This window comes from Zingiber officinale, chromosome 6B, assembly GCF_018446385.1.
Source record: "Zingiber officinale cultivar Zhangliang chromosome 6B, Zo_v1.1, whole genome shotgun sequence".
NCBI classification, from domain to species: Eukaryota; Viridiplantae; Streptophyta; class Magnoliopsida; order Zingiberales; family Zingiberaceae; genus Zingiber; species Zingiber officinale.
In genome coordinates this window covers 88,297,057-88,369,145 of record NC_055996.1, presented here as the reverse complement: position 1 = coordinate 88,369,145, position 72,089 = coordinate 88,297,057, and the positions used below count along the sequence as shown (strand labels likewise).

Below are 72,089 nucleotides of genomic sequence, written 5' to 3'. Positions count from 1 at the left end.
AATCCATGGCTACTTCAAATCAAATAAGGTATGGTATTTTTGATGAATTTATAATCTAGTTTGGCCTTCTTGACCCAATATAAAATTTAAGCAATTCACTACTGCATATGCATATATCAGCATATGCCCATTGCTCGTTGCATAAGCATATACTACCATATCGACTACTTCCTTTTGTATGACAGAATATGGTTGATACCCTTTATATTTTTGTCATGGAGTTATTTAAGATGGCAAAAGTTGTTGTGATCAAAGTAACTGATAGCTAAAATAAATTAGAATTAGCAAAAGCAGCTCTTTCCTTGTTCAGAGCACTACAATGTAGCTTTGACTTGCCAAGTCTGGTGCAAAGTGAATGAGCAACTAAATCATGTTGTTGACTGGATGATGTTTTCTTTGTTGGCTGTTTTTCTTGCTTTTGTAAGAAGGTGACTGCGAGGATGTCAGCCTTAGCTTATAGAGCATTTTCGTTACATCAGTAGTTTCACTTCCCCATTACTGTTTTCATAACTGGAAAAAGACCTTAAGAATTGTTCAATTTTTGTCTTCCGTTCCTTGTTCTCTTTGTGCTATACTGATGTCTTGTTTTAACTGCGACCAGGTCTTCCCCACACCAACAGACAGAGAAAAAGTGAAATCTTTCTTAGCTGAGCTTAGTGACATAAGCACTGGATTTAAGCAAATTCTACATGCAGGTTTGGAACAGCTTGTGGCAACCATCTCACCTCGTATCCGACCCATTCTGGACACTGTAGCCACCGTCAGCTATGAGCTTGATGACTCAGAATATGCAGAACATGAGCTGAACGACCCATGGGTCCAAAAGCTTCTTCATGGAGTCGAGACCAACACCTTGTGGCTCCAACCTCTGATGACATCCAACAACTATGATTCATTCATTTACATGGTACTCGATTTCATTGTGAAGCGACTTGAAGTGATCATGGTGCAGAAAAGGTTCAGCCAACTGGGTGGCCTCCAGCTCGACAGGGAGGTGAGGGCACTCATCAACCATTTCTCCGAAATGTCACAGAGACCTGTTCGAGACAAATTTGCCAGACTTTCACAAATGTCAACCATCCTTAACTTTGAGAAAGTTACAGAGATTTTAGATTTCTGGGGAGAGAATGCAGGTCATGTCACATGGTTGCTCACTCCATCTGAGGTCAGAAGGATCTTAGGCCTCAGAATTGACTTTAAGCCTGAAGCTATTTCTGCTTTGAGTTTGTGAATGGGTTTGCTGCTATATTTGCTCTATTCCTTTGAAGTTACTCTACATGGTAATGAGGACCGGGGATTATATTTGGACTTTTATGCTGCTACTGTTAATATCTTCAATGAGAGATTGATATTGATTTTGGTCATTCATTAACTTGATGTGAATATATGACATGCTATACTAGGTCATATTAGCTAGTAGGTCATATTAACCAATAGAGAACAGATAAATTGACAAACAAACTTCAGTAAATTACCGAATCATGTAGGTAAAGTTACATATTACTTAAATCATGTATGTCTTTGTTTTCCGACATTTTTGAAGTTGGGTTTGTATCCTTGACTGGCTTATCTATTCTTGGAAGATTCGAGATCCGACTGTGACTTCACCACATTAGTTCCTTCTCATCTCACCGCATTAGCTCGTCCTCGTCCCATCGCACGATCTCCCTCTAATACAAAACTTTCATCTAACTACAAAATCACTCATCTAGGACAATGCCAAAACATCCATCATCATCTCCAAAAGTAATAATTTTTAGATTATAAGTTTTTTTTTTATTTTCAACAATTTATGTGTTTTTGAATTTTTCATTTATTTTAATACTCTCATTATAATTGAATTTAGCTCAGTTTAATTTAGTTTTATTTAGTTCATCAACTTAGTTTAACTTAGTTTTACAAAAGTTTTATGATTAAATTGTCTTAAGCATTGTCATTTAGCTACTTCATTGAACTTTATTTATGAAAACATATTATTTCAACAATCATTAACTAGGACTATTGTTTACCATTGGTTGGATTTGTACAATCATCTACTAGGACTATTGTTTATATTTATGCATATTTAGTTGTCAAATATGGTTTATATTTAACTTTGCTAAAATAGCATATTTTGTTTTCTTCTATACCATACTACTTACCTACAATGTGATAAAGATCTCTTAATTTAAATAGATTATATAATCTCTAATCCACTCCTTATGTACGTATGTATCTCATCGTATTGTTTTGCTTAGTTTATCAACTTAGTTTAACTTATTTCCAAAGGTAATATTCTTTTAGATTATATGTTCATTTTCTCATTCATGGTAATTTCCTAATTGTTTTAGAGTTAGTGACTAAATTTAGTGATGTGGGGGTGAAGGGGGCCCACCAATGGGTCAAAATAGAAGAAAAACAGTGGACGTTAAAGTTAGAACAGTCAAAGACCCAGGCCTAAGAAACAAGCCAATTAAGCCGAGCGGTGGCATTGTTTGTCTGGTCGAGCGCGACCACTCGATCGACCCAATCTGGCCTGAATGTCTGCTCTAGAAATGCCCACTATTAAGGTCAATAGCCAAGCAATAACCTCCCTGGACCACTACTCTCAAGCAGGAGACATGTTTAGTCAGACAGGGTAGCTTGGCTATTGACCTTTTTGCAATAATGGACACCATATTTGAACTCCTTGTAATTCTAGAAATCCATAGAAACTGAAATGGGTGCAATCAGACCACTCTAGGTCCATTAGTGAGTTTTGACTGGAACCCACTGATCGATCTAGAGAACTCCGATTACACACTCATTTTAGTTCCAGTCGATTTCTGAAATGACAAGGAGTTCAAATATGATATTCATTGTTTATTTTTATTTTTTTCAAATGTATTAAAATGTTATTAAAAAATTGACTAATATTATTCATATGTTCTGCATGTCGATAAAAAATGAGAAGAGAGAAGAGAGAGAAAAATAGTGGAGAAAAGAAAAAAACGATAGAAAAGTCAAATTGTCAGGAAGGTTATTGTCAGGAGGGTTCTTTGATAAATATTAAAGTAACTTATACCTTTTGGTAAATTTAGATCTTTACCTGCGTGCTTTGATAAATTACCAAATATGTTTAGTCATTTTAAAACATATATTTGACCGTACGGCCAATTTACACATCAACGACCGAGTACAATCGTGGGTACCAAATAATTAGTGCGAAGTCATTACCATTTACCGGGACGGAGTTGATCGCAGAAGGCCGTCATGATACGGTACAAGCTTCATTCTAAAATTGCATCATATTCATTATGTACAACGCAGGATCCTGTGATCGGGCAATCCTCGATCGTTCCAACCGTATTGAACATTCACCAGATGCACAAGTCAATGTACAGAATCATACCCATGAGCTGCGAGAGCAGTTGAGATGCTTCAAGGGCAGGTACATCGACGCCGCCAGTGAACCCACTGGCGGACTCACTGGCTAATGAAATAAGACTTCTTGACTCACGCGCTTGAGCGCTTGGTGTTCTACTCGTCGCGTTTCGGCGCGTCGTCTACCAGATCTTCTTCCTCCTCGTATCTCTTTCTTCAAGATCGGTACCGGGAAGCGAAGGGTCGAATTGAACTGGTGGCGGAACGAAGGCCGAAATGCGGCGCGAGTCGGCGCTGCGGACGAGCCTTCTGGCTCTGGCGGCGCTGATGGTTGCCGTCGGGATCTGGACCTTCTCCCTCAAGAAAATGCTGGGCACGTACGCCTTCGGGATCTCCGGGATCGCCGTGATCCTTTTGCCGGATTGGGAATTCTTCGATCGGGATTTTTCGCAGTGGTTCACGCCCATGCCTGCTCAGAGAGCACCGAGCATCGATCGGGATGCAGATACTTTCAGGTTCTAGTTCGATCCCTTTGCCTTTCTCTTTTTATCTGTGCTTACTTATTCGGCGTTACCTGTTTTTTAAGTCTCCTTTGGCTCAAAAGTTTTGTCTGTTTTCGTACTTAGTCTAGGAATTGTCGAATTAGAGCGACTTCGTAACTTCTTAGAGTAGCAAATGGCGGTGGCTTCAACAAATAGAAAAATTACATGATCTAGGATTTTTTTTTTGTTTTTTTACCCCCGCAATAAATAATCCATGTGAGCCTGTCATGCTGCATTAATAATGCCAGCTTCATATGGGCTGATACAAGCTTCATTGAGGAGTAATTTAATTTGCATCAGTTCACTATGACCTGGAATGTCTAGATCAACATTAACTGGTTCTACAACGCTCAATTTGGGCTATTGGGCTCGTGAATTATGTCAAAGGAGAATTCTGGATCCAAGATCTTCATGCGTGCTTGAAATATTAGTTTTTTTGCAGAACTGATTGCTCTTCAAAGTTCAAAGTGCAATCAATCATGCTAGAGTACACTTGGCATATATCATCTTTACATTATGGGATGTGTATCGGTAGAACATAGATAATGCAATTTCCATGTGTAATCTACGGAAATAAAGAAGTTTTCTGTGATCACCAGAAACTTTTCTTGGATTAACAGGAAAGTTACATAAAACTAGTATGATTATAGTGTTCCAGGAGTCACAATCTTGAGTAACTATGAGATAACACAATAGGTTAATGTAATCTCTGACACCAACATATTGATTTTAGGGAAGTTATAATAAAAAATTGTTAATACTCATGAATTGTTAGGTGTGTAGTTCCTATTGTCGCTAAAATAAGAAATGCCATTTTAACAAGGTGTCAACATAAAAGGATAGTTTGGCGTACGAGACTTTCCCAGTGAGAGGTCCTGAGGAAGGGTTGTATCACATTGAGTTTATTGTACGTAGTTTTACATTACATTTTATAAAAGACTATTTCCGCAACTTAAATCTATGATCTCAAAGTCACATAGTAAAAACTTGACCGTTACCATTGTATCAATTAGGCTCCCCTTCGTCAATAAGGTATCAACATGTTTAATAGATGCAGCTTATAGCCAATGGTCATAATAGATGCAGAGCCAGCTGGTATAAAAAAGAGTATGGAACTCAGGAGAAAATGGAAATTAGAACAAATGGTTTTTGAATTTGACTCGGAGATGACCCCTCAATATGCAAAGATGATGTAGAGGTCATTTGAAATTTAATGGCGTATAAGGGAGAGGCTGTTGTTCAACACTACAATAGGGAGTGAAACCAAGTAGTTGATTGACTAGCAAAGGAGGTGAATGTGTTTAACAGCTTGGATAAGAATTGTGTATTCAGTAGCAAGCCTTATGGTTCCCACCAGTTAACCTGAAAAAAAAAAGAAAAAAAGAAAAAAGAAAAAAAAGATGATCAATAGATTCAATATAAGTAGGCAAACCAAAGGAACTTTATTAACATAATAAAAGTGATTTATACAACTTAGTTATTATTGGGGATAGTCTTACATAGATCTAATGCCAGGATAAGATCCATGTTGCCCATTGCAGATAGGGATAGTTATTGCTATTTATATTCTTGAACACTGATTCTCCATAAGAGAGGAAGGAAAGGGCATGGATCCATGTTGCCTTTAAATTCCTCTTACCTTCTTAGGAACTGACGACTTGGGATTTATCTCATCATGCGTCTATGGCCTGTGTGTCTACATTTATCTCTCTCCATATCTATGGAGCCGACATTAGGGGGCTACTAAGATAGCGGATCTATTTTTTTTTTTTAAATTCCTTTTACTGCTCGTCAATCTTGAATTCCTATGCTCTTTCATCACTCTGATGTTTGAATTGTTCCTATGCTTCAATGCCACAATCTTTCTCTTTCTCAAATAGAAAATGATGTCTACTAAATAATGATATTTTGATCGCATCATATGCAAGCTCCATGAGTAATGTCTTATTGCCCCCACGGATTGACGTAGTTGATATCTACATGAGTGTTTGATACAATCTTGGGTGGTCAATTCCCAACGTGTCCAAAAATATCTCACTAGATAACCTTCCTCATATAAAGGGCTGCTGTGATAGAACAAATGTTCCCCATAATTTATTCCTTTCTAGAGTATATGGGGCCGCCCTGAAAGAGCCGCGGTGACGGCTTCACCTTTTAATGCAATGAGTAATATCCTTCTCCCTAACTTGAGAGTTGCTACTTTTTATGATCGTGAGTTACAGATAGTCATAGTAGCTAAGAAACGGAAAAGAAAAAGAACCAATAGTGATGCAAAACTTTCTTATGTGATATGTTTTAGATCATGAATCTAATGATGCTTTACAGATCTGCATTATAGCTGGCTCAATATATAAACGCAAAGCATTATTTGGATGAATATTTAACACTCCAACTCGCCACAAATGTGGATCACCCACAGTAGCGGAATTACTATGACCTAAATTAAATAAAATTTACTTGTCTAAGAGTTTCCTGTCTGAACTTTATTTTTCTCTTTGTCAATCAAATTATCAATATTCTCAGATTCTTTTAGCATATGCAGGTTTAAGTTCTTTCCTCTGAGGGTAACACTAATCACCCTAATCTATGGATTTGGCCTATTCAAGTGGTGGAAATTCCTATCAAACTAGTTCTTTTGGAAACCAAATCTAGTCAAGTTATTTTCTAGTTCAACACTCCACTAATGCCACCTTTTAGTTCATGAGGCATCCTCTCCGTGGCAACTGTTGTCCCTTTCACATAATGTATCCTTTCATTCTTTTGTTTCACTAGCATAGCATTAATTTGTTTCTTATTTCTTTGCCACTTAAAAGTAATGTTATCTCGATCACCTGCAAATTAAGAGGTAAACGGTTCTTAATTTTATTTTCTCATGTGGATGTTCAATATAATGTGGATCATAGTAATGTCGAAACTAGCTTTGGTCTTCAATTTTTTTTTTAAGAGTTGGCATGCTGTTTTTGTCTATTCTTCTATTCTGTTTTTCTTTTTTCCTTTTTTCCTTTTTTTAGTTGGCACACGGACTAATTTTAGAATGACCCAACGGAAATTTTTTATTGGTCACTAGAATAAATTAAAAAGCATTCACACATCCATCAGTATTCTTAGGCTAATTGTCAATTAAAGAAAATTTATCCCTTAATCCACTATGTAATTCTTAGATGATTGAGAAATTAAAAGACACTTTGATACGGTACCATTGCCCCTGGCTCTATTCTTCTGTTCGATCAGTAGTGATTTAATTGTTTTTTGATTGAATATGATAACCATGGCCAGAATGGGAAAAATAGAAAGGACGAAACAAGTGAATGCAATTAAGCATTTAATGGATGAACGAACACATAAATCTTTCAAATGGGAGCGCACCAGTTGCAGCCCATCTCAACCATTTGCCTCATTTTGTACACTTAACAAGCATACACAATGTTTAAACAATCTCTAATAATTGGTTCATCATATACTATGTTTATGTCTTAGTTTTAAGTAGAAGTCAGTTGGACAGGGTTTAGGGCAGAGAGAGGACACGGCCAAACTGTACTGGTCCTTGGCTACGCTGTTAAGTCGTCAATCGGTTTAGCCAACTTGCCGGCGAACAGGCCTCAGAATCTTTAAATTAGGTTCAATTTAATTGGAGTTGAAAGCATGCTCCATCGAATTACGACATGCGCCAGTTGGGTGAGCAACCCGTGACCTGGTCTGACACACCAGACTGGCTCGAGCCACAAGCTACAACTGCACTATCGCTGTAGCCGCCCTCGAAGGCAACTCACCTGTGAAATGGACAAACTCGATAACAACAAACGCTTCCCCACTTCGCTAGGGCAGACTGTGGCGATCGCAGCGTTCACCACAAAGTTGAGGAGGGGCGCGGCCCCGCGCCTGGGGTCAATGTCCCCCTCCGAATGGCAAAGGGAATCCACACCCCGTCGGACTTTTGCATGAGCTCCTGGTCTGTGACTCTCGCAACCATGCGTTTCAAATCTTGCAGGCGACGGAGGCAACAATTGGAGGTCAGGTCGCACAGTGAGCAGTCGAGTCAAAGGAAGTCAACCGTTGGTTTTGTCTTTGGTGCCCAACTTAAGGCGGAAGGACAGTGCGGGTGTTGCAGTAGACAGTGGACAGTGGGCGTTTTCCCGATAAATTCCACTGCCCATCACTCATGCGTTCCCTGTCGTACTCCTCTTCAGCAAAGTCAACAGACGGGAGCCTGCGCCGGTGGCCCCCTTTCCGCTGCTTCCCTATTCCCCTCCGCCTATTAATCCCCGCTTCTTTCCGCTTGATTGCTTCTCGCCTTCTCCAGCCCCAATCGATCTCACGGAGGACTTAAAAGCCGCTAGTTTTTTTATTTTTTTGAGAATCCTTGTTAAAGCTTCGATTTTTCGCGGTTGATTTCACGATTTGGACGTGCCGAGGTTTTAGAAATATCTTATTGGGGATTGAGATGGACGAGCTTCTGAGGATTTAGCGGGAGGATTGTTGTAGTTTTGGAGTTTTATGGATAAATTATGTTGCTTCAAAGGTCCCTGCTCTCAGGTGAGAGATGGTTTGACCTAATTGTTTTATTACGCTTCGCTTGAGTGTGTTGTTTGTTTTTTTCTCCCTTTTTGCTTGCTTTCAATGTTTATATATATCCGCTTGGTATTTCATATTCGGACTCAGTTTTGTTAAAAATCATTTGCATATTATTAGTTCGTTTTAATGAACCTTTTACAGGAAGTCCATACTCAATTAACATCTCCTGTATCTCATCAGGGTTTTGTAACTGTAAAAAATTCGACAAATGACTATTTGAACTTGGTTGAAACCATTATTGTGTCAGAAGCAAACATCTCTCTCAAAACAGCTAGGAAAAGAAACTGCAAGGGAAAAGCATAGATCTTGTGCAATTGCTAAAAGCTGCACATGCTACTGCTTGTGAAACACTACTAGCGTAGAACATGCAAGGGACAGAATTAAAAAGTGAAAAATAGGCCATGATGTAAGTTGGTGATTGTTCAAGTCTAAATAGGAACACTTTGTTAGACTCGATAAATAGGGCAATCTGATTAAGAGTTATATAGAGATAAAGTATTGACGTGTATGTTGGGGAAACTAGGAAGTATAGATATGTTTGATATCTATTTAGTTTTGTGTTTTAATATCAAGCGTCATTATTTTCTTGTGAATTTAGTTTTACCATGATGCTTTCAAGGCTGTGATTTGATGGGACTGGAAATTTCATTTACATATAGCTTGCAGGCCATTCGAGTGGTGCAGGCAAGGGTAAAAGTTATCAAGGATCTGTAAAAGTTGCTTATGGGTTCAGCCTTGTAAAAGGAAGGGCAAATCATCCTATGGAGGATTATCATGTAGCAAAGTTTATCCAGATAAGGGGGCAGGAGCTTGGTCTTTTCGCTATATTTGATGGTCATTTAGGTGACAGTGTAGCTGCCTATTTACAAAAGCATCTGTTCACTAATATTCTTAAAGAGGTGAATTTGCAAAGCTTCTCTCGGTTACTCTGACTTAATAGATTCACTCACGTCTGTCCTTTTTTTAGCATACTAAAATATTTTCTTCTGTGATTTAGGAAGATTTTTGGAATAATCCAGGAGAGGCAATCTCCAAAGCCTATGAGAAGACTGATAAAGCAATTCTATCACGCAGTCCTGATCTGGGGCGAGGTGGATCAACAGCGGTTACTGCGATTCTCATAGATGGTAGGAAATTGTGGATTGCTAATGTTGGTGATTCACGTGCTGTTCTTGCAAAAGGTGGAGATGTTATACAGTTAAGTGTTGATCACGAACCCAATACTGAGCGTGGGAGCATTGAGAATAGAGGTGGCTTTGTTTCAAACATGCCAGGTTCACACTACATTCCGCTTAATTTTGTTTACCATTGCATTTGGTCTTATTTTCAAGATTTGTCTATGCTTTATTGTTTTCCGCATCCATTTCTCGTCCAATTCAACTGTTGGTTGCATCTAAAACATTTTACCGTACGAAGACAATTTGCCATGATGAGATGCTTGTCTGAAAACTTCTGTTGCAAAAACAACTGGAATTGCATAATGAGATGAAACTTTCTGCTTAAAAACCAGAAATAACATGTAGCCTGAAATGTGAAACGAAGCTATAATAAATAAAAGTATTTGCTTAAACTTTTTTTAACCAATTACCTCAGGAGACAGATAATTGGGTTAATATGTGGACAACATAACATATTTGTATTTATCTTTGTTATCAAAAAGGTGCATGGAGAAGGCTCAACGTTGCCACACACGTTGAACATTAGAGATATGTAGGTAGTTTGTCAGCGTCACACAATCCGTTCTGAAGCATGAAAAGTCATCAGACTCATCTGAGCTATGATGCCTTTTGCTTCCAAAAGGCTATGACCTAATTTTCACTTTTGAATTGCCAAATGATTCGGCATTGTCCTGTAGTCTAGGTTTGCTTTCGCACCAAAAAAAAAAAAACACTGAAGAAAGTACCCTGCTTCACTGTCAGAACTAGGGGACCTTCTGCAGCTGTACCTACTATGCACCTCAAAAAACACTCATATTGAATTATATGTAAATATGTTGCTTTCTTCTGCACTTGACTCTTCGTCTTTGCTAACAAACATTTGTGTCTACTGTGAGAAATGCTCATGTCACTGTATAACGTTCTCAGGAGATGTTCCCAGAGTTAATGGCCAGTTAGCCGTTTCACGTGCTTTCGGAGACAAGAGCCTCAAGTCACATCTGAGTTCAGATCCAGATATACGCTCCGAAGATGTGACTGCTGACAGCGATCTACTGATCCTTGCGAGTGATGGCTTGTGGAAGGTTTGCTTCAAATATTGCCTTCTCTTTTAGTAACTGATGTACTTATCTCCTACTGTATCCATCGCACTAATCCTATTCAGGTAATGAGCAACGAAGAGGCAGTGGATATTGCTAGAAAGTACAAAGATCCACAAGCAGCAGCAAGGCTGCTGACAACGGAAGCAGTGAACAGAGTCAGCAAGGATGATATCTCTTGCATCGTTGTTCAACTAAGGGCATAAAGATTTTCTAACTTCTTGTTGATTATTAAATATTGCCAGGAAGCGATAACGACCGGAAGATAACAAGGGAAAGGCGCAAGTCCTTGATGTTAGCCTAGTAGAGCTCCTGCTGTTCCGATTCTTCTGTATATTGTTGGTTCACCTGTGGTTGGTTATTCTGGTATCATTCGTTGATTTCTTCGATGTTCTAGTTAAGGAATGTATTATTGGTATGGGTGGATGATGTAGTTGATTGGTTGAATGGCTTTTTCCCCTTAAAATTTCAAGGCAACTTGTACCATGAAATATTTGTCTTTGCTTCTTGTTACTCGCTAGATTTTACCGCATAGATTTGTTTGGGAATGCCAATGGTTGGTAACAACATCCGTTACGAGCTATAAATACTTTCGGTTTTAAAAACGATAACGAGAGCTTAAGATCTTACCTGTAATCTAGGAATTCTTTGCGTGACCTTCCGATTCTCAACTGAAACGGCACGAGTCAATGAGAAAAGAAAACCAACGCCGTGTTTATTTGAAAGAGAGAAAATAGAAGAAAAAAAACAGAAATAGCTCAACTGATGAGAAGAGAAATTTACTTAGTTCACTTGGATCGAAGAGAAACCAAGAAACAATGGCTGTGAATATACTTATTAGACTTCTCGAGTTGGACAAAATATAAAAATGCACACATTTCTTTCTTTACTTAGTTTGCTTCTTTCCTTCAAGTAAACACATCAAAATCAAAATAGTGCAAGCTTACATTACAAGTAAACTATTTTTAAGGTAACTAGAAAGAATGAAAGTTGCAGCTAATCATCAACAACAGCAAAGAAATAATTGTTGAAGATGACAAACAAGTTAATCGAGATAATGACAAGTAAAAACAATAATATTGTAGGAAGGAGTAAGTATTTATATTGAAACCCTTTCAGTTTGTGAACTGTTTCCATGAATATCTGAGCTTCATCTTCGTTGGCAGCATTCTTGGTTCACGAAGCTGAAAACTAGTGGAAAATGTTGTTAGTTTGTACTAATTAAACATATGAACTTCCCAAAGGATACACAACAAACTCTGTTTTTCGATTTGGGGTCAATCATGCTCTTGAAGCAATGAAAATTGCTTCCACAATTATTTTGCTTGGTTGATGGATATCATTATATAAGTTGAGAAAAAAATTACAGAAAGCATTACAACTGGCACACTGTGTCATTCAAAAATATGATATTTTGAGGTAATTTACATGAAACAAAGCTCCTTCCATCTAGCACCACTATAAGCAACATGGCTCAAGATAAAAAAAAAAAAAGCAAAGAGATAACTCAAAGAGCAATAACAAATGAATATATAAGAGAGCAACTGCTCTCTGAGCATTCTATATAACTTGGAAATCACTTTAGGGTCATAAAGGAATAGGGAAATTGTCGCATGCTTGATTTTGAGGTCGAGTCCATGCATGTCGGAGCACTGGTGAAACCTTAGTGAGGGAACTTTTGAGGAGCGAAAGGATCAGTCAACCCCAATACCTTTACTCTTGTGTGTAATTGCATTGCTATATTTACTACCATCAATTACTAATTATAAAATCGGATACATTTTGACAAAATCTGATAATTTTAACTGATTCGTCAGTCCTTTGATCCAACCAATAAACCAATGACCTAGGACATAGCCGAGCCGAATGCCTAAGCTAATTTCTTCGACAACTACATCTTCTGTAAGTTCCACTGAGAAGCACAACAATATATATCCAGCTATAATTCCTGTATTTCCGATGGCAATTTGGTGGCATTCAAAAGTGAGGAAGTAGCTAACTTTATTGGACAATGGAATAACTGTAGGATAAAAAAGAGCGCTAAAGGAGGGAGGGATGAATAGTACATGTCGTTAAGTTCTATTTTTTGAAAGTACGCGCGGACTTTGTGTTTTAGAGATAGCAGTGGAAATATAGAGAAAGCGCAATACTAATATAATTTCTTTTTTACTTGATTCATAGTTCAACGGTTGCTAATTTAAGGTCTGTGGTCATTGATTATTTCCGATGGATAATCCATTAAAAGTCTCTTCTCCTAACAATGATTCGAAGGCAAAGGTTCGGTGTTACAAAAATATGAGGAATGGTAACACGTTTACCATTCTTTACAATTTAGAACATGAAAAAATAAACCAAATAACTGAACAATTAGTATACCGAAAACTTTAAAGACCTGTAGTTGAGTCTGGTTGTCGGAGCGTCACGTGGGCAATGCATCAGAATTTTAAAGCAAGACAAGAGTTGGAAGTCGATCGAAAGTGTTGTTAGAGGCTGCTGTCCACAACTACTTTTATAGCCCTTTCCGATCGCCTGTATACCCCTTGGGCGATACTAGTTAGGCCTCATATGATCCAAATCTATTGTGACTTTATCTACTTCTAGGCAACTGTATCCTCTCTGTAGGATCGATGCAGGTGGGGCGAGGGGAGGGGGGTGAATTACATGATTTTAAAACTCGTTCTTTTTCAACTTTCTAAAACTAAGTGCAAGTGCGGAAAAGACAAATAAGAAGGACACGATCGGTTTTAATTGGTTCGGAGCCTTCGACGACTCATACTTTAAGACCTAGGTCCCATGGACCTTTTCGATGGGTAATCCACTATCAATCGTAAAATCAATATAAATAAAAGAAAGTGTAACAACCCTACACTTTCTTAAGTAATAAACAACTCAATTAAAATGTTACCCAATATGTGAAAATGAAGATCTGGATTGAGCTATGGTATTGGAGTTAGTCTAATTGCAGCAGTCAGGTATAGTAGCATCGCAGCACATTAGAAGAGTTGTTATGAGGCTACTAGTCGAGGCTCCTTTTACATGTATTTTCGGACGCCTGGACCACACTGGGCACCTGGATCGGGACATATTTGATCCCACTTCGTTGTTGAATTATCCACCTCCGAGCGCTTAGACTCGGTCCGGGTGCCTGGACTGCTAACATGGTCGCACCTCGTCAAAACTCTATCCAGTAGCCTCTATCCACTCTCGGGCGCCTTGACCACCCCCGGACGACTGGATGCTGACTTATGTTAGACAATCAGAGTGTGCCACCTCATCTATGTGTGTGACTGAGGTCGGGCCAATCTAGGCGTATGGACCCTGTCCGAGCGCTCGGACCTCCGGGCGCCTGAAGATATTTTTTTCTATCCAATTGATTTCTTGCATCACAAGGTTAACACAATAAAGTATAACTTGCAAAATAGAATTATCATAATATTAAATGACATTATTAATTAGATCCTATCTTATCAAGATCAGGATCTAATCATGGTCTTAGCTTAGACTTTTAAAATGAATTTAAGCTAGACTAATGCCTATAGTCCCACTAGGACTCGTCCTCACTAGATCACTCTCCTCTAACTACTTATATTCACTTACCATTTGCAATCACTTGACTTGCCTCTTGACCTACTAGGTTTTTCTACCACTTGTCAGGTCCACAGGCCCAACTGGACTTCAACTAGCTGTCAGGTCTCACAGACTCAGTAGGACTTCCTGCTAGATATCAAGTCACACCTCAATCTATCTGGACTTTGTGCCAGTTATCAGGTCATCATACCTAATTAGGCTTTAGCATAGTGTTAAGTTCTCTAGACTTATCAATTCCTGCACACTCAGTAAAGTATAAGATAACACATAATCTAACTTTAATTATTTATCATTCATCAAAATCAAAGTTTAATTATAAGTACCAACTACACTAACACTCTCCAGTCGCTCGGACCTCTGGTATTAGATCTTGTCTGATCGTTGGAGTACTCTAGTTCGACCAACTTTTGATCTCAAGCTTTTACATAACAGAGTTAGCATAACAAACATAACATGTAATTTAAATGGTAACAATCTTATAATTGTCCAGTCTTGACTTTGGATTTTCAGAGGAACCCTAGGTCAGACCGATGCCTATTATTCTCTTTAAGAGAACACATCCTTACTCACTCTACTCATGAGAATTTACCTGTTGCTAAACATCTGGTCCTCTAGACTTGTTGGTACTTCGTGCTCAGTATCTGATCCTCTGGTCCCCAGGAGTATTGGGAGATTATTGGTGTAATCGTCCCTGGGTCAAGGTTGACTAGTTTAACTAAGTTCAAATGGATTTGAGTTGGAGTTTCAATGTTTAGACAATATGTTTGGATAATATGTGAGAAGAGGTCAAGTAGGTCATGGAAAATTAGATACTTGACTGGGAAAGTCCTAATTGAAGGTTAGGCTAGATAAAGTCCAACTCGAGAGTTAGGCAAGGGTAAGTCCAAGTGGGTTTAGAGGACCGTATGTTGGCAAAGAAAAGTCCTAACTATGGTTATGAAAAGAAAAGCCCAAGTGGGACAAAGAGGATTGCACGTTAGCAAAGAAATATCTTAACTATGGTTAGACAAAGGAAAGTCCAAGTGAATCAAGGAGGATCGCACGTTGGCAAAGGAAAGTCCTAACTGCGGTTAGGTAAAGGAAAATCTAAGTAGGTTAAGGAGGATCGTACATTTATAAGAGGAAATCCCTAACTACAGTTAGGTAAAAGGAAAATTTAAGTGGATTAAGGAGAACCGCACTTGGTGATCGGAAGTCCAATGGGAAGTTAGTAAAGTCTAAGTTGGTCAAAGGTTGACTAGACACTTAGTTGGAAAGTCCCAACATGTCATAGTTGACCGAATGTTGGGTAAGAAAATCCTAGACTTGGATTAAGTAAGTTAGGATTGGGCAATCGATTGGAGCAATCGATTACCCCTAGGCTAATTGATTAGGGTAATCGATTAGGCCATTCCAAATCGATTAGGCGACTTTTCTCGTGAGAACAGAAAGTGGCGGAATCGATTGGGCAATCGATTTCGGCCATGCTAATTGATTGAGGCAAATGATTAAGAAGTCTTAATTGATTGGACTAATTGATTAAGGCCTTTCACGAAAGAACAAAGAGTCTAGGAATCGATTAAGACTTTTTGAATTGATTAGGATGAACGCCAATCAATTAGGGTTTTAAAAAAGAGCCATTTCTGCAAGTGTTGAACAGTCAGATGATGTAACAATTGATTAGGGAAGGCTTAATCGATTAGAGGTGTCGAGTGAACCCCAGAAAAGGGTTTTTGCCAAGATTGGAAGGATCGCTCACCCATATTTTGGTCACCGGTTCTTGGGTGTTTGGGAGAACAAGTGCTGCTACATTTTCTACTAGCAAGAGGCATCTATAAGCTACAAGAGATCAAGTAAGGTGTTTATTGTATTGTATTTATTTACTTATTGTATTTTCTTGTTGTTAGTTTGTACGAAGTTTCTCCACCTCCATATTATTTTCGAGAAGAAGTGTTTTCATAATGGTGTGTGCACTGTTGGTACAATTGTCTTGGGTCAAAATTGACTAGTTTGACTCAAGCTTGAGTTTTAATATTTGATAATATATGGAGATTACAGGTGAAATTATCCAGTTAGAAGATTATTGGTGCAATTCTCCACTAGTCAAAGGTTGACCAGTTTGATATGAGAGAGTAGTCAAGTAGGTCAAGGTTGATTGGATACTTGATTAGAAAGTCCTAATTAGATGTTAGGCAAGGGCAAGACCAATGAGATGATTGACAAAAGAAGAAAAATTAAGTGGGTAATGGAGGACTGAACACTTAGTATGAAAAGTCCTGGTGAGTAAAGTCAGACAGTTGGATAAGTCCTGGTGAGTAAAGTCAGACAGTTGGAAAAGTCTTGGTGAGTGAAGTTAGGCAGTTGGAAAGTCCTAGTGAGTGAGGTCAGATAGTAGAAAAGTCCTGGTGAGTGAAGTCAGACAATTGAAAAGTCTTGATAAGTGAAACTAGGTAATGAGGAGCTCCATCACCACTTCTTGACCCTTGATAGTTGTATGTACGATGCCAAAGGTAGACAAATTAAGCAACTACAGTCTCCTCCCTCTCGCGGTGGCCTTGTTCCCATTGTCATTACTCGCGTTGCTCATCCATAAAGTGCCTCATTTCGTCCCAGAATTTTCTTTCTTCTTTCCACTCAACGGCCTCCTCTTCTCTCCTTTGTGTCTCATCTTGAAAAAATGATTCATCTCATGATAATGAGCCTCAACTCTCTAACAAAGCCTTGTGAACCCATCAAGTCCATTGGTCTAAGTTCCCCCTTGTTGCTCCAAGAATTGTCTAATAACAAGCTGTTATGCATGGACACTATTAAGACTAGAATGAAAATTAGAGAAATCATATGCATGTGGTTAGGTAAAGTTCTCAGAATGAGGTAGAGAGGAATCAATAATTTTCAGTGTGTGGCTCTCTATCGAGGTGAATCATAGGAGCATGTGGTCTCTTCAAGGGGGGCAAATGTGGCTCACTAGATTGAGGAACAAGTGGAGTTCATGACATTCTCTAGTTTTCAAGGTTAGTTACAGTGGTGTGCTCAACATTAGGTAGTGTAAAAGGTGCTCAGTCCTTAAGTACAAGTCTGAATATATCCCCATTATGGACAATCATCCTAGAGGCTAGCAATGTCCCTATATCAATGCTCGAATGCCCCTCTATGACCTCTAACCTACTCAAATCATATCCAAGTCCTTAAGCAATATAGGTGATATATCCCTCTACCATGATGGTTCCAGTAGTGGCTCTCCTGACCTTGTACAAGTGCCTAGCAAAGTGAGACCCATAATCAATAACCCTTCCTTGCAATATTATCCATAAACATAAGAGCTCATTGAGTCTCACTACCCTTTCATTGTCCCCTCTCCTAAAAACACTATTTTCCATCACCCTATGCATATAATGGATCACAAGATTTTATAGGTGTGAGGCCTTAGCACTCGAAGGGTCATATCCACATATCCTTGTTAACTCCCCCCAAAAAGAAAAAGTAGTTACATTAAAATCTCTAGGTGACCTCCTATCCCCTCTATAAGGAAATCCAAAACAAAAATCAAATTGCTTCAATGTTCATCTATAATCATCATTGAACAATCTATAATTAATTGATCCTTCAACACAATTCTTTCCCATTAGGACCTCAACTTCCAATGAACTCAAAAATTTAGTGTGGTCCTAGCATAGGTGGGACACCGTATACTTACCAATTCGTCCAATGCACCTTATCATCCAATTCACATCCTCCTTAATGCCTAAAACCTCCATAATATGATCATCTATATACCTTGTGGGTGCAATCTTATGCTTAACAAGGATATCAAATCGTGCCTTATGAACATCATCATGAAAAATAATATCATAAAGAGTGTTACCCTTATCGCTTGTTTTCTCTAAAACCTTCTCTTTGCCTTTCTCTTTGGAGGACAAAGCTTCTCCCTTTATTGATTTCTTCATCTTTTGCTTTGAACTTGGGGCTTTTAGGACAAAAGGGAAGTGTGATCTAGTGATTATCTAGGTCAAGAAAGGAGGTTAGGGACTTGAGGGAATGAATTTAGGGTTTGACGAGGAGATTTGGGACAGGAGGTGAAGGATTTTTGAGGATTCTTGCTTGAACACGGGTTCTAGGGTTCGAGGGCATGATCGTGGCATTTAAAATAGGCGGCACAACACAGGCGTTCTAGGGAACATGGGTGCCCATGTTTTTCCAATAGAGAAGAACATGAGTAGTACTGTTGGGTACGACTGCCTGTGTTTCTCTAACATCAAAGTGTTGGATCGATTACGCATGTGAGGAAAGGGGGGGGGGTGAATCACGTGGTTTTCAAATTTTTCTTTTCAGTTTTTAAAAACAGAGTAAAGTACGTAGCGGAAAAGAAAAATATGAAAAGCAGGCACGAGAGGAACACAGGCAGTTTTACTTGGTTCAGAGCTGTCAGTGACTCCTATTCCAAGACTCAGGCCCCGCAGACCTATCGATGGGTAATTCACTATAAACCTCTTCCGTTATCTTTGGAAGAGAGAATCAAAGTACAAGGTGTTGGAATGTATACTAAAAGCCTAGTTTTTGTAAATATTTATTTAGAAATAAAAGAATCATATTGGTCAAATGTCTACATTTATTTGCTAAGTGTAGTTGTTCAATTAATTTATATTGTAGATAACATGGTGAATGGTGTCACTCACAGAAGATCATGTTATCAGTTCTTTATAAATTATAAACAGTTGTTCATGACTAAGATGGAAAGGAACAAACCATTGGAATAGTCGTAGTGTAATTAGGTGTTAGTTTATCTTGACTAATAAATTATACTAGTACACTTTGAGTGTATTGAGCAGGACCATTTAAGGTAAGTTCTTTTTGTACTGACTTGATAAAAGAATAATACCTTAGTTATTATGGAAGTGTGTGCTCTTAATCCTAATATGATAACAAGCACATATATTTAGTATTCATTTCTTTAACTTATCAAAGGGTGAGATTTAGCTTGATAAATCAATAGGCCTGATAAGTTGGGAAATGATATTACTTATAGTGTGTGTTGTTGATTATAGAAGGAAATTGTGTCCTAGTAATCTAGGTTGATAATGTCCCCAAGAGGAGCTCATAAGGATTGCCATGTTAAACCCTATAGGTGGACTGTTAGAATGTATACTAAAAGCCTAGCTTTTGGTATAAAACATTTATCTAGAAATAAGAATCACATTGGTCAAATGTCTACATTTGTGATAAATGTAGTTGTTCAATTAATTTATATTGTAGATAACATGGTGTGTGGTGTCACACACAGAAGATCATGTTATCAGTACCTTATAAATTATAAACAGTAGCTCACGACCATGATGGAAAGGAACAAACCATTGAAAGGTTGTAGTGGAATTAGGTGTTAGTTTATCTTAACTATATAATTACACTAGTACACTAAGAGTGTATTGAGTAGGACCATTAGAGGTCATTTCTTTTATACTGATTTTATAAAGGAACAAAGACCTCAGTTATTATGGAAGTGTGTGCTCTTAATCATAATATAATAACAAACACATATATTTGATATTTATTTCTTTAATTTATCAATGGGTGAGATTTAGTTCGATAAATCAATAAGCCCGATAAGTTGGGAAATGATATCACTTATAGTGTGTGTTGTTGATTATAAAAGGAAATTGTGTCCTAGTAATCTAGGTTGAGAATGTCCCCAAGAGGAACTCATAAGGATTGTCATGTTAAACCCTACAGGTGGACTTAGCCCGACACGACGATAAGGTTGAGTGGTACTACTCTTGGAGCTAGATATTAATTAAGTGAGTTGTCAGTAACTTACTTAATTAGTGGACATTTGTTATCTTAAACACAGGGAGACTAACACACTCATGATAAGAAGGAGCCCAAAATGTAATTTGGGATTGGTGCGGTAGTTCAATAATAGTTCTCTAGTGGAATGAATTATTATTGATAAAATTAAGTTGTGTGTTCGGGGCGAGCACGGGATGCTTAATTTTATCGGGAGACCAAAACCAATTCCTCCTCTCGGTCCCTATCGTAGCCTCTAGTATATAGAGATTTATACCCACTGCATACCCACCTTCTTACCCATCTAATGGGGCCGGCCAAGCTAGCTTGGAACCCAAGCTAGGGCTGGCCAAGACCAAGTGGATGAGCCATGTAGGTGGCTGGCCAAAGCTTGGGTTCCAAGCTTAGGTGGCCGACCACTAGAATATTAAAGAGGTTTTTTATTAAAATTATTTCTTATGTGGATATCATGATTTTAAAAAAAAGTTTAAAAATTAAAAATTTCCTTTTATAGTTTTCTACAAAAGATTAAGAGAAGAGATTAATCTCTTTCCTTATTTGTAGTTTAAAAGGATGGTTTTAATTTTTGGTAAAAACTTTCCTTATTTGTAAATCATCTACATGTTTAAAAGAGATTTTAAAATTTGAAATCTTTCCTTATTTGTTGATTAAAGGAGGATTTTAAATTTTAAGAAAACTTTCCTTTTTAACCATGTTCATGATTTAAAAGAGAGTTTAAAATTAAATATTCTCTTTTATAAGTTTTTACAAAAGATTAAGAAAAGATTTGATATCTTTCCTTATTTGTAGATTAAAAGAGATTTTAATTTATAGAGATAACTTTCTTTTTATCCACATGTTTAAAAGAAAGATTTTAATTTATTAAATTTCCTTTTTATAAACCAATCATGAAGGGAAAAATTATTGGACAAATTTTTTATAAATTTCCGGAAGCAAATAAGGAAGTTTTAATTTTTGTTTAAAATTTTATTTGCTTGGAGAATTTATGTGGTGGCCGGCCATTACAAATTGAAAAGAAAAATTGTTTTTAATTAAATAAATTTTCCTTTTTAATGGTAAAAGAATTAAGGAAGTTTTTATTAAATTTTCCTTATTTGCCAAGACCAAGGATTATAAAAGAGGGGGTAGAGGAGGCTTCAAGGTGAATGACTCTATTCTATTTTTCTCCCTCTTTTCCTTGGTGTGGTGGCCGGCCCTTCTCTTTCTCTTCTCTCCTCTTGTTGTGGCCGAAGTCTATCATCTCTTGGAGCTTGGAGGATGTGGCCGGATCAAGGAAGGAGAAGAAGGAGAGAAAGCATGCATCCCTTGGAGCTTGGTTGGTGGAAAATTCTTCATCCTTTGGAAGTTCTTGTGCTTGGCCGAAACTTGAAGGAAGAAGAAAGAAGGTGCCTAGGTGGTTCTCATCTCGGAAGATCGTTGCCCACACAACGTCCGAGGTTAGAAGAGGAATACGGTAGAATATCAAGAGGTCTTTTTAAAAGGTATAACTAGTAATTTTTCTTTCCGCATCATACTAGTTATTTTTGGAAATAATACTAAATACAAGAGGCATACGATTCTAGTGTTTCGAATTTGTTTTCAATATAGTGTTCTTTTGTTTTTCTTTTCCTTGTGATTTGATTGTTCTTTTCGGTTGACCTAAAGTTATTTTAGGAAATTAAATATTAGCTTTCCTTAAAAGGTTTTGTCTAGTCGGTGGTGGTTGCTCCCATATCCAAGAAGGCCATGTGCCTCGCCACGTCAGTACTGGGAACCAATTTTGGAAATTAATATTTAATGGAATTAATAACTTAGGTGATTTGGATCAAACGTGTTAAGTTCCGCAGGAGATCCAAGTCAAAACCTAAAAGAACAAATAGATTAAGTTTTGGATCAAACGTGTTAAGTTCCGCAGGCGATCCAAAATTTAATTTAAAAGAACACATGGTAGCTAGTGTTGGTGCAACCTTAGGTCAAGGTTGACCTGGTTGACCTGACTCGAGTTGACCTGACTCGAGTTGTATTTTGATGTTTGACGAGAATAGAAAAGTTCTATTCTGATGCTTGACGAGAATAGGAAAGTTCTATTCTGATGTTTGATGAGAATAGAAAAGTTGTATTCTGATGTTTGACAGAATACAAACTTGGGAGATTGTGGGTGCGATCTTTGGTCAAGATTGACCTGGTTGACCCGAGGTGAGTCGACCTGATTCGGGAAAGTCCTGGTGAGTGAAGCCAGGCAAGGGAAAGTCCTGGTGAGTGAAGCCAGGCAATTGGAAAGTCCTGGTGAGTGAAGCCAGGCAAGGGAAATCCAGATAGGTCAAGGTTGACCAGACATCTGGTGAAAAGTCCAAGTATAGAGACTTGACACGAGAAAAGTCCAAGTATGGAGACTTGGTACGGGAAAAGTCCAAGCAGGGAGCTTGGCACGGGAAAAGTCCAAGTATGGAGACTTGGCACGAGAAAAGTCCAAGTATGGAGACTTGGCACGGAAAAGTCCAAGCAGGGAGCTTGGCACGGGAAAAGTCCAAGTATGGAGACTTGGCATGGGAAGTCGGAGAGGGCTTGGTAGCTCGTTCTCTGGACCGGACGTGGAAGTCGGAGAGGGCTCGGGAGCTCGTTCTCTGGACCGGATGAAGTCGGAGAGGGCTCGGTAGCTCGTTCTCCGGACTAGGTCAGAGAGGGCTCGGTAGCTCGTTCTCTGGACCGGATGGAGTCGGAGAGGGCTCGGTAGCTCGTTCTCCGGACTAGGTCAGAGAGGGCTCGGTAGCTCGTTCTCTGGACCGGACGAAGTCGGAGAGGGCTCGGTAGCTCGTTCTCCGGACTAGGTAGGGTTTAGGGCTGGGAGCTCTAAACCTGGATCGGTCTGGTGACCGATCTAGTGATACGCTGGTTGACTGATCGGTCTGGTGACCAATCAGTAACCAAACAGTGTGTTTCTGTGAATTAACTGATCGGTCTGGTGACCGATCAGAAGCGAAGAAGATCAGGAGAAGATAGAGGGGGGATCGGTCAGTGGACCGATCCACCTGAGTCCTGATCGGTCCACAGACCGATCAGAGACGAGGCCAACTCTCTGTGAGAGTTGGCTAATCGGTCTGGGGACCGATCAGCCTAAGGCCTGATCAGTCCCAAGACCGATCAGAACACTCCTGGACCGATCAGGAGTGTGCCTGATCGGTCCAGGCCCTAGCCGTTGCGACACAACGGCTAGATCTCTGTGTCTTCTTTCTTCGCAGGTTCACGATATAAAAGAAGTTGGAGGGCCTCTACAGTGCTTCTAGTTCTTCTTCTTCTTCTTGCTGAGTTTCTGTTCCTACTTACTGCTATTTTGAGCTTTGCTGAGCTCTCGGTTTGCTGAAGCTTCGCGTGAGCTTCGTGCTGGTTTTCTAGCTGCTGGAGCCGTGAAGCTGCTGCTTCATCAACGGACTCCGACGAGAAGGCAAGCAAGTGTGTTTACAATTTCTATTGTTCTTGTTTGTTTCCTCTATTGTTGTACTCCTCTGTTTTGCTGTTGCAAAGACTTTGTGGTGAGGTTTCTCCACCCAGAAGGAGTTCATATTAGCCGGTTATCCGGGGTTTCATCCACCGACGGATTGATAGGCTTCGTCCAACTTACGGACACGCCGAGGAGTAGGAGTATCATCTCCGAACCTCGTTACATCGCTACGTCTGAGGTTTGATCTTCTCGTTCTCGTTTCTATTGTTATTTTTTCGCTGCGCTAACTTGGTTTGTAGAAAGAAACGAAAATTTGGGGTCGGCTATTCACACCCCCCCTCTCTAGCCGCATCCGAAGGTCCTAACAAGTGTGACCGATCAGGAGGTTCCCTGATCGGTCCAGGGGATGCTGGATCGGTCACTGGACCGATCCAGGGAGCTCCTGATCGGTCTAGTGACCGATCCAGTAAAGGCTGGGCGTGCCAAAATGCTGATTTTTGACTGTGTTGTCTGAAATTTCAGCTGAAAATTAAAACACAGTTTGTGTTTTGGATTTCTAAAGGTTTGAAACTCTCCAAGACATTGTTGGTGCAATGGTCAAGGGGGAGTTGACCTTTAGGGGGAGTTTTACCTATTAGTTAAGGGGGAGTTTTTACTCTAAAGATTTGAGTGATATGAGATTATCACTAAGTTGATTGTTGACTTTAGTATCAAGGGGAAATTTAAGGGTTTCAATGAAAGGTATGAGACTTTCATTAGGAAGAAACTCTTGACCTTGATTCACTCTTTTTGATGTGTGTCAAAAAGGGGGAGAATGGGAGAATGTCCAAAGAATGTTCAAGGAAGAACATTAGAGTTTGGGGAGAATGTTCAAGGAAGAACATTGGAAAACCTAAGTTAGGTTATCGGGTTAACCTAACTTGATTATGGTTTTATGGTTTTTGTCAAACATCAAAAAGGGGGAGATTGTTGGTGCAACCTTAGGTCAAGGTTGACCTGACTCGAGTTGACCTGACTCGAGTTGTATTTTGATGTTTGACGAGAATAGAAAAGTTCTATTCTGATGTTTGACGAGAATAGGAAAGTTCTATTCTGATGTTTGACGAGAATAGAAAAGTTGTATTCTGATGTTTGACAGAATACAAACTTGGGATATTGTGGGTGCGATCTTTGGTCAAGATTGACCTGGTTGACCCGAGGTGAGTCGACCTGATTCGGGAAAGTCCTGGTGAGTGAAGCCAGGCAAGGGAAAGTCCTGGTGAGTGAAGCCAGGCAAGGGAAAGTCCTGGTGAGTGAAGTCAGGCAGTTGGAAAGTCCTGGTGAGTGAAGCCAGGCAAGGGAAATCCAGATAGGTCAAGGTTGACCAGACATCTGGTGAAAAGTCCAAGTATGAAGACTTGACACGGGAAAAGTCCAAGAAGGGAGCTCGGCACGGGAAAAGTCCAAGTATGGAGACTTGGCACGAGAAAAGTCCAAGTATGGAGACTTGGCACGGAAAAGTCTAAGCAGGGAGCTTGGCACGGGAAAAGTCCAAGTATGGAGACTTGGCACGGAAAAGTCCAAGCAGGGAGCTTGGCACGGGAAAAGTCCAAGTATGGAAACTTGGCATGGGAAGTCGGAGAGGGCTTGGTAGCTCGTTCTCTGGACCGGACGTGGAAGTCGGAGAGGGCTCGGTAGCTCGTTCTCCGGACTAGGTCAGAGAGGGCTCGGGAGCTCGTTCTCTGGACTAGGTCAGAGAGGGCTCGGGAGCTCATTCTCTGGACCGGACGTGGAAGTCGGAGAGGGCTCGGTAGCTCGTTCTCCGGACCGGATGGAGTCGGAGAGGGCTCGATAGCTCGTTCTCCGGACTAGGTCGAGTCGGCTTGAGCTCGGGTGGAGGCGATGGAGTAGAAGGGCTCGATGGAAGGCTCTCAGGTGGCGGGCGGAGAGGGCGAGCTGGCTCTCGACCGGACCGGGTCGGAGCAGAGCGGGAAGGTGTGGATGAGGAAGCGAAACCAGGGAGGTATCAGAGGGAGACGAAGTCGACGCTGCGGTGCCGATGAGGTGTGCGATCAGAACAAGAACAAAGTGTGTTTCTGTGAATTAACTGATCGATCTGGTGACCGATCAGAAGCGAAGAAGATCGGGAGAAGATAGAGGGGGGATCGGTCTGTGGACCGATCCACCTGAGTCCTGATCGGTCCACAGACCGATCAGAGACGAGGCCAACTCTCTGTGAGAGTTGGCTGATCGGTCTGGGGACCGATCAGCCTAAGGCCTGATCGGTCCCAAGACCGATCAGAACACTCCTGGTCCCTGGACCGATCAGGAGTGTGCCTGATCGGTCCAGGCCCTAGCCGTTGCGACACAATGGCTAGATCTCTGTGTCTTCTTTCTTCGCAGGTTCAGGATATAAAAGAAGTTGGAGGGCCTCTACAGTGCTTCTAGTTCTTCTTCTTCTTCTTGCTGAGTTTCTGTTCCTACTTACTGCTATTTTGAGCTTTGCTGAGCTCTTGGTTTGCTGAAGCTTCGCGTGAGCTTCGTGCTGGTTTTCTAGCTGCTGGAGCTGTGAAGCTGCTGCTTCATCAACAGACTCCGACGATAAGGCAAGCAAGTGTGTTTACAATTTCTATTGTTCTTGTTTGTTTCCTCTATTGTTGTACTCCTCTGTTTTGCTGTTGCAAAGACTTTGTGGTGAGGTTTCTCCACCCAGAAGGAGTTCATATTAGCCAGTTATCCGGGGTTTCATCCACCGACGGATTGATAGGCTTCGTCCACCTTACGGACATGCCGAGGAGTAGGAGTATCATCTCCGAACCTCGTTACATCGCTGCGTCTGAGGTTTGATCTTCTCGTTCTCGTTTCTGTTGTTATTTTTCCGCTGCGCTAACTTGATTTGTAGAAAGAAAAGAAAATTTAGGGTCGGCTATTCACACCCCCCCTCTCTAGCCGCATCCGAAGGTCCTAACAGCTAGGAAAAGGTTCAGACCTTTGTACAAAATTTTTGTACAGTGGAACCTCTAGGTTTTCCGAGTAGCAACCAACAATTGGTATCAGAGCTAGGGTTTTGCCTCTGTGTATTTAGTATTAGTTTAATTATACACATGTCATACATAATTTAGGCAGGTTAATAGTAGGATGTGCTAACTTTGTGGATGTAGGATCCAACTATTATGGCTTATAGTTATTATGTGTGTGATTGGACCCTTGGACATGTCAAGGGCATTTTATTCTGTGTGCATGATTGTATTATAAAATACAGCAGGAGCTGTATTTAGTTTTATTAGGATTTTATTTTTTGATCTAGTTACATGTACATTCCTTTTATGGAATATAGGATCGATGGATGTAAATCTTATTTTATGTTCGATCTAGTTTACATGTACATTCCTTCGAGGAATATAGGATCGAAAAATGTAAAATTCTATTTATGTCGCGGATCGAATCTTGCAAGGCGTGGAACCTTTTGAGGACCATAGGCGCAGCGGAACAAGGAGCAAGATGGATGCGACAACTAGACCCGGTGGCGGTGGCCAAAGATGGCAGCAGCTAGGGTTGACGACACACGGAGGACAACAATAGATAAAATTCATAATAGTTGAAAATTAATTTTTCTATTTATTGCTTTTTTATGCTGTGTTGTGTGTGCTTGTTAGTATGCATGCTAAGTAGGCTAGCATAGTCAAAATTCCTCACTTTAAATAACTAAGTGGGAGAGGGATTTATTTTTAAATAAATTCCACGGTCTCCATTACTGGTTTATAAGTGATGCAACAAGCTTGCGCGTTGGCTCTGAGTGCCTTCCTCCATATCGGATGAGCTTGTTTGCAGATCACTAGCTTAAACTTCCATTTTGGATGACTATAGGAAGTTAATTAAGAGCGTGTGATCTTCCCCATCGGAAGGGGCACAATCTTATTAATGGACTTAGTGTCAAGTAATGGTATACACTTAGGCACGTCTAATAGTATCATCCCCATCGGAGTCACTGCTATTGTTTGTGTGACCGAAGAAAACCAACTATTGATTTGTCAAATAAATAAGTTGACAAGATAATAAAATTAAAAACTCTTACAGATGTTTGATTTTGTATACGTCCACACTATCGTGACATACAAAATTCACGGTGTTTGAGGTAATTTTATTTTTTCATAAAGATTTATTGACAAGATAATTAATGGGTAAAACCCTCCTCTTACAAATGTTTAAATTTTGTATACGTCCACACTATCGTGGCATGCAAAATTCACGGTGTTTGAGGTGTTGGTGAATTAAAATAATATTGTTTGAGGAATCAATGTTATTTTAAATTCAAAAAGTTTTGACCAAATATTTGATCAAAGACAGATCAACTATTAATTTTATTAGTCATAAAGTAAAGTTGACGAGATAATAAAATTAATGTATAAAATCTCTTTTTTGATTTTGTATACGTCCACACTATCGTGGCATACAAAATTCATAGGGATTTTAAAAGAATTGATCTTGACCAAATATTTTTGTGATTCTTAGGATTTAAAATGTTTGTCAATCCCCTAGTTGTTATACTATAGAAAAGACTTAGTAGTCCCAATTGTAATGATTGGAAATAGGACTTGGACATTAAGGTAGACTGTCTTCTTTGAACTAAGAACAATTTAGGTGTATTTAATTCATTAGTTGAAACATGTCTAGTGGTGTTATCTACCAGAACCTGGAGTGTAGATACAGATGCCATTAATCATGTCTGCAATTCATTGCAGGGTTCCAGGAAACCCGACAACTAAATGAAAATAAAAACACCGTCCACATGGGCATTACTGCAAAAGTAGCAGCTGTTGCAGTGGGAGAGGTTTATTCTCTAAAAGGAATAAAATATGGATTATTAGAAATTGTCTTTACATACTAAGTTTAGAAAGAACCTGATTTCAGTTTCTAAACTATTATAGAATAGATATTGTGTCTATTTTGATAACAAAGTTGTTATCAAGAAAAATAGGGAAGTTATCTATTCTGGTATGTTGGTTGACAATTTATAATCCAATAACTCCCACGATGCAACAAATGGAAATTAGTAACACATCTTCTAATTTTAAGAGAAAGCAACCTTTGGAAATGAACCAGTTATATCTTTGGCATCTAAGGCTAGGTTATATTAACTTGAGTAGGATTCACTGGTAGCTGATGAACTTTTGGGTTCATTGGTAGTGGAAATCTTTCCAACCTGTGAGTCTTATTTGGAAGGAAAAATAATCAAGAAGCTTTTAAGTCTAAGGGGTTTGGAGCCAAAGATATATAGGAATAGGTTCATTCTGATTTGTGAAGACTTTTTGACTATCCAGGTGATCCTGTCCGAACCAGAAGTCAAAGGACGCTGGGGACGTGACGCTCCCTGTTGGATCCTCGAGTGCTCCGGCGAACCTGCAACAAAATCGAGCCGGGAGGGGTGTCCCGGCGACGGCCCTCCGACGCTCAAGTCAGGCGAGGAATAACAAAGAGGTGGCTATAGAGATTCGAAACCAGCGTACCTCTGGTGAAGAAATGGAGACCTTATATAGACCTCTTGAAGGAGCCTGGGTGCGCCAATCAAAGCAATCACCTGCTTTCGACCATGCCCAGGTATGGGTTTGTCAGAAGGGCATCCATAAGGTCATACCGCTACTGTATCAACCTCTCCAATGTGATGGCGAGATCCTCTATCGTGCAATCTTGTGTACGGTATAATCATCAGACATGCCTTTGCTGACATCCCATATCCCGAGCCGAACGAATAGGCCGCTCGGCTAGCCTTTGTATCCTCGCCCTTATCCTGGCCGAACGGACCACCCGCTCGGGCAGACACCCGCTCGGCCATTTAGTCCCTCTGCCTTGGCGAAACCCAAGCCCATGGTGGTTATCTCGCCCGCTCGGACCGCTTAACCGCCGACGGCCATTACTAGTCGACCCTCCATTCGTCCTCGCGGACCCTTTAGGAAGTGGGTCTCCCATTCTTACCGATCACTTGCCTTCCTTCAAGCCTAGTCAAAGGAGGAGGTGAGTCCGACTATGTGTCCGAGCGGGCGGCCGTCGCCTTACCGTCGCTTATAATATCCCTTGAGCCGTTGGCCTTTATGCCAAATTTAGCCGCTCGGCTTTTTGGATGTCTTGGCGCTCAACGTGGATGTTTGCTTGTCTAAATCTTCTCAAAATCACGCAATCCTTTTCATTAAGTCGAAGCATGAATGGCAGAGTGCCACGTGGCTCTTCTCGCGCGGCGATGATCCGTCGATGGGACGCCAATTATTTGAAATGGGCGTTAGATGATGACCCGTCTCGTGACTGTGCATCGGCGACGAGCCGACCAGCGTTCGCGATAAATCTTCGCCTTTACTCGGCACATTCTCTGTTCCTCCTCCTCACGGAAAGTGCCGCCGCATGCGCATTACCGCTATTCTAGTTCTTGCCTCTTGGTGGTTTCGGCTTTCGGTGATCCTCTCCGTTCATCTTCCCTCGCAGCTTCTCCCTTCCTTTCGTTCGGCCTCTCCTTTCGTCCCCTTGCTTGCGAACTCTTATCCATCCTCCGTTTCCGAGTTTCTTTCGGCTTCCTTCTTTCTTTTCTTGGTACTTTAGTCATGGCAAGCACTTCCATACCTCTGTTGATGTTCATGGTCCTTGGTATATGACCATGGAGAGTCGGTTTGATGAAGAGGGCGCTCGGCGTCTTGTTCGGACGTACGGGATCCCGGACGACCATGAAATAGTTTTAACCGACCCGACCGACCGGCCCCATAACCCGTCGATCGGCACCATTTGTTTTTTTCTGGACCAATTCCAAGGCGGCCTTAGATTTCCCACCCATCCTTTTGTTTTGGAAGTTTGTAATTATTTTCGCATCCGCTCGGCCAACTTGTGCCGAATTCCTTTAGGCGGGCTGCACAATATCCCACTCGACCCCAAATATTCCACTACTTCTTCTACCCCAAACAATCGGGTACTTTTATTTTCCAAAGTAGAATAGGCTTCATTTTTTGAGAATATGCGGCCCCAACAAGCAACTTGGAAGGAGTTCTTCTTATATACGACTTTGAGCGCAATTCGAAACCATTGCACATTGTCACCGTAGCTCGGTAAGATAATCCACCTTTGCAAAGCAAACTGTTGTCCTGGTCTAAAATCGACCGATTGCTTCTCAAGGGGTACATTTTGGATTATCTCCGTTCGGGCAATCTCCGCACATGTAAGGACTCTTTACTCCCTTCGCCTTTTTATCTAAGCGATTTTAATTTTTTCCATAATTTGAAGTCGTGGCGCTCCAAGGCTACCGATCATCTGAAATTGAGGAAATTGAGGCGGCTACCAAAAAGAACTCGTCGGCGGGGTCTCATCCCTGGGCACCGACGAGAGAGGGGCGCAATCCGACAAGCAGAGGTTGCCCGTCCGCAGCGGAGGTTGAGGCGGATCTGCTTCTCCGCCCGCCTGAGCCGAGTCCCATGATCGGGATTCACTGGAGTTCGTAACGTCGAAGAGGCTCCGACCTTCGCACGACCCAAGAGGCGAACCCACAGCGCCGATCGAGATCGCTTCACCTGATTGCGCCGTCGCAGATCGGGACCCGTGGCCTCGCATCGCACATCCTCTCGGCTCTCTCCACGGACTGCGCCACGACGGTTGGGCAAACTTCAACCATAGGGAGTCGAGCGATGCAAGAAGTGCCCCATCCCGACCATCAAGACTACCATTCGATTCCCATCGGAGGAATATTTATTGTCTCGTCGCCGGTCCATCGAGCCCGTTCATGAAATAACCTTGACGGGTCCGCCGCCAAACTTTTCGAGGACGCCCAGATTGGTGGCCCCTCATGGCCGACTAGATAATCATATGTAGCAAGCAAGCCACTAGGTTCGCTTCTTGCCATACTACTTTGTTCCTCGATTTTGTTATTTCTCTTACAGCATTAGGCGAGCAAATCGCCACTAGCCATCGGGTGGCCGAGCTGGAGGACCTCATGGAAAACTCCAAGTCTCGGGGTCCATCGAGGCCGAGCCCAGGCCGTAAAGCCACAGCCGCCACAGGAGGTGGCTCGACTTGAAGGCCCGTGAAGCCGACGAGCTGATGAAGCGCGGCCAAGAGCAGGGCGATCGCTGATATGGACAAAATTAAAGTTGAAGTCGAGCCCTAGATCGCGATCTAAGGAGCTGAAGCCCAACTAGCCGAACGGGATGGGCGCCAGTGAGCACAGCGGAGGTGGATCGAAAGTCCTCCACGATTCACCGATTGCCTCCCTGCAGCGGCCGAAACTACAAGGAAGGGGCCGAGTCGCTGCGCCGCCTCAGATTACCTCCGCGGAGAGGTTTGGCCGAAATTTGGCGGCGTCTCTTCGACCCTTGCGGGCCGTTAAGATCGTGGCCTACTTGAAGAAGGGTGGCCACCTTCCGCCGGAATGCACATTCCCGCCTCCGATCTGGCGGCCATGATGAGCGACATCGGAGGACGGCTTCTTCAACTTCAAGACCCCGAGTGAGGAGTGTTCCTTATCTGTACCTTGTTTTCGTTTCCTAAGCCAGTCAGCTTTTGTACTTTCGTTGCATGCTTCCTTTTAATGTGATTATGTCTTTGCTTGTGTCTTCCTATCCATAATATTCTTCTGTTTCTTAACGTTTATGCTTAGAGTTAGTCATGCTCTTAAGCGTTCTCCGTCACGCGTCCCAACTTAAACAAAATCCGAGCAGGAGGGCCTACTCGCTCTACACGTATCTAGCCGCGTGAACTCAACAAGCGCCAAGTATCGAAGGACCAACACGAGGCCTAAATGTTTTAATACTTGTGGTTTTAGTGGTTTCTTATTCTCGATGATTCGTTAATTCTTGGGTATTTATAGTCGCCGACCGACTCGATTTTTAACGACGGTCGGTCTTCTCGGGATTTATAGAGCAGCGCCTGCTCGTCTCTATTAACACAGGCTAGAAGGTCTTCCGCTCGGATATGCCCAGGTCGGCGGCGGCTTTCGATTCAACGCGAGCTCGTCGGCGGCGGATATTTATAACCCGCTACGTGGCTCGATCTTCTAACGACGGAATCGTCGGCGGTAGCGGTCGTTTATAGCCGTCGGTGACGGCTCATCTTAATGACGGAGCTCGTCGTGCGGATATTTATAGCCGGTCGGCGCGCTCGATCTTAACGACGGAGCTCATCGGCGGATATTTATAGCCGGCCGGCTCTCGATCTTTACGACGAGTCGGAGCGTGATATTTATAGCCCGGTCCGGCTCTCGATCTTTAACGAGCTCGTGGTAGCGGCGAATATTGATCGGGGCGGCTCTCGATCTTTAGCGGAGCTCGTCGGCCGGATATTTATAGCCGGGCGGGCTCTCGATCTAACGCGGAATATTTATACGCTGCGGCTCGATCTTTAACAACGAGCTCGTCGCCGGATATTTATAGCCGGTTCGGCTCTCGATCTTTAACGGACTCGTCGCTGATATTTATAGCCGTCCGCGCGCTCTCGATCTTTGAGCGATATTAGCGGGCTCGGCGCGATCTCCTCGATCTTCTGGCACGTGTCGGGAGCCGTGGCTCTCGATCTTTATCGGCCAGTCTCGGCGCGGATATAGCCGGTCGGTAGCGTCGATCTTTAACGGCGTCGATATTTATACGGGCGCAACGGTAGCATCTTCGATCTTCGCGGCCGAGCTCGTCGGCGCGATCCGCGGGCGGATCTTTAACGGCCGGATTATGACCGGGCTCAGCGGATATTTATAGCCCGGCCGGGGCGGCTCTCGATCTTTTAACGACGGAGCTCGTCGCGCGGATCGGCGCGGATATTTATAGCCGGCCTAGGCTCTCGATCTTTAACAACGGAGCTCGCCGGCGCTGATATTTATAGCGGTCGGCGCAGCTCGATCTTTAACTACGAGCGTCGGCGCGGATATTTATAGCCGGTCGGGCGGCTCTCAATCTTTAACGTCGGTCGCGGCTCGTCGATCTTTGCGGCGAGCTCGTCGGCTGGCATATTTATAGCCGGTCGGCGCGGCTCTCAATCTTTAACGACGGGTTCGGTAGCGATATTTATAGCCGGGCGGGCTCTTGATCTTTAACGACGGGCTCGTCGGCGCGGATATTTATAGCGGCTCGAGCGGCTCGATCTTTAACGAAGGCTCGCATATATCGGCTGATCTTTAATAGCCGGGCTCATCGATCTTTAATGTCGGCCTCTGACGTTTATACGCCATTGCTCTTCCCGGCCTACAGAGGGTTTATAGCCTGACTGCTTGTCTCCTCCGGAGGGTTTATAGAACGGACCGTCTCCCGATCTTTAACTAAGCTTGCATATATAAACCTCCCACGAGCGGCTCTGGGGCCTTTGATAACCATCGTTCGCTATGAACACGGAATGCCTTGGGAATAATTTGTTTTCTGACAAAGGAGTACACTATTTTGAATTTACACAAAATAGAGCAACAACGCACCTCTCACCCAACTCTATATGGCTGAAGGTGATTTGCACTCGGCCGGTCCAGATCCGACCTTCCGCATCCTTGAGGTAATAAGCGCCCGAACAGAGCTTCTCGACCACTTCAAAGGGTCCCGCCCAGGGAGCTTCCAACTTGCCGACATCTCCGACCGGCTTAACTTTCTTCCAAACTAGGTCGCCTACTTGGAAGGCTCTGGGGATCACGCGCCGGTTGTAGTTCTGTTTCATACGTTGCCGGTACGCCATCAGCCGTACGGACGCTTTAGCTCTTTCCTTTTCGACCAAGTCTAGCTCCATGCTCCTCCGTTCGGCGTTATCTTCATCGTAGTTTTGCACCCGAACGGACTCCACCCCAACTTCAATCGGGATGACTGCTTCGCCTCCATATACCAAGTGAAATGGAGTGACGCCCGTTCCCTCTTTTGGTGTCGTGCGGAGAGCCCATAGGACGCCCGACAGCTCGTCTACCCAGCTGCCTCCTTCATGGTCGAGCCGAGTCCGTAAAATTCTGAGAATCTCTCGGTTGGTTACCTCGGCTTGACCATTACTCTGGGGGTATGCCACCGATGTGAAGTGCTGCTCGATGCCATAACTTTCACACCATTCCCCGAGCAACTTCCCCGTGAATTGACGTCCGTTGTCGGAGACGAGTCGTCTTGGGATGCCAAAGCGGCAGATGATATTTTGCCATATGAACCTTTTAACCATCTGCTCGGATATTTTTGCAAGAGGCTCAGCTTCTACCCATTTTGAGAAGTAGTCGACCGCCACCAATAAGAACTTCCGCTGCCCGGTAGCCATGGGGAAGGGTCCCACGATGTCCATCCCCCATTGGTCGAACGGGCAGGCCACAGTTGATGCTTTCATCTCATCTGCCGGTCGGTGGGACATGCTGTGATACTTCTGACAGGATAGACAATTTGCCACGGTTCGGGCAGCATCCATTTGAAGTGTTGGCCAAAAATACCCGGCTAGCAAAATCTTCCTGGTTAATGACCGTCCGCCTGGATGTCCACCGCACGAACCTTGGTGCACTTCTCGAAGGATGTACTCGGCATCTTCCCAGCTGACGCATTTTAGGAGCGGATGGGAGAAGGCCTTCTTGTAGAGTTGATCTCCTACGAGGGTGAACCGACTAGCCCTTCTCTTTAGTAAGTGAGCTTCTTCTCGGTCGGATGGGGTAGCTCCCGAGCGCAAAAACTCCACAATAGTTGTCCTCCAGTCGCTCGGGTATGTGATGCCCTCCATCCGATCGACATGTGCTACTAAAGATACTTGCTCGATCGGCTTCTGAGAGCCGACCGGGGATAACGCACTTGCCAGCTTGGCCAATTCATCCGCCACTTGATTCTCCGCCCGGGGGATCTTCTGAATAATCACCTCCCTAAAGTTGAGCTTAAGTTTTTCAATAGCCTCCACGTAAAGTTTGAGCCTTGTACTATTTATCTCGAAAATCCCTGAGATTTGCTGAGCAGCCAACTGGGAATCTGAATAGAGGATGACCCGGACGGCTCCAACGTGCCGAGCAGTCCCGCAATAAGGGCTTCATATTCTGCTTCATTGTTGGTTGCTCGGTAATCTAGCCGGACGGAGAGCTGCATCCCGCTCTCCTTGTGGGGACAGCAAAACTATGCCAATTCCGCTCCCGTGTCTAGTGGACGATCCATCCACGAACACTTTCCACACAGCTTCAGGTTCCGGGTCCTACACCTCTGTCACGAAATCGGCTAAGGCTTGTGCTTTGATAGCCGAATGGGGTTGATATTGGATATCAAATTCGCTTAGCTCGATTGTCCATTTGATGAGCCGTCCGGAAGCTTCTGGATTTAAAAGCACTCGTCCCAACGGGCTATTGGTCTTGACGATAATCGTGTGCGCCAGGAAATAAGAACGAAGCCTCCGAGCAGCAAGGATCAAAGCAAAGGCCAACTTCTCGAGTCCGGTGTAGCGGGTTTCAACATCCTTCAAGATATGACTAAGGAAATATACAGGTTGCTCCTCACCTCCCGACCGGACTAACGCCGATCCCACGGCATGCTCGGTTGAGGATAAATAAATGTGCAACGGTTCGCCGACAGTTGGCTTGGCCAGCACAGGTAGGGAATTTAAGTACGTCTTCAGTTCTTCAAAGGCCCGATCGCAGTCTTCATTCCATTGGAACTTTGTAGCTTTGCGGAGGATTTTGAAGAACGGAAGGCTCCGGTCGACCACTTCCCTCATGTTTCTGGGCGGTGGCATGTCCTGAAGAGCCTTCACCTTGCTAGGATTAGCTTCAATACCCCGTTCAGTCACAATATAGCCCAAGAAACGTCCTCCTTTGGCGCCGAACAAACACTTATGAGGATTTAGCTTGACCCCATATTTTCTGAGTGTATGGAAGGTTTCTTCCATATCTTTGCATAAAGTGGCCGCTCGGAAGGATTTGATGAGGATGTCATCTACATAGACCTCCAGGTTGTGTCCGATTTGCTCGCGGAAGACCCTATTCATCAATCTTTGATATGTTGCTCCGGCATTCTTCAGTCCGAACGACATCACCGTATAGCAATACGTCCCATCCGGTGTAACGAAGCTAACTTTTTCCTGATCTTCCGGGGCGAGCGGTACTTGATGATAGCCTTGGTAGGCGTCCAGCATACATATAAGCTCGCATCCGACTGTAGAATCTACGAGCTGGTCGATCGGGCGAGGGTAGAAATCCTTCGGGCTTTTGATTAGACACTCTTGCTCCATTTGTTGCATTGGAAAGAATTAAGTAATTGAACCTCTCGTATAATGGTGGGCCTTTACTACTTTCAACTCAATAATCATGACGACATTGAAATCTCTTCTCCTTTGTTTTATCGTAATCACGACGTGAAGCTTGCATGAGTTACAGAGCTAATTGGGTGAGCGTCGACCAGCGAAGACGCCATGATTCATCCGGAGGCATTTGACCACTTCTTCTTTCTGTTCGTCCTCCGTGTCGGCAATAAAGGTTGTAGCCTCCGATCGGGCCGGATGGATCTGAACCTCCTCCTTTTCATCATAAATTAAAGCAGGAGGTTTCTCGGTTATGACGTGTACTTCGACATAGCATTTCCGAGCGGCTAACTGATCTCCTCGTACTTCACCGATTTTGTCCTCGACCGGAAATTTGATCTTCTGGTAGAACGTTGACACAACAGCTCGGAATTCACTTAACGCCGGTCGCCCCAGTATCACGTTGTAGGATGAAGGGGAGTCGACCACCACAAAGTTTGTTGTCCTCGTTCTCCGGAGTGGTTCTTCCCCTAAGGAGATAGCCAGTCTTGCCTGTCCAACCGGTAGAACCTCATTGCCCGTAAACCCGTAGAGGGGGGTTGTCATGGGCAGCAGCTCGGCTTGATCGATTTGTAGTTGATCAAAGGCCTTCCTGAAGATGATGTTGACCGAGCTGCCAGTGTCAATGAAGATACAGTGGATGGTGTAGTTGGCTATCACCGCTTTGATGATAAGGGCATCATCATGCGGCACCTCAACTCCCTCCAGATCCTTGGGCCCGAAACTAATCTCGGGTCCGCTCGTCTTTTCTTGGCTGCAACCCACCTCATGGATTCTGAGCTGCCGAGCGCTTGCTTTTCTCGCCCTGTGTGAATCTCCTCCGGTCGGTCCACTCGCAATAATATTGATTTCTCCCCGGGAGGTGTTGTTTCTATTCTCCTCTTCCCGAGCGGACTGCCTAGGTCGCTCATTGGCCCTTCGAGAGCGATCTTCATGCCTTGGAGGGAAACGCTGTTCGGGAGATCTCCTATATGTTCGCCGACCGGACTCTTGATGTCGCTGCCGGCGGTCGGGTGAAGGCGATCGACGAGGGCCACCCTGTCGTACGGGATGGGTGATTGAAGGCAAGCCCCGACAGTCGCGGGTGTTGTGGGAGTCAGTATTATGGAAAGAGCAAAACATTAGGGTCCATACCCTCTTTTTCTTCATCCTTGGCCGCTCGGCCGCTACCTCTTGGACCACCGGGGACTTCGCATGATGTGCCCGGGATGCCTCAACTCTTGGTCCTCTTGGTGGCTGATGGGCAGCGGGCTGCTTCCGTCGGGCAGCCTCCGCCTCTTCCACATTTATATACTCATTCGCCCGGTGTAGCATGTGGTCGTAGTCTCTGGGCGGTTTGCGAATGAGCGTGCGGAAGAAATCCCCTTCCGCGAGGCCTTGCGTGAATGCGTTTACCATCGTCTTCGAGGTAGCTATGGGGATGTCCATCACTATTTGATTAAACCGCTGTATATACGCCTGGAGAGATTCTCATGGTTCTTGTTTGATGGTGAACAGGCTGACGCTTGTCCTTTGATAACGTCGGCTGCTCGCAAAGTGATGAAGGAATGCCGTTCGGAACTCCTGGAAGCTAGTGATAGAGCCGTCCGGCAGCCTCCGAAACCACCTATGTGCAGATTCCGATAGAGTGGTGAGAAATACCCGGCACTTTACGCCATCAGAGTACTGATGCAAGGTGGCGACGCTGTCGAACTTCCCCAAATGATCGTCGGGGTCGGTCGTTCCATTGTAAGCTCCGATCGGCGGTGGTGTATAGTATTTTGGTAACGGATCCCGATGTATGGCTTCAGAGAATTGTCGGTGAACCTGCTCGGGTGGTGCGTCCGCTTGGGGAGCTTTGCCCTTCCTATGATCCCGAATGGGAGGCTCATCGGATGAAGATCCTTGCTCCCCGTGAGCGGGCGCGATTTCTGGGGGAGTACGGAAGAATGCCTGAGGGAACCCTCCTGTTGAAACATATTCCGGGCGGTCTGCCTGCGCCGCCCGGCCTGCTGAAGCCGAGGTTGTTTGCTGTAGCGCTCGCTCAGCTTGTGCTTTCTCCTTTTGCTGCGCCACTATCTTGGCTGCCCTCGCCTCGACTATAACGTCCAACTCTTCTTGTGAGAGTGCCACGGTATGTAGTCTTCCAGCCTCGTCCTCCGCTCAGGTGGATTCCCACGGCGCCAAATTGATCTGTCCGAACCGAAGTCAAGGGCCTGGGACGTGGCGCGCCTCTGGATCCTCGAGTGCTCGCGAACACCACAAAATCGAGGGGTGTCCGGCGGCGGCCCTCAAGTCAGCGAGGAATAACAAAGAGGTGGCTTGATTCAAACCAGTACCTCTGGTGAAGAAATGGAGACCTTATATAGACCTCTTGAAGGAGCTGGCGCGCCAATCAAAGCAATCACATGCCTGGTATGGGTTTGTCGGAAGGGCATCCATAAGGCCATACCGCCATCAGATCAACCTCTCCATGATGTGAGAGATCCTCTATCGTGCAATCTTGTGTATGGCATAATCATCCTTTGCTGACATCCCGAGCCGAACGAATAGGCCGCTCGGCTAGCCTTTGTATCCTCGCCCTTATCCTGGCCGAATGGACCACCCGCTCGGCCCTCGGTCCCAGCCAGCCCATGGCTGGGTTATCTCTGGCTCCGCTCGGACCTGCCCAACTGCTCGACACGGCCATTACCCGCTTAGTCAGCCCTCCATTCGTCCTCAGGCTGGGACCCTTCAGGAAGTGGGTCCCCCATTCTTACCGCCGGATCACCAGGCAAGAGGTTGTTTCAAATATTTTATCTATAGACAACTATTTGAGATATGGATACATTTACTTGATGTGCCGCAAGTCTAAGTGTTTTGATTAGTTCAAAAAGTACTAGGCTAATGTGGAGAAACGACAAAGTAAAAGACACTATGGTGAGATCGTAGTGGCAAGTACCTCTTGGGAGAATTTAGGAGTCACTTATCAGAAGTAGGGATTCAATCCCAACTAACTGCACCTGGTACACCCCTACAGAATGGTGTAGAAAAAGGAAGGTATAGGACTCTTATGGAAATAAGTAGATTGATGATGAGTTATTTTGAAAATTACCAAATTCATTTTAAGGATATACTCTGGAAACGGAAGTGAACATAGTACCTTCCAAAGTCAGAACTCTCTACTCATATAGAATTGCTAAATAGGCATAAGCCTATTTTGAAGCATATTCGGATTCAGGTAGTCCAGCACATATGCTAAAGAGAGACAATGATAAGTTGGACAGGAATTCACTTGTTTGTAAGTTATCCTAGAGAAATGAAAGTAGGTTTATAGTCTTAAAAATCAGAAGGTTATTATTAGCATCAATGACCGATTTTTAGAAAAGGACTATGTAATAAAACACAAGCCCATAAGTAAATTTATTCTTAAAGAAATTATAAAGGACATGTCTAATCTAGTACCAACTGTACAAGATGAAATATCACAATTGATACACAATTATAGACAGTGCATCATCGTAGTGGGAGGGTTGTCAAACAACCAAAAGGATTCATGTTTTGGGAGAGTTTTTGGACTTGATCCCAAATGAACATGAGTCTGATCCCAGAAATATGATGAAGCACTCCAAGATAAAGATGATCTTCGGACAATGATCGAAATGAATATGTATCAAATCTAGAAGCTTATAGAACCACCAGATGGTGTAAAAGCCATTGGGTGAAAATATGTCTACAATAGGAAAAGATGGATAGACAGGAAGGTGGAAACTTTCAAAGCAAGGCTTGATGAAAAAGGAAACTTTTTCACTGGTAGTCATGCTTAAGTCTATCCGGATTCTTTTATCTATTTAGCAAGTGGATCTCAAGACAGCATTCCTTAATGGAAGTCTTGAAAAAAGCATCCATACAAAGCAACCAGAAGGGTTCATTGCAAAGGGCAAAGAGCATTTCGTGTGCAAGCTCAATCAGTCTATGGACTGAGGCAAAGCTTCAAGGTCTTGGAACATCCGGTTTATCAAAGGAATCCAGACTTATGGATTTATTTAGTAACCGGATAAGTCTTGTGTATACAAAAAGTGTGATGGAAACGTGGTTGTATTTTTTGTACTATACGTAGATAACATTTTTGGTAGTTGGAAACAATATCAAAATGTTGTCAGAAGTAAGGGTATGGTTGTCCAAGCAATTCGATATGAAGGACTTGGGAGAATGAATATATTCTTGGTATCAAAGTAATAAGGGATCGCAAGAAAAGAATATTTTAATTATCCCAAGCTTCATATATCGAAAAAAAAATCCTTGCTCGTTTTAAGCATGCAGAACTCCAAAGAAAGGTTTCTTACCTTTTGGGCTTGGAGTAGCTTTATCTAAAGAGATGTCTTCGAAGACATCAAAGGAGATAGAGGAAATGAAGGCAGATCTTTATGCTTCGGCTATCGGAAGCCTAATGTATGCTATGCACGAGATCATAAATCTGTTTTGCCAAGGGCATAGTTAGCAGATATCAAAGTAACTCTGGACAAGGACATTGGACTGCAGTAAAGCATATATTGAAGTACCTTAGAGGCACATAAGATTATATGCTAGCTTACAAGGCAGTTAATTTGGTCCCTGTGGGTTGCACGGATTTTGATTTCCAATCGGATAGGGACAATAGTAAGTCAACCTCGGGGTTTTGTGTTTACTTTAGGAGGAAAAGTCATAACTATGGAAGAGTGATAAGCATAGGTGTTTTTCTGGACTCCACCATAGAAGCTGAGTATATGGCAAGCCTCTGAGGTAGCCATAAAAGATGAATGACTTAATAACCTCAAGATAGACTTAGATATGATTTCTAGTTTGTCCAAAGATTATTACAATTTATTGTAATAATAATGGTGCAGTAGCAAACTCGAAGAAACCATGAGTCTATAAGGCAAGTAAACACAATAGAGCGCAAGTACTACCCAATACGAGAAATTGTATAACGAGGAGAAGTTGTTGCCGCCTAGATTGCATCAGATGATAACCTAAGGTCCTTAAGGCAAGAGCATTTTGAAAGGCATGGGAATCAGATGTATGGCAGCAGATATGGCAGCTTAGTCTTTTAGTATAAGTGGGAGATTGTTAGAATGTATACTAAAAGCCTAGCTTTAGGTATAAAACATTTATCTAGAAATAAAAATCACATTGGTCAAATGTCTACATTTGTGATAAATATAGTTGTTCAATTAATTTATATTGTAGATAACATGGTGTGTGGTGTCACACACAGAAGATCATGTTATCAGTACCTTATAAATTATAAACAGTAGCTCACGACCATGATGGAAAGGAACAAACCATTGGAAGGTCGTAGTGTAATTAGGTGTTAGTTTATCTTAACTATATAATTACACTAGTACACTAAGAGTGTATTGAGTAGGACCATTAGAGGTCGTTTCTTTTATACTGACTTTATAAAGGAACAAAGACCTCAGTTATTATGGAAGTGTGTGCTCTTAATCCTAATATAATAACAAGCATATATATTTGATATTTATTTCTTTAATTTATCAATGGGTGAGATTTAGTTCGATAAATCAATAAGCCCGATAAGTTGGGAAATGATATCACTTATAGTGTGTGTTGCTGATTATAGAAGGAAACCGTGTCCTAGTAATCTAGGTTGAGAATATCCCCAAGAGGAGCTCATAAGGATTGTCATGTTAAACCCTGCAGGTGGACTTAGTCCGACATGACGATAAGGTTGAGTGGTACTACTCTTGGAGCTAGATATTAATTAAGTGAGTTGTCAGTAACTTACTTAATTAGTGGACATTTGTTATCTTAAACACAGGGAGACTAACACACTCATGATAAGAAGGAGCCCAAAATGTAATTTGGGATTGGTGCGGTAGTTCAATAATAGTTCTCTAGTGGAATGAATTATTATTGATAAAATTAAGTTGTGTGTTCGGGGCGAGCACGGGATGCTTAATTTTATCGGGAGACCAAAATCAATTCCTCCTCTCGGTCCCTATCGTAGCCTCTAGTATATAGAGATTTATACTCACCGCATACCCACCTTCTTACCCATCCAATGGGGCCGGCCAAGCTAGCTTGGAACCCAAGCTAGTGCCGGCCAAGACCAAGTGGATGAGCCATGTAGGTGGCCGGCCAAAGCTTGGGTCCCAAGCTTAGGTGGCCGGCCACTAGAATATTAAAGAGGATTTTTATTAAAATTATTTCTTATGTGGATATCATGATTTTAAAAGAAAGTTTAAAAATTAAAAATTTCCTTTTATAGCTTTCTACAAAAGATTAAGAGAAGAGATTAATCTCTTTCCTTATTTGTAGTTTAAAAGGATGGTTTTAATTTTTGGTAAAAACTTTCCTTATTTGTAAATCGTCTACATGTTTAAAAGAGAGTTTAAAATTTGAAATCTTTCCTTATTTGTTGATTAAAGGAGGATTTTAAATTTTAAGAAAACTTTCCTTTTTAACCATGTTCATGATTTAAAAGAGAGTTTAAAATTAAATGTTCTCTTTTATAAGTTTCTACAAAAGATTAAGAAAAGATTTGATATCTTTCCTTATTTGTAGATTAAAAGAGATTTTAATTTATAGAGATAACTTTCTTTTTATCGACATGTTTAAAAGAAAGATTTTAATTTATTAAATTTCCTTTTTATAAACCAATCATGAAGGGAAAAATTATTAAACAAATTTTTTTATAAATTTCCGGAAGCAAATAAGGAAGTTTAATTTTTGTTTAAAATTTTATTTGCTTGGAGAATTTATGTGGTGGCCGACCATTACAAATTGAAAAGAAAAATTGTTTTTAATTAAATAAATTTTCCTTTTCAATGGCAAAAGAATTAAGGAAGTTTTTATTAAATTTTCCTTATTTGCCAAGACCAAGGATTATAAAAGAGGGGGTAGAGGAGGCTTCAAGGTGAATGACTCTATTCTATTTTTCTCCCTCTTTTCCTTGGTGTGGTGGCCGACCTTTCTCTTTCTCTTCTCTCCTCTTGTTGTGGCCGAAGTCTATCATCTCTTGGAGCTTGGAGGATGTGGCCGGATCAAGGAAGGAGAAGAAGGAGAGAAAGCATGCATCCCTTGGAGCTTGGTTGGTGGAAAATTCTTCATCCTTTGGAAGTTCTTGTGCTTGGCTGAAACTTGAAGGAAGAAGAAAGAAGGTGCCTAGGTGGTTCTCATCTCGGAAGATTGTTGCCCACACAACGTCCGAGGTTAGAAGAGGAATACGGTAGTAGATCAAGAGGTCTTTCTAAATGGTATAACTAGTAATTTTTCTTTCCGCATCATACTAGTTATTTTTGGAAATAATACTAAATACAATAGGCATACGATTCTAGTGTTTCGAATTTGTTTTCGATATAGTGTTCTTTTGTTTTTCTTTTCCTTGTGATTTGATTGTTCTTTTCGGTTGACCTAAAGTTATTTTAGGAAATTAAATATTAGCTTTCCTTAAAAGGTTTTGTCTAGTCGGTGGTGGTTGCTCCCATATCCAAGAAGGCCATGTGCCTCGCCACGTCAGTACTGGGAACCAATTTTGGAAATTAATATTTAATGGAATTAATAACTTAGGTGATTTAGATCAAACGTGTTAAGTTCCGCAGGAGATCCAAGTCAAAACCTAAAAGAACAAATAGATTAAGTTTTGGATCAAACGTGTTAAGTTCCGCAGGCGATCCAAAATTTAATTTAAAAGAACACATGGTAGCTAGGAAAAGGTTCAGACCTTTGTACAAAATTTTTGTACAGTGGAACCTCTAGGTTTTCCGAGTAGCAAAATTTTAGTCTGACATGACAATAAGGTTGAGTGGTACTACTCTTGGACTGAGATATTAATTAAAATGAGTTGTCAGTAACTCAATTAATTAGTGAACATCCGACATTTTAAACACAGGGAGACTAACACACTCATAATAAGAAGGAGCCTAAAATGTAATTTGGGATTAGTGCGGTAGTTCAATAATAATTCTTTAGTGGTATGAATTATTATTGATGAAATTAAGTTGGGTGTTCGGGGCGAACACGGGAAGCTTAATTTCATCGGGAGATCAAAACCAATTCTTCCTCTCGGTCCCTATCGTAGCCTCTTGTATATAGAGAATTATACCCACCTTTCTACCCACCTTAAGGTGGCCGGCCAAGCTAGCTTGGAGCCCAAGCTAGGGCCGGCCAAAGCTAATGTTGGAGCCAATTTTAGGTGGTCGGCCAAAGCTTGGGTCCCAAGCTTAGGTGGCCGGCCACTAGAAAATAAAAAGAGATTTTTATTTAAAATTATTTCTTATGTGGATATCATGGTTTTAAAAGAGAGTTTAAAATTTAAATCTTTCCTTTTATAGCTTTCTACAAAAGATTAAGAAAAGATTTGATATCTTTCCTTATTTGTAGATTGAAAGGAAGATTTTAATTTTGATAAAACTTTCCTTTTTTGTAACCATGTTCATGATTTAAAAGAGAGTTTTAAAATTAAATATTTCCTTTTATAAGTTTCTACAAAAGATTAAGAGAAGATTTGATATCTTTCCTTATTTGTAGATTGAAAGGAGATTTTAATTTTAGTGGAAAACTTTTATTTTTTTTGAAATCATCCACATGTTTAAAAGAAAGATTTTAATTTATAAAATTTCCTTTTATAACCCACTATGAATGGAAAAATTATTAGAGAAATTTTTTAATGAATTTCCGGAAACAAATTAGGAAGTTTAAATTCTTGTGTGAATTAAACTTTCCTTGATTGGAGCTAATAGGTGGCCGGCCATGTTGTTTAAGAAAAGAAAATTGATTTTTAAATTAATTAAATTTTCCTTTTCATGGCAAAAGAATTAAGAAAGTTTTTATTTAAATTTCCTTATTTTCCAAGGCCAAAGATTATAAAAGAGAGGGTAGAGGTGCCTTCATGGGTAACAACTCTATTCTATTTCTTCCTCTCTTTTCTTCCTTGATTGTGGCCGGCGCTAGAGGTTCTCCCTCTCCTCTTCTCTTCTTCTTTAGTGGTCGGTTTCATCCTTCTCTTGGAGCTTTAGATGGTGGCCGGTTCTAGCTAGGAGAAGAAGGAAAGAAAGGAGGCTTTGTTTCTTGCATCCCTTGGAGCTTGGTGGTGGTGGCCGGAATTCTACATCCTTAGAGGATTCTTGGTTTGGCCGAAACTTGTAAGGAGGAAGGAGAAGGGCTTGGGTGATTCTCATCTTGGTAGATCGTTGCCCACACAACGTCCGGGATAAGAAGAGGAATACGGTAGAAGATCAAGAGGTCGTTGCATACAAAGGAAGGTATAACTAGTAATTATTTTCCGCATCATACTAGTTTTTCTTTTGTATGAATTTCAAACACAAGAGGCATTAGATTCTAGATTTTCGGATTAGATATTCGAAGTTGTATTTCTTTTCTTTTATTTTTCAAATTTGTGATTCAATTGTTCTTTTTGGTTAAACCTAGAGTTATATAAGGAAATTAAATATTAGCTTTCCTTAAAAGGCTTTGTCTAGGCAGTGGTGGATGCTCCCATACCCAAGAAGGCCATGTGTCTCGCCATACAGTCCTATAAGCTAATTTTGGAAATTAATATTTAATTGAATTTATAACATACACTACAACAAAAATGGTTTTTCGCAGCGTGCAAATTCACTTTTCGCAGCGTGCATTGCGCGCTGCACAGTTAAAAGCTGTTGAAAGTCATAAATTATCCGCGGTGTGCGTTTGCGCGCTGCGGATAGTATTTTCTGTAGCGCGTAAAGCACATCGTGGATAGTATTTTCCGCAGCACGCAAAGCATGCCGCGGATAATAGTATTTTCCGTAGCATGCAAAGCACGCCGCGGATAATAGTATCCACGGCGTGCTTTGCGCGCTACAGAAAATACTATCCGCAGCGCACAAACGTATGCTGTTGATGGTCTTAACTATATTAAAAAAAAAATTGACGAAAATAATAAATTAAAAATTTACAACAAATTTAGTGCAAATCAAATCCATACAAAATTAATAAAAGTCATAGTTTTTCATTATACCACAAAAACTCAAAACATCTAAAACAATATATGAAATATCTAACAAACTAGCAATTACATAACAACAATTCAACTTACAATCCAAACAAATTAGTATAATATATATCAATCACACAATACTATAAATATAGATAACCATGCGACCGTACTTTCTATTGCATCATCGAGAAACTGCATTTCATCATTTGGTCGAATTAGGTCCACCTGAAATTGAACACATGTACCAACTCACAAGTAAAAAATAGCTTGAACACATGTACAAGGAGGTATAGAAAAAACATTTTAGGCTGTATAAATAGATATCTTAAGTATAAATTCTTATGAAAAACAAGATCAGTGGAATAAAATACTAAAGAAATCTAAAATGAGTGGGCATGCTTACTATTTTCTCTCCAACAGCTTGAGTACTAGGCTTCCCATTTTTTTTTGTTGTGACCTTCAATCCAAACTTGTGATCTTGTAATTTTTGTATCTACTGGACTTGTCTTTTCCTTAAATATAGAAATATATACAAAATCATTACCGCACAATTCAAAAGATACATATATCATTACTTATTACTTGAATTATACAAAATTAAAAATAATTATCATAATGTGAGTCAAACGAGCATAACCTACCTGAATGGAGAAGCCTCAAATCCTGTTAAGGCACTACCACAACAAATCTACTGATATTTTGAGCTGGAAAATCCAAATTGGATACGCTTCAGCTGTTACCGATAAGAATTAAATCCACATAATTATTTAACAAAGAACATACAAGAAACTAAGATGGGAAAGTGAAACTATTCGACCAGAAGGAACAACTACATAATATCTTTTCGATCTTGTAGCAGCAAATCAAACTCAGAAAAGCAAGTAGCATGGAAGTTCCATCTCAGATATGCTCGTTGAGAAGAACTACCTTAGCACAAATCATGGAGCTTTCTAGATATGTAGCAAGCCAACAGAGACCAAGCCAACACTCAGACACCATAACAATGCAAGACCAAACACTACTGTGCGGAAAAGAATTAGTGCTATCAATTCAACAGTACATTAAAGACATGAATCTAGTGGAATGCTTATATATAACATGTTTGCGGATATAAGTAAATACCTCTTCGTTCAAAACACCATTTGAAGATTATCTAGGTCTGTGTATGCCATCTTAGGGTCCTCTGGCATTTTAGTATCAAATAGAGGAGTAGCCAGCTTGGGAGGGTTCTAAACAAAGGTGAATCACTCATTAAGACGAAAAATCTCCAAAACAATCAAACATGCAAATTGAGATATGGAGATATCGGAATAGAGTAAAGTTGATTTTGGAAAGCAAGTTCTAAATATTATAAATAGTCATACTTTCTCAAATAAGATAACATATCCATTAATGGAGTTAAACTGATTTTGGAAAACAAGTGACAACACATTGTCACTCTACGCTACGATATCACCATTAATGGAGTATCACCATTAATGGAGTTAAACTAAGAAATGAAATAGCAAAACATTAAATGAACCTAACCTAGTAAATGAAAGATGATGCAAATAAGGAAACCTATTCTAACTTAAACTAAGATTGCAATGAAATTAAAGACAACATAAAGTAAGCATTGAATTAAAAATCTAGAGCATTAAAGAAATCTAATCTAACATATTCTAATTGCATTTAATCAAAAATAGAACCTAACAAAATTGAAAGAACAAGACAAAATAAAAATTAAACAAGTTAAAACGCATCAAATTGAACCTAACGACTTAAAGAAACATTCATCGAACACATTTTATGCATGAAACAAAGTAGATAAAGTGTGTACAATCTAAACATGAGGATCTAAGTTTGCTACAAACATTTAATAAGAATTAACAAACATCAACAGTAAACATAAAATAAACTAAGACTTCCAACCACAATTCACACTTCCGCTTCCGATTCCAACTACTACCCTCGTCGTCACATGAAGACCCGGCTCGAAACCCCCAAAGTCGGTGGACAGAAGCTCACTGCCGGTTGTTGCTTGCTTAGACAATGAAGATGATGCGAATCTTCCACCGAGGAACCCCCTCAGATGGAAGTTGACCGGACTGTCATGGAGATCCTACCGTGCTGCCTTCTTCTTGCTGCCAACTGAACCCCAGAAGGTAAGAGTGAAGGAAGAATGTCAGGAGGTGAAGGATCTCACCGGAGAACCCCTCCGGTGAGGTGGAGTTGGTCAGAATCGCCGCGGTCGCCTGCTGCTCCCTGCCGTGTTCGCCTATGCCGTCGCCACTGGAAATCTAGAAGAGGAAGTGGGCTGTGGAGGTCCGGCCGGCGACGAGGAAAGGGAAGATGAAGAAGCCGCCGGCCGGTTGTGAGGAAGGAAGAAGATGCACTGGTGAGGAGAGTTGTCGCGCCCTAGCTGCTGGAAGAAGAAACGCGAGCCGACAGGGTGAGAAGAAGGGCACTGTGCGCGTGTTTGCTTAAGAGGGGAATTTCTCCTCATTTAATCTGGGTCGTCCATCTTTGTAAGGGAGATGATGAAGATCTGGCCGTCTGATTTAGCTGATGGAGAGATGAGTGGTTTGGATCAAGCTGCCTTTATTCTTAGATCCAAGGGTCCATAGCATTTAGATCTAATCAAGGGTAGGATGCTTAGATCAAAATGAAGGAGCAAGATCTCTCTTGATCTACGGTCCACACTGTTCTGCTTGATCTACCCCATTTGACATCCAAATCAAGTCAAATTCAGTCCGGCTTGACCCTAATCCATAGCTCTTTTGATTTCCTACAAAACCATATAAAAATATGAAATTAAATTCTATAATTTGTAGGAAATTTATAATTAAGTTCAAAATGAGTTTCTACTCACAAAATATAATATAAACACCAAATTAAGTATGTGAGAAGATAAAAATTGCAAGAATAAGAGCCAAAATAATGCACCAAAATACTCATTATCAGGCTTCGGCGAAGGGCATCGCGTGAGAGGACTTCGGTGGAGGGCTTCGCGTGAGAGGGCTTCGGCGACGGAGGAGTTTGCGTGAGAGAGAGGTCTCACGTTTAGGTTTTTTTTAACTTAACGTGAAAATAATAATAATTTTTTTATTATTTTTTAAAACTAATCGCAGCATGCTGCATGCCGTTGATAATTTTAAAAAGTATTCACAGCGTACCTATTTTTGCATGTCGTTATTGTTATTAAATATTTATAGTATTAACGACATACTTTTAATGTGCGCCGTTAATATCTGGACATAATTTTTTTCCTTCTTTAAGTTTATACTATTAACAACGCGCAACAATATGCACGTCGTTAATAATACTATTAACGGCGTGCTTTTAATGTGCGCTGTTAATAGCAAGCTGCGAAAAGCTATTTTTGTTGTAGTGATAGGTTGATTTGGATCAATAGTGTTAAGATCCGCTTACGATCCAAGTCTAAACCATTAAGAACAGATAAGTTAAATTTGGAATCAATAATGTTAAGTTCCATTTGCGATTCCTAATTTAACTTCTAAAGAACACAATAGGTTGTTTAGGAAAAGGTTCGACACTTGTATAAAATTTTTGTATAGTGGAACCGGTACGATCCTCCTAGGACCAACCAACAATTGGTATCAGAGCTAGAGTTTGTCTCTGTGTGTTTGGTTTTCAAATTGATTATGCACATGTTATACATAATTTAGGCAGAATAATAGTAGGATGTGCTAACTTTGTGGTTGCAGGCTCCAATTATTATGACATATAGATATTGTGTGTGATTGGACCCTTGGACATGTCAAGGACATTATTTTGTGTGTGCATGATTGAATTTAACTAATATAGCAGGAGCTATATTAGCCCTAGGTTTTTATAATTTTATTTTTCGATCTAGATTACATGTACATTTTTTTGTGGAATATAGGATCGTTATATGTAAAATTCTATATTTATCGCGGATCGTATTCTTGCAAGGCGTGGTGCTATTGGAGGACCAGAGGCGCAGCGGAATAAGAAGCAAGATAGATGCGATGACTGGACCCGATGGCGGTGGCTAAAGATGGCAACAGCTAGGGTTGGAGCATACTGAAGACAGTGATGGAAAAGGCCATAATAGTTGGAAAATTAATTTCCAAATTTATTGCTTTTATTTACTGTGATGTATGTGTGCATGATATGCTAGCATAGGTTAAAATTCCTCACCTTAAATAACTAAGTGGGAGAGAGATTAGTAGATAAATTCCACAGTCTCCATTACTGATTTGTAAGTGATGCAACAAGCTTGCGCGTTGGCTCTGAGTGCCTTCCTCCACATCGGATGAGCTTGTTTGCAGATCACTAGATCAAACTTTCATTTTTGGATGGTTATAGGAAATTAATTAGGAGCGTGTGATCTTCCCCATCGGAATGAGCATAATCTTATTTAATGGACTAAGTATCAAGTAATGGTATACACTTAAGCACATTTAATAGTATCCTCCCCATCGGAGTCACTGCTATTATTTGTGTGACCAAAGGAAAACCAACTATTAATTTGTCATAAAGATAGGTTGACAAGATAATAAAATTAAAACACCCTCTTACAAATGTTGAGATTTTGTATACGTCCACACTATCGTGGCATACAAAAATTCACGGTGTATAAGGTAATTTTATTTGTCAGGTTGACAAGAAAATAAAATTAATGAGAAAAACTCCTCTTACAAATGTTTGGTTTTGTATACGTCCACACTATCGTGGCATACAAAATTCACGGTGCTTGAGATAATTTTATTTGTCATAAAGACTTATTGACAAGATAATTAATGGGTAAAAACCCTCCTCTTACAAATGTTTGAATTTGTATATGTCCACACTATCGTGGCATACATAATTCCCGGTGTTTGAGGTGTTGGTGAATTTAAATAATATTGTTTGAGGAATCAATATTATTTTAAATTCAAAGTTTTGACCAAATATTTGATCAAAGACAGATCAACTATTAATTTTATTCTTCATAAAGTAAGGTTGACGAGATAATAAAATTAATGGATAAAATCTCCTCTTTGATTTTGTATACGTCCACACTATCGTGGCATACAAAATTCACGGGGATTTTAAGGAGTTGGTTTTGATCAAATATTTTTGTGATTCTTAGGATTTAAAATATTTGTCAATCCCCTAGTTGTTATACTATAGAAAAGACTTAGTAGTCCCAATTATAACGATTGAAAATAAGACTTGGACATTAAGGTAGACTGTCCTCTTAGATCTAAGAACAATATAGGTGTATTTTATTCATTAGTTGATACATGTTTAGTGGTATTATCTACCAGTATCTGGTGTGTAGATACGGGAGCCACTGATCATGTCTACAATTTATTGCAGGGGTTCCAGGAAACCCGACAACTATATGAAGGGGAAATCACCGTCTACGTGGGCACTACTGCAAAAGTAGCAGCTGTTGCAGTGGGAGATGTTTATCCTCTGATAGGAATAAAAAGTGGATTTTGAGAAAATTGTCTTTACATACCAAGTTTAGAAAGAACTTGATTTCGGTTTCTAAACTATCAAAGAATATATATTCTGTCTATTTTGATAACAAACTTGTTATCAAGAAAAATAGGGAAGTTATCTATTCTGGTATGTTGGTTGACAATTTATAATCTAATAACTCCCACGATGCAATAAATGGAAATTAATAACACATCTTCTAACTTTAATAAGAGAAAGCAACCTTAGGAAATGAACCAATCATATTTTTGGCATCTAAGGCTAGGTTATATTAACTTGAGTAGGATTCAAAGGATAATAACCAATGAACTCTTGGGTTCATTGGTAGTGGAAATCTTTCCAACCTGCGAGTCTTACTTGGAAGGAAAAATAACCAAGAAGCTTTTAAGTCTAAGGGGTATGGAGCCAAAGATATGTTGAAATTGGTTCATTCTGATTTGTGTAGACCTTTGACTATCCAGGCAAGAGGTTGTTTCGAATATTTCGTTTCTTTTATAGACGACTATTCGAGATAAGGATACATTTACTTGACGCGCCACAAGTCTAAGTGCTTTGATCGGTCCAAAAAGTACTAGGCTGATATGGAGTAACGTCAAACTAAAAATATCAAGACACTACGGTTAGATCATAGTGGCAAGAACCTCTTAGGAGAGTTTAGGAGTCACTTATCAGAAGTCAGGATTCAATCTCAACTAACTACACCTGGTACACCCCAACAGAATGGTGTAGTAGAACGAAGATATATGACTCTTATGAAAATAGTTAGATCAATAATGAGTTATTTAGAATTACCAAAATTCATTTTGAGGATATACACTGGAAACAGAAGTGAACATAGCACCTTCTAAGTCAGAACTCTCTACTCCCAAAGAATTGCAGAATGGGTGTAAGCCTAGTCTGAAGCATATTCGAATTTGGGTGGTCTAGCACATGAGAGACGCTGATAAGTTGGATAGGAGTTCACTTGTTTGTAGGTTATCCTAGAGAAATGAAAGGAGGTTTATAGTCCTAAAAATCAGAAGGTCATTGTTAGCATCAATGCCCGATTTTTAGAAGAGGACTATGTAATAAACCATAAGCCCATAAGTAAATTTGTTCTTAAGGAAATAATAAAGGACACGTCTAATCTAGTACCAACTGTACAAGATGAAATATCACAATAAACTGCAACACGTATCACAGATGATACACAATTGCAGAAAGTTCCTTGTCGTAGTGGGAGGGTTGTTAGGCAACCTGAAATATTCATGTTTTGGAAAAGTCTTTGGACTTGATCCCTAGAGAACATGAATTTAATTCCCGGACATATAACGAAGTGCTCCAAGATAAAGATGCAACATCTTTGAGAAATGAATACAGAATTAGAATATATATGTTCTAATAAATTCTGGGAGCTTGTAGAGCCACCAGATGGTGTAAAAGCCATTGGGTCTACAATAGGAAAAGAGATATAGATGGGAAGGTGGAAACTTTCAAAACAAGGCTTGTTGGAAAAGAAAACTTTCTCACCGGTAGCCATGCTTAAGTCTGTCCGGATTCTTTTATCTATTGTTACTCATATGAACTATAAGATTTGGCAAGTGGATGCCAAGATAACTTTCCTTAATGGAAGTCTTGAAGAAAATATCCATATAAAGCAACCAGAAGTGTCACGCCCCCAAAGGAGACCCTGTCCGAGAAAATTTCGGCAGCATCTCCCCTGTACGGCGGACAATCAAAAATTTTCTACAAGCACTAAATACTCAGCCACATGCGGCTGGAATCATAACAATAATAAAAATCAATCACCACTCAGTTTATATATATATTCAGCCTCTGGCTGACACAACCACGCAGTAATAATACTCTGACTCAAAAACCACCCTACTCAACTACACTCGTAAAGCTCAAAACCGACGAACTCACCTCTTCTGCCATCCAGGCAGGCATGTAGTAGAATAAAAACCAAATCCAAATCCATCAATATAATAAAATTTATATCATGTCCATAAGCAAATAAATCCAGAACATAACGAGTTCAAACAGTCTAGAACAGAAAGAAACCAAAGAAAACCAAACATATCCTGAAGGTCTGCAGGACCAGCACTACGTGCAGTGAGGACTAGCGACTGGAAACTCCCTCCTGATAGCATCAACCTGAAAATATCAACAATGGAGGCGGGGTGAGTCCAACACTCAGCAGGTACAGTTGATATGCAAAGTAAAGAAACAACACCTAGCACTAATCATGCGTACAGTCTCCTGATAAAAAGATAAGAATGCATCTGAAATAAACAGGAGAATACTGTACTAACCAGGTCCTGAGTATAAGGTCAAACAGTCCGAGGGATAAGGAAATCCTGTATGCATAGGTATCCAAACAATATGCAGCATATAAATGCAGCAAACACAAACACAAGCAATAAATGCATCATGCATATGATGCCAATGATGCGTCCTGGTCACCCCTGACGCCAGTCGATCATCTCATACAAAAGTGAGGCCGAGTGGGTAGGGCTGTGACAACCGTGCACTCTGTCGTCACTACTCCTGATGAGTGACCGAGTGGACGGGATGCTGTCGGAGTACACCTATCCTCCTACCCCAAATCATAGATGGGGGAGCGCAATGCTCTCAACTCCCGGTACTCAAAGACGGGGAGGAATCCCTGCCGGATAACATGTTGTGTCACACTACCCATGAGCGGACCAACGGTGCCTAACAGAGTCCCTGCTGCAACACACTCAGCCTGAATCGACCACTAACCCATGAGTGGTGGTGTGTGCAGATCCATGTAACTGGCGATGTGCTCAACAATAATGGAGCGGACTATCGCACAGCATGCAATCATGCAAATGGTGCATGGCACTAACCACAAGAATATCCTGACCTAATCCATATATATATAAAAATGCATCAAAGGTCAACGAATCCAAAACAATCCAAAGGTATACAGAAGGTATAAAACCTAGGTCCTGAACATGGTGAAACATGGTATATCACTACCCCTATAAGCATGTATAAACAGGTAAAATATACCTGAGATGCAAAACCAATCAATCAATCAAGCAGGTAAGATTTGGGTAGTGATTAACCGAAACAGATAAGAAACACAATTAATACAACATGTTAATTTAATTACTAAGCATATCAAATGACATAAGTCAAAAGTACCCGCCTCCGAAAATAGAAAGGTCCAATCTGACTCAAACACGACGTCGAGATACGCGTCTCGCGTCAAAGTCCTGTAATATCAAATAGATAATGTATTTAGCTATATAGCTAAATAAAAAATCTCCAAACCTATTTAATAATCTTATCCATTCTTTAATTCAAAACATATACCTAGGTTAACATTAGTTATTAACCTATCTATCAATCATCGACAAAATGATCAAAACCCAATACCTTACCTCAATTCACAACCATTCTTGTTGCCAATGAAGGGTTGTTTGCTGCTGTAATTCAAGGTAAGCAGCTATTAGAACAGAGTGAGCCAATCCGCTGTGATTCCGGGTCGAAGTGCGATCAAGCAACAACACCCAAACAGAAATCAAACCCCAATTCACAGCTAGACACAATACTTACCTCTAATATCGCCGATCTGTTGTATCAAGGATCTAAAAAAAAAAACCAAAAGATACAGATATAATGATATGATCCACAGTAGCTATAGAACAAGAACAGAACACTAGATCACGATCTAAACCCTCACCTTTCTATCACAATATCGTATCACCAATGCTCTGAGGAGAAAGAAATGCTCAGAGCTAGGGCACAACTAAACCTCGGCCGGCAAGATGGCATTAGGCGCTAGAGTTCGGCTTCTGTGCTAGAGCACGGGTGAGTAGTTGGCGTCGCTGCAGGGAAGAGGGATCGGGAGGCAGAGGCTAGGGCACCAGCGATCGGAGTAAACACCGGGCAGTGAAACCAGGCATAGGGGCAGTCGGCGGTGTGCTCGACTAGGGCAGAGAATGGGTCGCCGGCGTCGGCAGAGGAGAGGAGGAAGAAAAGGGTGTGCGGCGGTGGAGAAGCGGCTGTCGCTGCACTGCTTCGTGCGGGAAGATGGAACTCAGCCGGCGGCAGCGTCGGGTAGAGAAGAAGATGCTCTGGGTGGCTCGGAGCATCGCCGGCGGCTAAGTGGGAAAGAAGGTCGAGGGTTTTTGTGCACTCGGGGAGGAGAAACCGCCCGTGCGGCCGGTTAGGGCACGGTGATCGCGTGTGAGGAAGATGGGGCGCGGCACGGGTTCGGCGAGAGAGAAAAGGAAAAAGAATTTAAAAAGGAAAAATCAACTTTTCCTCACTTAAATGGGGTAGCCTAAATAGGCTTTTCCGGGCCCCGTTTTTATCCCCGTCAACTCGTCCGTACGAGCTCCGAAAAATTCCCGAAAAATGTCCAAAAATTCCGGAAAAATCCCTTATTAATATTCCCTATTTTTCCGATATTTTACAAGAAGGGTTCATTGCAAAGGGCAAAGAGCATCTTGTGTGCAAGCTCAATCAGTCTATGGACTGAAGTAAAGCTTCAAGGTCTTGGAACATCTGGATTAATAAAGTAGTCGAGACCTATGGATTTATTAAATAACCGGATGAGTCTTGTGTATACAAGAAGTGTGATGGAAACATTGTGGTATTTCTTGTACTATACGTAGATAACATTTTTGGTAGTTGGAAACAATATCAAAGTGTTGTCGGAAGTAAGGGTATGGTTGTCCAAACTATTCGATATGAAGGACTTGGGAGAATGCATATATTCTTGGGATCAAAGTAATAAGGGATCGCAAGAAAAGAATATTTTACTTATCCCAAGCTTCATATATCAATGCAATCCTTGCTCGTTTTAGCATGCAAGACTCCAAGCAAGGTTTTCTACCTTTTAGACATGGAGTAAACTTTATCTAAAGAGATGTCTCCGAAGACATCAAAGGAGATAGAAGACATAAAGGCAGTTCTTTATGCTTTGGCTATCAGAAGCCTAATGTATGCTATGCACGAGATAGGATATCTGTTTTGCCGTAGGCATGGTTAGCAGATATCAAAGTAATCCAAGACCAAGATGCTAGACTGTCGTAAAGCATATATTAAAGTACCTTAGAGCGACTAGAGATTATATGCTAGTTTATAAGGCAAATAATTTGATTCCTGTGGGTTATACGGATTTTGACTTCCAAATAGATAAGGACAATAGTAAATTGACCTCGGGATTTTGTGTTTACTTTAGGAGGTGAAGCCATAACTATGGAGGAGTGTTAAGCATAGATGTTTTTCCGAACTCCACCATAGAAGCTGAGTATGTGGCAGCCTCTGAGGCAGCCATAGAAGTTATATGGCTCAGAAACTTCATGATGGACTTGGACATGATTTCTGGTTTGTCCAAAGATTATTACAATTTATTGTAATAATAGTGGTGCAGTAGCAAACTCGAAGAAACTATAAGTCCATAAGGCAAGTAAACATAATAGAGCACAAGTACCACCCAATACGAGACATCGTATAACGAGGAGAAATTGTTGCCGCCTAGATTGCATCAGATGATAACCTGAGAGATCCTTTCACTAAGGCCCTTTAGGCGAAAGCTTTTGATCGGCATGTGGAGGGGATGAGAATCAGATGTATGGCAGCAGAAATGACAACATAGTCTTTTAGTATAAGTGGGAGATTGTTGGAATGTATACTAAAAGCCTAGGTTTTGTTAACATTTATTTAGAAATAAAAGAATCATATTGGTCAAATGTCAACATTTATTTGCTAAGTGTAGTTGTTCAATTAATTTATATTGTAGATAACATGGTGAATGGTGTCACTCACAGAAGATTATATTATCAGTTCTTTATAAATTATAAACAGTTGCTCACGACTAAGATGGAAAGGAACAAACCAATGGAATAGTCATAGTGTAATTAGGTGTTAGTTTATCTTGACTGATAAATTACACTAGTACATTTTGAGTGTACTGAGCAGGACCATTTAAGCTAAGTTCTTTTTGTACTAACTTGATAAAAGAACAATACTTTAGTTATTATGGAAGTATGTGCTCTTAATCCTAATATGATAACAAGCACATATATTTAGTATTCATTTCTTTAACTTATCAAAGGGTGAGATTTAGCTCGATAAATCAATAGGCCCGATAAGTTGGGAAACGATATTACTTATAGTGTGTGTTGTTGATTATAGAAGGAAACTATGTCCTAGTAATCTAGGTTGATAATGTCCCCAAGAGGAGCTCATAAGGATTGCCATGTTAAACCCTGCAGGTGGACTTAGTCTGACATGACAATAAGGTTGAGTGGTACTACTCTTGGACTGAGATATTAATTAAAATGAGTTGTCAGTAACTCAATTAATTAGTGGACATCCGACATCTTAAACACAGGGAGACTAACACACTCATAATAAGGAGCCTAAAATATAATTTGGGATTAGTGCGGTAGTTCAATAATAATTCTTTAATGGTATGAATTATTATTGATGAAATTAAGTTGGGTGTTCGGGGCGAACACGGGAAGCTTAATTTCATCGGGAGACCAAAACCAATTCCTCCACTTGATCCCTATCGTAGCCTCTTGTATATAGAGAATTATACCCACCTATACCCACCTTTCTACCCACCTTAATGTAACGACCACTCTTCTTACTACTACTACACTCTAAGGATGACCGTTACTTGACTACTAACTCTACTTAATTGGTGTGATCGAAACCACGAGGAATCTCTACCGAAAAATTTCGGCAGAGTCTCCCCTGTACCGGTGACCATATCCGTAAATACATACAGAGTATACTCAGCCACAGGCGGCTGGAACATATATTTTCACAACCACGCAGTTTAATAAATCAAAACATGCAGGTAATGAAAAGCGGAAACATAACTTCTTACTACAAAATTTTCTTATCAACTTAATAAGAAATTAAACTAAACAAATTCTTAAACTAAGTGAGTTCTTTAGCTAAGTCCAAAGGATCTCCATAGTCCACACATCACACACCGTCACAGCATCTCCTTGTCGCCTTCTTCCTTATACTTTAGCTTTTCCTTTATCTGCAGTAGGAGGAAAATAGTATCTATAAGCTAAAAGCTTAGTGAGCGCTATCCTACTCACAAAAACTCGATATGCATGTATATAAATAAAACATGCTAAAACTGAATGCTAACATGTAAAGCTACTCATGCTCATAAATAGCAAAGAAATCAACTAACTGAAAAGCTAACATGTATAGCTACTCATGCTCATAAATAGCAAAGGAATCATGCTAACTGAAATACTAAACATGTATAGCTAATCATGCTCATAAATCAATAAAGGAATCATACTAACTGAAATACTAAACATGTATAGCTAATCATGCTCATAAATAGCAAAGAAATCAACTAACTGAAAAACTAACATGTATAGCTAATCATAGAACTATCATGTGTATCAATAGGAAACTGAACTGATACATAAGCTGAACTAATTAATGCTAAACTGAGTCTAACTTGTATTCACATAACTAATTTGTGAAGTTTTGAAAACTATTTACATAATAGATCAAAATAGTAATCATGCTGCTGATGGGCCCGGCAACTGTACTTGCTGTGCGCGCATCCCTAACTAAACCCGGGATTGCAAGTTCCGAGTCTAGTAGGGTTTACTAGGTTATCTAAACCTAGGGACGACTGTGAGAGCCCAACCCAATGGACATCTGGTCCAGTACAGTGCCACTGCTAAAAGTAAAATACTGAATCTTAAACTAATTAACTTATCTTGCTTTTACTAGGTTATCTGAACCTAGAGGCGACTGTGGGAGCCCACCCATTGGACCGTAGTCCCTTATAAGCTGAAGCAAGACTAAATAAGTTATTTTAAATGCTTCTACTGCATTTACTGAGCTATTAAAATGCCTACTGTAGCATTATATTGAGCTAAGCATTTTATCAAGCACTTGGTGTGCACTAGAACACACCCTACGCACTAAAAATCTGTATACAAAGCTTAACATAAATCTGCATACAAAGCTTAACAAAAATCTGCATATTAAGCCTATCAAAATCTAAATACTAAGCTTATCTAAAATCTGCATGCTATAAAAATAGGACTGCTCATGTTATTCCAATAGCAAATAGGAAACTAGAACAACTTAAGCATGCTGTGATAGTAAAACAAATTCAACTACTAGGCATGCAATAGAATCTAGAAAATAAAGGAATCGTTGCTGCATGGAATTAACAGAATATCATGCTTCATCAGGAAATACTGAGAATTCGTACTAAGGTAAAGCTAGAAAAGGAAAACTGCACTTCTATTAGCAATGGAAAAGAAATCTGCCAATGCTAAAAAAAACTATTCTTACTAAGCAACCAACAACAAGATCTCAAGGCTAATATGAAATTCATGAGGCATATCAAAAACTGAGATACTACAACTGAGATGTAAAAACTGAGATGCTGGGGTCTAAACTGAGAATTCGGAATGCTGATTACATATATATTACAATGACAATGTGATGCTACAGCTGAGATGCTAAAACTGAGATCAAAAGAAAGAAATCAAAACAGGCATGTTACTCTTAAACCTCTAACTAACTCAAAACTCAAAATTCCTCATTGAGCAACAGATCTTTAAACTGTAAAATTCCCCACGAACAGAGCAGGGTATTCCTTCGTAGGAAGCATGGTGAAAAGAACAAGGATCTGAAATGTTTCAAGAAAATGAAACAACCTATGGAAACTTATTCCCAGCTTATGTTTATATAGAGTAACGGAAACCTTTAAAACATGCCACAATGCTTTCAACTACTGAAAACTAAGACATCAATTGTTCTCTATCCTATGTGCCAAGGCAACAAAAAGAATTGAAGGTTGCTACTGCTCAGTCCACGGCAAAGAACCAAAACAAAAGATTTCTCATTGCCTAGTATAACAAAATCCGAATTCAAACTATAAAGCTTGAGATATTAAACCCACATGCTTGAATTTTACCCATCCTATTCTTTCTTGAAGGTCACGGCGGCAAACCCTAAACCAATATCACAGAAAAAATCGAAAACACACGAAATAGAAATCCGAAACTATCCTACTGCAGGTGAGTAGCGACTCACCTCGCTGTTCTTGGACTTACAACCGAAAGGGAAGGCTCTAGGGTTTCAGGTAGCTCGACCTTCGGCTCCTCCTCGTGCCCACAACCTCTCCTCGACGAGAGGATCTCAACGGTGTGAAGAGCTCTTGGAGAAAAGTGCTCGCCGGCCGCCGGAGACGAAGCCCTAGCCGCGACTTCGTTTCTGCCCGAGAGGAATCGCCGACGCCACGTGAGGAGAAGAGGTGAGAAAGAAATTAGGTTTCGGGAAACCTAAATCCTCTCTTTATAACAAGGGTTTTTTTTTATTATTATCAACTATAGCTTATATATTTGTCGTTGCCTATTTAAATAGCAACGATCGCTAGACCAGTTGGTCGGTTGTGCTTTGCTTGAAGCCATAGGTTTGGGCTTCGATTCTTGGCCGCGCCCCTTTTTCTCCGATTTATTTTAAACGTTCCATCTACTGCATATATAAATTTCGCTCCATATAAATTTAATAAAAATCGTGTAGCTCAGCTGGTTGTGTTGGTTTTGCTCGAAGTCACAGATTGCAGGTTCAAATCCTGGCTTCAACATATTCCTTTTCTTTTTTTTAAAACTTCTTCCTCTTGGTAAAAATACCAAACGAACTCCAAAAATTGCATAAAAATACTCTAAAAATTTCTAAAAATCTCTAGAATATTTTAAAAGTATTTCTAAATTTTTATAAGGACTTTTAGGACTCCAAATATTGAAATTTGGGGTGTTACAATTCTCCCTCCCTTATAAAAAGTTCGTCCTCGAACTTAGAATAATTCTAGATATTTCTGTCTCATGCTATCCTCACGCTCCCAAGTGACTTTCTCGTGCTTCTGGTTCTGCCAGATGACCTTCACTAGTGGCACTTCTTTGTTTCTTAGTCTCTTGTCTGCTCTGTCCACTATCTGTGTATGCTCTTATAGCTAAGATCCTCTTGGATCTGCACTGTCTGAGGCTGAATCACTTGGCTAAGGTCGTGAATACACTTCTTTAGCATGGAGACATGAAATACATTGTGTATTGCTGACATATCTTGAGGTAAGTCTAGCTTGTAAGCTACCTTCCCAATTCTCTCTGTGATCGGGGTAGGGTCCTACGTATCGAGGACTTAACTTGCTCTTTTTCTCTTGGGTTCTCCGATGTACTCAAACTGTGCTTCTGCTTCAGGTTGGAATACGACTTTCTGTTTACGGCACTCTATGGAGGCACCGTATCTGATCAGGAAGTTCATTCCAAATATGACATCGTAGTCAGTCATGTCTAGCACTATCAGATCACAAAAGAGTTCTCTGTCTGCTATCATGACTGGCACTGTTCTGAACCAGTGCGTGGATGCCATAACTTCTCCCGAAGGTAATGCCGTCAAAAATTGACCACTGAGTACCTCTGAGGGTATGTCTAATTTTTCGGAGAACATCCTGGCTATATATGAATGGGTTGCCCCAGTATAAATTAGAACAGTAGCACTATACTGTAAAATGCCAATCTGACCTGTGACAACTGTCGAGGCATTGACTACGTCCTCTCTGGTGAGTGAGTAGATCCTCGCATTCGCCATCGCTGGAGGGGCTTCTAATCTGCCCTGGCTGATAGGTGGACTTTCTAGAGCGGCCTGCATCTGATATAACTGAGCTGGCTGGCCTGCATACTGAATCTGCTGTGGCTGAGGGAGACCGGTCTTGTTCGGGCACTGCTTGGCCATGTGCCCTTCTTGTCCACATTCAAAGCATCCTCGTGTGCCCTTGCGACAAACCCCTGGGTGGAATTTCCCACAAGTAGCACACTTTGGATAACTGGGTCGCTTGCTAGATGGTCCTCCTTTTGGATCCCTCCCTGATTTGCACTTGCTGTTGGAGTTCTCTTTCCAGTTAGAGTTGTGGCCTTGCTGTTTTTGAGTGTGAGAGTTTCCTTGGCCCTTGGACTCTGAGGAGACTTGCTTCTGCTGCTTTATGCTGTTCTGGTAATGCTCTGTGGTCAAGGCACTGCTCACTAACTCCTCTGTGGTTTGTGGCCTATGAATGCCACCAGCCACGTTCACTGCTATCTCTGGCCTCAGCATCTTGAGCATCAACCGGATTCGTTCCTTCTCTGTGCTGACTAGATCTGGGTATAGACGAGCCAACCTGTTGAATTTCTTCACGGCTTCCTCAACTGAAAGGTTGCCCTGACGAAACTCAGTGAACTCGTCGTAGTGGCGGTTTGTAACCCGTATGTGAAAGAACTGTTGGTTGCTACTCGGAAAACCTATAGGTTCCACTGTACAAAAATTTTGTACAAAGATCTGAACCTTTTCCTAGCTACCATGTGTTCTTTTAAATTAAATTTTGGATCGCCTGCGGAACTTAACACGTTTGATCCAAAACTTAATCTATTTGTTCTTTTAGGTTTTGACTTGGATCTCCTGCGGAACTTAACACGTTCGACCCAAGTCTCCTTAAGTTATTAATTCCATTAAATATTAATTTCCATAAAAGGTTCCCAGTACTGATGTGGCGAGGCACATGGCCTTCTTGGATATGGGAGCAACCACCACCGACTAGACAAAACCTTTAATAGAAAGCTAATATTTAATTTCCTAAAATAACTTTAGGTTAACCAAAGAGAACAATCAAATCACAAGGAAAAGAAAGAAACAAAAGAACACAACATCGAAAATCATATTCGAAATACTAGAACGTAAGCCTCTTGTATTTGGTATTATTTCCATAAATAACTAGCATGATGCGGAAAAGGAAAAACTACTAGTTATACCTTCTAGAAAGACCTCTTGATCTTCTACCGTATTCCTCTTCTAACCTCGGACGTTGTGTGGGCAACGATCTACCAAGATGAGAAAACACCAACCACCTTCTTCTCCTCCAAGCAAGGTTCGGCCACAAAAGAAAAGCTTCACCAAGGAGAAAAACCAAAATACTAACCAAGCTCCAAGAGATACTAGCTTTCTCTCCTTCTTCTTCTTCTTCTCCAAGTAGTATCCGGCCACCACAAGAGCTCCAAGGAAGGGAGAGAGGTTCGGCCACCACAAGAGGAAGAGAGGGAGAGGATGGCCGGCCACACCAAGGAACAAGAGAGGGAGAGGAATAATAGATGTTGTGTCTCATGAAGGCACCCTCACCCCTTCTTTTATATTCCTTGGCCTAGGCAAATTAGGAAATTTAATTACAATAAAATTTCCTTAATTTTCCTTGACATGAATTAATTGAGAAAAGTAAAACAAAATTTCCCAATTAACTTGAGATGGCCGGCCACATCATTAGAAAACAAAAGAGGACAAGTTTTAATCAACAATTAAAACTTCCTAATTTGTTTCCGGAAATTTTAAAAAATAAAATTTCTCTTTAAAATCTCTTCATGGTTGATAAAAGGAAATTTCTATAATTTTAATTTTATCAACATGTGAATAATTTTTAAAGAAAAAATAAAACATCTCTCCAATCTACAAATAAGGAAAGAGATATAATCTCTTTCTTTAATCTTTTGTAGATCTTTTAGAAGAGAGATATTTTAATTTTAATTCTCTTTAAAATATATCTTCCACATAATAATAAAAATTAAAATTAAATTTCTTTTTAATTTTATTTGGCCGGCCCTACTAGCTTGGGTTCAAGCTAGGGCCGGCCACCCAATTTTATACCTAGGCCGACCCTAGCTTGTTCCCAAGCTAGCTTGGACGGCCCCCATTGGGTGGGTATAGAAGGTGAGTATAGGTGGGTATAGAACTCTATAAATAAGAGGCTACGATAGGGACCGAGAGGAGGAATTGGTTTTGGTCTCCCGATAAAATTAAGCATCCCGTGTTCACCCCGAACACACAACTTAATTTTATCAATGATAATTCATTCCACTAGAGAACTATCATTGAACTACCGCACCAATCCCAAATTACATTTTTTGGGCTCCTTCTTATTATGAGTGTGTTAGTCTCTCAGTGTTTAAGATATCGAATATCCACTAATTAAGTAAGTTACTGACAACTCATTTAATTAATGTCTAAGTCCAAGAGTAGTACCACTCAACCTTATCGTCATGTCGGACTAAGTCCACCTGCAGGGTTTAACATGACAATCCTTATGAGCTCCTCTTGGGGACATTATCAACCTAGTATCTCTAGGACACAGTTTCCTTCTATAATCAACAACACACACTATAAGTGATATCATTTCTCAATTTATCGCGCTTATTGATTCATCGAACTAAATCTCACCCATTGATAAATTAAAGAAATAAATATCAAATATATGTGCTTGTTATTATATTAGGATTAAGAGCACACACTTCCATAATAACCGAGGTCTTTGTTCCTTTATAAAGTCAGTATAAAAGAAACGACCTCAAATGGTCCTACTCAATACACTCTGAGTGTATTAGTGTAATTATATAGTCAAGATAAACTAATACCTAATCACACTACGACCTTCTAATGGTTTGTTCCTTTCCATTCTGGTCGTGAGCTACTGTTTATAATTTATAAGGTACTGATAACATCATCTTCTGTATGTGACACCACATACTATGTTATCTACAATATAAATTAAATGAACAACTACAAACAAATGTAGATAATTAGACCAAATGTGATTCTTTATTCATAATGAATGTTTACAAAGCTTAGGCTTTCAATATACACTCAACAATCTCCCACTTATACTAATGACTAAGTGCCATATCTTCTACCATACATCCGATTCCCATTCCTCCACATGCCGATCGAAAGCTTTCACGAAGGGCCTTAGTGAAAGGATCCGCCAGGTTTATCCGTGATGCAATCTTGGCGATGACAACTTCTCCTCGCTTCACGATATCTCGAATCGTGGTACTCGCCTATATGTTTACTTGCCTTATGAGCTCGTGGTTCCTTCGAGTTTGCAATGACCACTATTATCACAATAAATTGTGATGATTTTGGGCAAACCAGAATCACATCTAAATCCATTAGAAAGTTCCCGAGCCATACCGCTTCTTTAGCTACCTCAGAGGTCGCTACATACTCAGCTTCCATGGTTGAATCAAACGCATTTTCGCTTAACACTCCTCCATGAAATGGCTCCACCTCCTAAAGTAAACACATAGCTCGATGTAGACTTCTTCGTTATCCCTATCTCGATTGGAAATCAATCCAGATAACCCATGTGAGCGGATCATCCGCTTGGTAAACTAGCATATAATCTCTAGTCCTTCTCGTGTACTTTAATATATGCTTTACAGCGGTCCAATGTCCTTGTCCAGGGTTACTCGATATCTGTGACCATGCCCACGGCAAAACAGATATCGGGTCTCGTACATAGCATTGCATACATTAGGCTTCCTACAGAAGCATAAGGAACTGCTTTCATGTCCTCTATCTCTTTTGATGTCTTTGGAGACATCTCTTTAGATAAAGCTACTCCATGTCTAAAAGGTAAGAAACCTTTCTTAATTCTGCATGCTAAAACGAGCAAGGATTGTATCTATATATGAAGCTTGGGATAGACACAACATTCTTTTCTTACGATCCCTTATAACTTTGATCCCAAGAATGTGTGCACATTCTCCTAAGTCCTTCATATCAAATTGTTTGGACAACCATACCCTTACGCTCGATAATACCTTGACATTGTTGCCAATTAACAAAATATCATCTACGATAGTACAAGAAATACCACCACGTTTGCTTACACTTTTTATATACACAAGACTCATCCGGACTTTGAATAAATCCATATGGATGGATTACTTCATTAAACCGGATGTTCCAAGACAATAAATTTGCTCCATAAATGGACCGATTGAGCTTCACACTAGATGCTCTTTGCCTTTTTCAATGAACCCTTCCGGTTGCTTCATATGGATGTTCTCTTCAAGACTTCCATTAAGGAAAGTCTGTCTTGACATCCATTTGCCAAATCTCATAATCCATATGAGCAGAATGGATAAGAGTATCCGGATAGACTTAAGCATGGCTACGGTGAAAAGGTCTCCTCATAATCGATTCCCTCTTTTGAGTGTACCCTTTGCAACAAGCCTAGCTTTGGAGGTTTCTACCTTCCCGTGTCCCTCTTTTCCTTTGTAGATCCACTTGCATCCAACTGCTTTTACACCATCGTGTGGTTCTACAAGCTCCTGACCTTATTAGAGTACATAGACTCTATTTCGAATTCATCGCCTTTTGCCAAGATGCTGCATCTATATCTAAGTGCTTGTCATTATATGACCGGGATCAGTTCATGTTTACCACGGATCAAGTCCAAGACTCTCCCAAAACATGAATCTCTCAGGTTGCTCACAACCTCCCACTACGACGAGGCATTTGTGGTTGTGTATCATGTGACACGTGTTGCAGTCTCTTGTGGTACTTCATCTTGTCTTGGTACTGAAGTAGACGTGTCCTCTCTAAGTTCTTCTAAAACAATTTTACATCGGGCTTGTGATCCATTATATAGTCTTCTTCTAAAACCGGGCATTGGTGCTAACAATGACCTTCAGGTCTTTAGGACTATAAACTAAACCTCCTTTCGTTCCTTTGGGATATCCCACAAACACGCGAACTTCTGACAAGATTCTAACTTATCAAGATCTGGTTTCAGACATGTGTTGGACTACCCCAATCCGAATATGTCTTAGACTGGTTTTCGCTCATTCCACAATTCTATGGGAGTAGAAGAAACCTGATTTAGAAGGTACTAAGTTCGGAACGTATACTGCTGTTTCCAGAGCATATCCGCATTTGGTAATTTCAATAACTCATCATTGATCTAACCATCTCCATAAGAGTCCTATTCCTTCGTTCTGCTACACCATTCTGTTGGGGTGTTCCAGGTGCAGACAATTGGGATTGAATCCCGGCCTTTGATAAGTAATTCCTAAACTCTCCTAAGAGGTATTCGCCACCACGATCAGATCGTAGTGTCTTGATACTTTTACCTAATCGTTTTTCTACATCAGCCTTGTATTCTTTGAACTTATCAAAGCACTCGGACTTGCGGCGCATTAGGTAAATATATCCATATCTTGAATAATCATCTATAAAAGAGACAAAATATTCAAAATCTCCTCTTGCCTGGACAGACATAGGAAATCAGAGTGAACCAATTCTAACACTTCTTTGGCTCTATACCCCTTGGCCTTGAACGGCCTCTTGGTCATTTTACCTTCTAAGCAAGATTCACAAGTTTGAAAATTTTCCAACTCTAATGAACTTAAAAGTCCATCGGCTATAAGCCTCTGAATCCTACTTAAGTTAATATGACCAAGCCTTAGATGCCAAAGATATGCTTGGTTCATTTCTGAAGGTTCTTTTCTCTTATTAGAATTAGAAGATGAATTATAAATTTCCATGTTTTGCTTTGTGGAAGAATTTGGATTTAAAATATACAAATTGCCAACTAATGCACCAGAACAGATAATCACTTTATTTCTTTTAATAACTACATCGTTACTGAAAGAAACTGAATATCCATCTAAAAACAGTTTAGAAACTGAAATTAAATTCTTTCTAAAACTGGGTACATAAAGACAATTTCTTAAAACCAAATTTCTATTTCTACTAAAAGATAAGTAGACGCCTCCCGCTGCAACAGCTGCCGCCCTAGTAGCATTGCCCCTGTAGACAGTAATCTCCCCTTCAGATAGTCCTCGGTTTTCTGGAACCCCTGCAAGGAATTGCAGACATGATCAATGACTCCGTATCTACACACCAGGTTTTGGTAGATAACACCGCTAAACATGTTTCAACAACTAGAGCATGAGATATACCTTTATTTTGGTTCCTACGAGGACAGTCCAATGTCCTGCTTGCAGATGAAGCATTTGCCCTTGGCTTCTTCACTCCTTAAATCCCGTACACTGAGATTTATTCACTTTCTTTCTTGAGCCGACTTGTTTTCTTCTTCTTTCTCTCGGTTTAGAAGTAGAACCATTTTCAAGAAAGTGAATTTGAGAATTGTGACGAAATAATCCTTCTGCTTCTGTCAGTAGTTTCCCTAATGAATAAATCCTTTTATTCATATTATAGTTCAGTGAACCGCTCAAAACTTCTAGGTAGCGTTTGGAGAATCATATCGATCCGGGTTTCCCCATCAATTTCTCCTCCAAGGATCTTAGATCGTTCAGATAAGCCATCATCTTTAGGATATGATCCCTTACAGGAGTACCCTCTTGCATGGTGGTTGTCATTATCTTTCTCATGGCTTCTTGCCTAGAAGCCCTATCCTGATGACCAAAGAGTTCCTTGAGATTGTTCATAATATCATAAGCTGTTGGTAAATCTTTATGCTGATGTTGCAATACATTTGACATTGAAGTCAAAATGTAACACCGCGCCATCTCATCTGCCTTTACCCATCTCTTATGATATTCAATCTCCTCTTGGGTAGATTCACCAGTGGGTGCATCAGGACAAGGTTCAGTCAGTACAAATTTATAGCTTTCAGCAGTCAGAACAATATCCAGGTTTCTTTTCCAATCTATGTAATTTGGTCCAGTAAGTCTATTTTGTTGAAGTATGATGGACAGTGGGTTGAAAGTCATCCTAAGAATCACAAATAACTTTTGGTCAGAACTCTAAATTTAGAATAATATTGATTCCTCAAACAATACTATTTTAAATTAACCAACATCTCATAACACCGTGAATTTTGTATGCCACGTTAGTGTGGACGTATACAATTTCAACATTTGTAAAAGGAGGGTTTTAACCCATTAATTTTATTATCTTGTCAACCTAACTTTTTGAAAAATAAAATTAATAGTTGGTATTATTTGGTCACACAAATAATAGCAGTGACTCCGTTGGGGAGAATACTATTAGATGTGTCTAAGTGTACACCATTACTTGACACTAAGTCCATTAATAAGATTATGCCCCTTCCGTTGGGGAAGATCACACGCTCTTAATTAACTTCCTATAGTCATCCAAAAATGGAAGTCTGTTCTAGTGATCCGCAAACAAGCTCATCCGTTATGGAGGAAGGCACTCAGAGCCAACGCGCAAGCTTGTTTGCATCACTTACAAACCAGTAATGGAGACCATGGGATTTACTTAAAAATCCCTCTCCCACTTAGTTATTTATAAATGAGGAATTTTAACTATGCTAGCCTACTAAACTTGTAAACTAACATACACACACAACACAATATAAAAGCAATAAATAGAAAATCTAATTTTCAACTATTATGGCTTTTATCTTTAATTGTCTTCCGTGTGTTGTCATCCGAAGCTGCTGCCATATTTGGCCACCGCCACCGGGTCTAACTGTCGCATCCATCTTGTTCCGCTGCGCCTCGGTCCTTAGAAGGTTCCACGCTTTGCAAGATTCGATCCATGACATAAATAGAATTTTACTTTTTGATCCTATATTCCATAAAAGGAATGTACATGTATCTAGATCAAAAATAAAATCCTAATAAAACTAAATACAGCTCCTGCTGTATTTTAATACAATCATGCACACACACATAAATGCCCTTGACATGTCCAAGGGTCCAATCACACACATAATAACTAAAAGCCATAATAGTTGGATCCTGCATCCATAGAGTTAGCACATCCTACTATCACCGCCTAAATTATGACATGTAATATAAAAACGGAGGCAAAACCCTAGCTCGATACCTATTGTTGGTTGCTACTCGGAAAACCTATAGGTTCCACTGTACAAAAATTTTGTACAAAGATCTGAACCTTTCCTAGCTACCATGTGTTCTTTTAAATTAAATTTTGGATCGCCTCGGAACTTAACACGTTTGATCCAAAACTTAATCTATTTGTTCTTTTAGGTTTTGACTTGGATTCTGCGGAACTTAACACGTTCGACCCAAGTCTCCTTAAGTTATTAATTCCATTAAATATTAATTTATAAAAGGTTCCCAATACTGATGGCGAGGCACATGGCCTTCTTGGATATGGGAGCAACCACCACCGACTAGACAAAACCTTTAATAGAAAGCTAATATTTAATTTCCTAAAATAACTTTAGGTTAACCAAAGAGAACAATCAAATCACAAGGAAAAGAAAGAAACAAAAGAACACAACATCGAAAATCATATTCGAAATACTAGAATGTAAGCCTCTTGTATTTGGTATTATTTCCATAAATAACTAGCATGATGCGGAAAAGGAAAAACTACTAGTTATACCTTCTAGAAAGACCTCTTGATCTTCTACCGTATTCCTCTTCTAACCTCGGACGTTGTGTGGGCAACGATCTACCAAGATGAGAAAACACCAACCACCTTCTTCTCCTCCAAGCAAGGTTCGGCCACAAAAGAAAAGCTTCACCAAGGAGAAAAACCAAAATACTAACCAAGCTCCAAGAGATACTAGCTTTCTCTCCTTCTTCTTCTTCTTCTCCAAGTAGTATCCGGCCACCACAAGAGCTCCAAGGAAGGGAGAGAGGTTCGGCCACCACAAGAGGAAGAGAGGGAGAGGATGGCCGGCCACACCAAGGAACAAGAGAGGGAGAGGAATAATAGATGTTGTGTCTCTTGAAGGCACCCTCACCCCTTCTTTTATATTCCTTGGCCTAGGCAAATTAGGAAATTTAATTACAATAAAATTTCCTTAATTTTCCTTGACATGAATTAATTGAGAAAAGTAAAACAAAATTTCCCAATTAACTTGAGATGGCCGGCCACATCATTAGAAAACAAAAGAGGACAAGTTTTAATCAACAATTAAAACTTCCTAATTTGTTTCCGAAAATTTTAAAAAATAAAATTTCTCTTTAAAATCTCTTCATGGTTGATAAAAGGAAATTTCTATAATTTTAATTTTATCAACATGTGAATAATTTTTAAAGAAAAAATAAAACATCTCTCCAATCTACAAATAAGGAAAGAGATATAATCTCTTTCTTTAATCTTTTGTAGATCTTTTAGAAGAGAGATATTTTAATTTTAATTCTCTTTAAAATATATCTTCCACATAATAATAAAAATTAAAATTAAATTTATTTTTAA

General features: G+C 40.6%; 2 protein-coding genes and 2 long non-coding RNA genes across 12 annotated transcripts in view; 2 read left to right on the top strand and 2 right to left on the bottom strand.

The window, feature by feature from the left end:
* The window catches only part of LOC121993008 (conserved oligomeric Golgi complex subunit 4-like), a 4,973-nt gene extending 3,605 nt beyond the window's left edge, over nucleotides 1-1,368 (top strand). The window contains exon 2 of the mRNA XM_042547677.1: nucleotides 602-1,368. Coding sequence (XP_042403611.1) covers nucleotides 602-1,231 — 630 coding nt within the window. The 3' untranslated portion in view covers nucleotides 1,232-1,368. The remainder of the gene's footprint in view (nucleotides 1-601) is intronic.
* A 2,103-nt stretch (nucleotides 1,369-3,471) lies between these two features.
* LOC121993007 (probable protein phosphatase 2C 9) lies at nucleotides 3,472-11,201 on the top strand. Of its 4 annotated transcripts, none has more exons than XM_042547676.1 (5): nucleotides 3,472-3,857; nucleotides 9,116-9,355; nucleotides 9,454-9,730; nucleotides 10,541-10,695; nucleotides 10,776-11,201. In XM_042547676.1, exons 2-5 carry the CDS (start codon nucleotides 9,218-9,220, stop codon nucleotides 10,914-10,916), a joined length of 711 nt encoding a protein of 236 aa, XP_042403610.1. In that variant the 5' UTR covers nucleotides 3,472-3,857; nucleotides 9,116-9,217; the 3' UTR covers nucleotides 10,917-11,201. The 4 variants fall into 4 exon arrangements, with proteins under 4 accessions (XP_042403610.1, XP_042403608.1, XP_042403607.1 ...); XM_042547674.1 differs by having other exon boundaries at nucleotides 3,692-3,857; nucleotides 9,123-9,355; XM_042547673.1 differs by lacking the exon at nucleotides 3,472-3,857 and adding an exon at nucleotides 7,637-8,417 and having other exon boundaries at nucleotides 9,123-9,355.
* A 35,550-nt stretch (nucleotides 11,202-46,751) lies between these two features.
* On the bottom strand, nucleotides 46,752-49,058 carry LOC121990400. Of its 6 annotated transcripts, none has more exons than XR_006114589.1 (6): nucleotides 48,829-49,058; nucleotides 47,766-47,872; nucleotides 47,571-47,664; nucleotides 47,285-47,376; nucleotides 47,047-47,155; nucleotides 46,752-46,868 (listed from the first exon to the last, which is right to left on the bottom strand). It is a non-coding gene; the product is annotated as an uncharacterized LOC121990400 (long non-coding RNA). The 6 variants fall into 6 exon arrangements; XR_006114587.1 differs by having other exon boundaries at nucleotides 47,571-47,661; nucleotides 48,829-49,057; XR_006114586.1 differs by lacking the exon at nucleotides 48,829-49,058 and adding an exon at nucleotides 48,555-48,708 and having other exon boundaries at nucleotides 47,571-47,661.
* Nucleotides 49,059-55,270: 6,212 nt separating this feature from the next.
* On the bottom strand, nucleotides 55,271-55,855 carry LOC121990716. Its single transcript, XR_006114675.1, has 4 exons — nucleotides 55,792-55,855; nucleotides 55,665-55,696; nucleotides 55,490-55,534; nucleotides 55,271-55,321 (listed from the first exon to the last, which is right to left on the bottom strand). It is a non-coding gene; the product is annotated as an uncharacterized LOC121990716 (long non-coding RNA).
* Between the last annotated feature and the right edge of the window lie 16,234 nt (nucleotides 55,856-72,089).

Excerpts from the sequence above, each read along its gene's own strand:
- LOC121993007 (XM_042547672.1), top strand. The coding sequence starts at position 8,379 with ATGGATAAATTATGTTGCTTCAAAGGTCCCTGCTCTCAG. Across the intron at positions 8,418-9,115 it reads TCAAAGGTCCCTGCTCTCAG|CTTGCAGGCCATTCGAGTGG; the intron begins GTGAGAGATGGT and ends ATTTACATATAG. Across the intron at positions 9,731-10,540 it reads CTTTGTTTCAAACATGCCAG|GAGATGTTCCCAGAGTTAAT; the intron begins GTTCACACTACA and ends TAACGTTCTCAG.